At 44.7% G+C, this 51,947-nt stretch overlaps 2 protein-coding genes, 1 long non-coding RNA gene and 3 other non-coding genes across 10 annotated transcripts; all 6 read left to right on the top strand.

Moving 5' to 3' along the window:
• The first annotated feature begins 9,914 nt into the window (after window positions 1–9,914).
• On the top strand, window positions 9,915–12,930 carry LOC117770441. 3 transcript variants are annotated; one of them, XR_004615390.1, is made up of 5 exons: window positions 9,915–10,172; window positions 11,071–11,163; window positions 12,011–12,103; window positions 12,541–12,628; window positions 12,823–12,930. It is a non-coding gene; the product is annotated as an uncharacterized LOC117770441 (long non-coding RNA). The 3 variants fall into 3 exon arrangements; XR_004615391.1 differs by lacking the exon at window positions 9,915–10,172 and adding an exon at window positions 10,730–10,868; XR_004615389.1 differs by lacking the exon at window positions 9,915–10,172 and having other exon boundaries at window positions 10,886–11,163.
• On the top strand, window positions 10,750–10,885 carry LOC117771185. Its single transcript, XR_004615537.1, has one exon. It is a non-coding gene; the product is annotated as a small nucleolar RNA SNORA9 (small nucleolar RNA).
• LOC117771182 lies at window positions 11,478–11,613 on the top strand. Its single transcript, XR_004615535.1, has one exon. It is a non-coding gene; the product is annotated as a small nucleolar RNA SNORA9 (small nucleolar RNA).
• On the top strand, window positions 12,250–12,385 carry LOC117771183. The gene has a single exon (XR_004615536.1). It is a non-coding gene; the product is annotated as a small nucleolar RNA SNORA9 (small nucleolar RNA).
• Window positions 12,931–14,589: 1,659 nt separating the features above from the next.
• On the top strand, window positions 14,590–17,174 carry si:dkey-154b15.1. Of its 3 annotated transcripts, none has more exons than XM_034599904.1 (3): window positions 14,590–14,678; window positions 15,088–15,133; window positions 15,210–17,174. In XM_034599904.1, exon 3 carries the CDS (start codon window positions 15,228–15,230, stop codon window positions 16,455–16,457), a length of 1,230 nt encoding a protein of 409 aa, XP_034455795.1. In that variant the 5' UTR covers window positions 14,590–14,678; window positions 15,088–15,133; window positions 15,210–15,227; the 3' UTR covers window positions 16,458–17,174. The 3 variants fall into 3 exon arrangements, with proteins under 3 accessions (XP_034455795.1, XP_034455794.1, XP_034455793.1); XM_034599902.1 differs by having other exon boundaries at window positions 14,613–14,678; window positions 15,228–17,117; XM_034599903.1 differs by lacking the exon at window positions 15,088–15,133 and having other exon boundaries at window positions 14,611–14,678; window positions 15,228–17,118.
• A 2,109-nt stretch (window positions 17,175–19,283) lies between these two features.
• Window positions 19,284–51,654, top strand: myo1g (myosin IG). The gene is made up of 22 exons (XM_034599900.1): window positions 19,284–19,490; window positions 20,969–21,177; window positions 21,338–21,431; window positions 21,682–21,847; window positions 23,118–23,171; window positions 23,316–23,411; window positions 23,522–23,638; window positions 23,774–23,980; window positions 24,136–24,281; window positions 24,374–24,488; window positions 24,806–24,976; window positions 26,048–26,118; window positions 30,367–30,441; window positions 30,560–30,692; window positions 32,435–32,601; window positions 32,886–33,093; window positions 33,646–33,869; window positions 34,196–34,340; window positions 36,430–36,534; window positions 37,226–37,339; window positions 40,075–40,232; window positions 51,382–51,654. The coding sequence occupies exons 1-22, from the start codon at window positions 19,396–19,398 to the stop codon at window positions 51,542–51,544; spliced, it is 3,033 nt and encodes a 1,010-aa protein (XP_034455791.1). The 5' UTR covers window positions 19,284–19,395; the 3' UTR covers window positions 51,545–51,654.
• Window positions 51,655–51,947: the final 293 nt, after the last annotated feature.

Here is a 51,947-nt window from a genome sequence, read left to right on the forward strand (position 1 = left end):
TCTGTCGTTAGAGAGTTAAACACTTTATATCTGAGGTAGAGGAGTAGATGTCAGCTCTGGGGCGGATCCTCTGCTCCTGCCATCATCTGGCAGCCGGTGCCGGTGGGATTATACATCCTGTGTGTGCGTAATTGGGATTATCTGAGCCTCAGCTCCGTGATTCTGCACAATAATCTGGAGACAAAAACCATCATTCAGGAAAAAAAGAAAGGACGCACACTGAGGATCGTGCACAGAGGGATTTCATAGGCTGCACGCTCACGTAATCTGATTTCATGAGTTAATGGATGAATGGACGGAGGGGGGGGGGGGGGGGGGGGGGGGGGGTGCCAGGGTCAGACAGGAAGAGCAAGCTGGTTTATTCTGTGTGTGTGTGTGTTTAATTACATTACATTTGATTACAGTTCGTCACAGATAGGAAATGGAAAATAGCTTTGACTAGAGATGCATCAAACTGATATTACACAGAAATAAAACTGGTCTTTATTATTTTGAATATTCTCTTCCATTATTATTATATTATTTCAGGCTACTTCACTTGGACAACAAGACTCCAGCTAATTAACGCACCGGTCAACAACGGTCATTGAACCTCTGACCCTAACGAGTCCAGGGGGGTCAAGTTTGGTTCAGATATTCTGTAACGGTGTGTGACAACATAAGGACAGCTCCCTGCTACTGTGTTTTTATTTGCTATAATCAGAAAGATTTCAAGCTCTAATGGCAACTGCTGCAGAAAATCATGATTCACCACAGGGAGACTGATCAAATAAAGGTTGAATGAGAGACTGCATTGAGTTACAGACGACAGGAGAGCTGAGGCTTGTGATGGAAACCGTGTGAGCGCGTTAACTCGTGACGGACAAAGTTTGAGGAAACAAACGTTCTCACACGGAAACATTTGTTGAAGGTCAACGCGTCGAGGATAAAAGAGATGAGCGATACAAGTTAACACTGTGTGGAGCCACCTGACTCTGAAGGTCATCACTCTGGCTGGCACCCGTGTAAAACATTCCCCAGTAGGGATATTCTTCATGGGACCGGACCACCTATCCGCACATTGCGTGAGGATTCCCACTGGGTATCAAACCGTAAACATAAAGCCACGTTTTCCTAAGTCACGTTGCATATTTTGTGCAAGACTTTTCCCGAGGGAAGAGAATCAATCCCAGAGCTGCAGGGCCCCTGTGTTATGTCTGCTGAGTCCCAGAGGCTCGTACCTGCAAGACCTGTGTTGCTATAACAACAGCCATTAGGGACGGGCGGCTTCACAGCTTCTCCTTGAGACAGACTTAAGGCTACCTACGTAATTAACTGAAGAACTCTGTGTTCTGTGTCCCATCTCGTAACATGGATGAGGTGGTCGTCCATCTTTATATACACTCATTTCCCCACATGAATAAATGCTCTTTTCAATCAAGGTCACATCTGAGACTTTTAATTCATACAAGGCTCAATCCTGTTTCAACATCACACAGTTTCTCCTCTCGGCTTTTCTTTCAATTAGCACCAGAGCAATGCATGATGGGACATGTTTGGCTCGGTTGGCGATCGACCACTTCTTCTCGATGCACCACCACCGAGGAGCTTATGTTCTCGTCTGCGTTTGTTTATTGTTTATTTGTTAGTAAGGGACTGATGTTTATGAGAGAGTTCGGATCCAAACAAAAATCTGCTTCTAATGGATTTAAATGTGGTGTCTCAAAGGGTTATAGGCTTTTTTTTTAAGCTATTGTATGGAAAGAAACCACCGTTGTGTATCTGAGAAACTGATGTGGTCGTAGCTATGAGACTTTTCTATGTTCTACTGAGAGTCACTGTAGATTAGTTGTGTTTCAGTTATGGTTCATGGTCCAGTTTGGTCTCACAACACAAGATGCCCACTTGGTGTTTTCCCTCCTCCCTGTATCTCAGCACCTGCGTCTATCAGGCTCACATGAGATAAGACACGTTCCTTGTGTGACAACCATGTTTCAGCCACTGGACCACAGTGAAGGACTCGTGCTTTTCACAGACTTTTTGTGATTTTTGTTTGTCTTTCCAGTTTTATGTCTGTAAACAGCCAAACAAACAAACTGTGCTGAATCTGTCCTGAAATGCTGCCTGTTCGCCAACAACAGCAGGGACACACAAACAAGCTGGGGGGGGGGGGGGAAAGACCCAGACGCACCAAACTTTAAGAGATTACAGCTCTGATTCGTACTGACTGTTCTCAGCAAACCGACACAGTCTGTACTGATGCGGCAGAATTTTAAGCCGATCTCTTCGCGGCACAGAAAAGCTTAATGGAATCGAGATTTCCGGGCCTGTGCGGGTTCCCCTCGGGGGCCAGTGTGTGTTTTAATGTCACTGACGTTTCCCGTAGAGACTTCAAACGTGAGCCGAGCGGTTCCCAGCAGCACCGGGGATGACTTGGAGCTCGCCTCCTGCAGATATGCTTTTTTCCTTGGCTCGGACTCAAGTGTGTCTGGCTAATTATAGCAGCTCGCCGCCCAGAACGGCTTCAGACATCTGGTGTTCGCTGTTCCATTTTTTTGCTCCTCTGTTTCTGACGGACTCCTGCTGAACACAGGTCACTAAGAGACAGCAGCTTGTTTTTGAATCTGTGCTCTCTGCTGTTTTCTGCCCGTAACGCAGCATAAAGTCACACAGCTTACTGTCAATTTACAGTTCAGACACCAAAACGCTCTATTAGACACTTCAGAAAACATTCAGTTCATTTGCAGCTGTTGTTTGTTTGAATGCTTAAAATTACTGTGTGAAAACTGGAGCGCTTGTGTTTTATCATGCTTCAGTTTTGTGAATACAACTGTGTTTGCAGAGAAATCCCCAATTGTACTCAAGGTAATGGGACGTTTTGTTTCGGTCGCCTTTTAAATGCATCACACCCCCTTCACCTGTGGGACTTTGCCCGTCTCCTGATGTGGGGGGAGTTGGTTGGGTGACGACGGCGGATACAGTTGAGCTCGGACTAGCAGAGGATCCTGTGGGATTTGGGCGACAGATAATAGACTTAAAGACAGATCCCTGCTGCCTCGCCCCTCTTTTCTCAATGAGAGCTTTAATCACTGAGCCTGCTGGTGCGGGAACCTGCCGCAGCCTCTCTGAGCCGGACTGTGTGACCGTGGAGCTCACCAATCTGTGGTGGAAAAATCTACAGAGCAGTTTTAAACATTAAATCTACAAAATGGGAGACATGTGATGAACGGCACTGAGCCGCAAGACAAAGCTTTTGATTTATCAGTCGTTCTATGTGCAGACCCTCACCCATTAGTCATGAGCTTTGGGAATAATACCAGAATAAAACTGGAATAATTCAGAGTTGTTATGGTTGAGTTCAGAGGTTCCTTTCCATTGATGCAGCCAGAATATCAGCATCAGCAGGAGGGCGGCCACAAAACGTCAGTTCCCCGCGACAACATGTTACCATGGCGACGAGCTCACCTGGCCGCGTCTCACGCTGCTTTGGGCCTTTGCCAACACGTCGAGAATAACCTGCGCCTCATCTGACAGGTTAATGGGATTGAGTCAGGTTGAAAAACAGAGGATTGATGGTGAGTTCAACAGTCAGAGGCCTTGTTTGGTTTTTACAGGACGACTGAAGTGACTCAATAATACGTAACTTAACAGGCTGCAGGGAAGGAAGTGGTAAAACTAAATCCCTTCCTGATAAAATGTGGTTATGTACCTTACACTTTTTCCACGTATGAAACTAGCCACGACAACAGACTCCATATCCCACTGATGTTTGTTAGATTGTTCATTTTAAAGTTTGGTTTTGATTCGTTATTCGATGCTGTAAAAAATTAGGTGAAACGCCATGATTGGCAGCCGAGACTGTCTCACGATTGGTCGAGCTCGTGAACTGCATGGTCCATTTTTATTCACAGTCTACGTGCACAACCAGTGGAACCAGTGGATCCAGTGGCAGCCACCAGCAACGCGAACAGTAACTTCAGCAGCTCACTTACAGTAAGAACAGGACTCACAGTGTTCCGGTAATCAGGACATTTTTCTGTGAGTGAGGGAAATGTTAAGTAAGATAATCTGATAAAGTCATTGATGCATTCAGACTTGTGGAGCACTTTCCAGAGTTGCCCCCCGTCCCTCCGTCTGTCCCTACAACATGTGTTAAAGGATTAAATCTATCAGAGGAAAGAAATGTCCCCGCGAGCCCCTGATAATGGATTTTTCCGGGGGGGAGCCCCTGTGTAGAAAACTGCTCCTGCGTGGGCACCATTAAACCGTGGCTAACGCGACTCCCGGCAGGAGACGCAGCGACAGGGAGGGTTCGGCTTGAACGACTCCCACAGGTAGGAAACAGACGACCAATTATGAGCTGCGACAGGCGGATCAGCATGTTCCGATCTGGGCCTCCTCCCTCGAACCTGGCCTGCTGTCAAGCTGCTTGAGCTCAGCCCCCCGCCTCTGTCTGCCTCCTCACATCTACTTCACAATTACAGCCTGTCTGATGGCGTCCTAATCACTGCAGCAGTCAGATCAGGCTTCAGATCCGCTCCCGTGTTTCTCAACAGTATTCGCCGACGACGGGCACTTGAGCAAAATGGGACTAAAAATAAAAAAAGAGGAATGTTCGAAGGTGTAAACCACATTTAAGTTAAAGGCTTCCTGGAGCACCAGTGGCCTCTCCCTCCCCGCGAGTTAAAACCACCAGACCGGCTGGATTACAAGAGGAGAAGGAAGCAGCCAGTGTGACATAAGAGTACAAACATGATTCTGCAGTCGCTTCTTAAAATCAGTGAGGACAGGAAGCAAAGTGACTCATTGTTCTAACATTTCAATCAGCTCCACACATCATGTTGTCATTTAAAACTCCAGGGTTTCACCATTTGACATGTTTGGGAAATTTGCCCGAGGGGAAACAGCGTGTGAAAATTGGTGCAAATCTGGATCTTGTGAATTTAAATGTGATTTCATAAGGGACCCCCCGGGGCCTGGGCGGAGGTATGAACAAACTGAGACTGTGATCCTTGTATTCATTCGTCTTTCCGCTCCATTAATGAAAACTCTCCCTGGAGGCCGCGCTGCTGTCCCGGCTAAAAGGCGAATAAAGCTTCACGTGGAGTGGATTCATTAAGTGAAGTGAAAAAGCTCTTCTCCAGTTTCTGAGTGTTTTTCCATCGGTCACTTTCACCCCATGTTCCCTGATTGTGACGACAACAACAGCGGAAAAAAACAAAACGTGATGACCTCCATTGTGGCTCATTGTAAATACTTGATGTGTGTCCCTGTCATTGTGATTGTCTGGATTTCACAGGGAAACCAGAACAGCAGTAAAACGTGATAACAAAAGTTCAATCACCTCCTTTTTAGAGGAGATCTGTTCACACATTGTGAAATATGTTTGATCGGGTCAGGTGCAGATCATAAAAACACTCTTATCACCCAGTTATTGCTTCATTTTGTCAAACACCTTTTGTACAGAACATGTCCCTGCGTCGCGAGCACAGGAACAAAGCATTTTTGATCTGCTTGTACTGTAAACACGCGTGAGTAACTACTCTTCCCAGCACTGTAGGTTGTGAAATCCCATCACAGCGTGCAGAGGCCAGCGTCCTGCTGAGTAATGCTGCACAAGGTCTTACTTGCAGGACACGTTACTCTGAGATAAGGGCACTTAAGCTCCCTGACTCCAACTAAACGGACACCGGCTGCGTGGCATTCAGTCGTGTTGTAGGTTTACCAGAGCAAACGGGCTGATATGATGCTGGGAGGTGAGCTTGATGGAGAGTATGTGCCGGAGCCATGGAGCTGGGACACCGTGTCATGTGATAAGGCTATTAGACATGGATCTGGTGTCCTTAAATAACCGGGATTTAAGCCTGAAATGGTGCCGTTGAGAGAAAAAGAGATGGAAAGAGCTGGTTGGCTGGAGGGACCGGGGCATGGATGTGGTGTATGGGGGGTGGGGGGTGTTTGGGGGCACACGGGAGGACGAGGAGGGGCAGGAGAGCAAAAACAGCTGAGATGCTGAGTCAGAGTTCGGAAGGGAACATCCAGCTTCGAGTCCTCGGCGTTAAGAGGCTGACTCAGTCTGCAGAGCGCTGGGAAAATCATGTCCTGGACAACTTCTTAGTGGGTGATCCATCTCCTGAATTACAACCTCACACGTAAATGAACTGGTATGCACTTTGTCCCCATGTCCAGGTTTTCCAAGAGACCGGAACACGACTTTCTGTACCATTGCTGGATAGGGACCTTTTTTTGATTGAATTTAAGGGGATTGTTGAGCCAACTCTGGGACGTTCTGTTGGTCATTTGAGGTTAATGTTCTGCAAAGTAGTTTGACTTTTAACTCACACAAGCAAATGTTCCTTATTTTACATTTTAGTGGCTCACCCAAAGTTTTCTAATGTACGACGGAGTATTATGAAGACAAATGATACCAAGATTTCAAGAATAATGTTGAATTAACTTGAATTAAGTCGTAATTTAATGAGAAAAACATCAAAATGTTGTTAAAGTTGTTTGTTAAGAAAATACAAAACCCCTTTGACTATCATGCAGAACTAACGATAACCTCACAGTCGACCACTACCAAACATTTCTTCCTCCACAAAGAACTTTATTCTCATATATTTATGACTTTTTTCTTCTAATATTATGACTTTATTCTCATGATATTACGATTTTATGACTTTATTCTCAAAATCTGAGAAAAAGTGGCTCCAACCCTAAAGACATCTTGACTTGGGTTTTAATTTTCCCCCACTTAAAGCTGCATTAACAGATTCTCTGGCCACTTGGGGGCAGCACAACAAGCTACACACTCAACATTGATACATCATCATCTAAGCTGTGAGACTTTGGGATTTGACTGAATCTCTTGAACGTTAACAATAAGTGACGATCAAGCTGCAACAGATACAAGACGAGGCCCTGATTCCATCACGGCTCCACTCCGCCTCCCTGTCGAGCACGAGGAGTGAAGAATTTCATGTCATTTTGGCAAACAGGCATCAGGTGAAAAGGATTATGTGCTCATTAACCCCGAAGCCCTGAGTCCAGCCTCAAACCGCAGCCTTCACAAAGCCCCTCAGGTCACTGCGTGGGGTCGTGAGAGCGGCTGGGAGATGCTGAACCAGCTGGAGCCTGAGCTGCACCTCAGTGTCTCACCCACTGATGCTGCATCCAAACCAAACTGTGGGCTCCGTCACTCCAACTCAAACAGGGGGGGGGGGGGGCCGGCCACTTAAGATTAAACTCAGACGAAGACAGAGCTCGCATATCGATTAAAACCCAAACAAATACATGTCTCGGGGCAGTTTCACACCCACCTTGTTTGGTCCAGATCTCAGATCATGGTCCAGACTAACGGACCAAAGTTTAGTCGGACACATGGGGGTCTTGGTTGGTTCGGACCGTTTTTTGGGGATAGTTCAGACTTATGGACCAACTGAAGCAAGTTGAGAAAACAGATCTGAGATAATCAGAAATAGTTAAAAGTAAAATCTGCAGATGTGACCTCAGGGTCAGGATTTAAAGACTCTAATGATTTATTGGTCATGAATGTTTATTGTCTGAGCTCGACGACAAGGTGGCATCTCCTCACAGCTCAGAGCCGGTGGTCAGCTGACAGCCGGAGGCAGCACATGCACACAAAGGCATTATTCACATGCCGGCTCTGCATGTGAATAATGCCACTTACATAACTGACACTTTAGTCTGTAGTTTTACAGAAACAAACCCTCTGCATGTATGTGGTGCTGCAGGATTTACATAGAGCGTCTTTTCTCTTATCCGGCCAATCCTCTGGAGTTAGATTCAGTTTGAGTTACAGTCATTCAGCTTGAATAGGATTCAAAATGTCTTTAATTGACTGTTAATGATTTACATTAAACTGTATGAGAATGTATATAAACATAGGAAGGAAATACATGTGGTGGAGAGCTGCAACAATAAGATAGCAAACATCTCATTTAAATGTTCTTAGATGCTAAACTGTGTTGCATAGTCAGGACTTTAGAAACACCCCTACCCCTGCAACCTGGTGGAAGGATGCATTATGGGTCAGGAAAGAACCCATTTAGTTTTGGCTTGGATCTGGATCATTGTTTCTTGCGAGAAAAGGCATTTATTAAACATTTGACTGATTCCTCAGGCCTTCATCTCGGTTTCTAAAAAACACAAAACAAATCCTCCCCCCCCATAAACATAAAGGCTTTGACCCTCGGTGACGCTTCATCTTTGTGGTATTGCAGAGTCATTTCCAATATGAATGTAAAAGTCGATTTTGTGATCGTGGTCACTGAGCTATTTTAAGATCTCTGACCAGAGGCTGAAATGTGATTATCTGATTGTTCAAGCCTGGTAAATCATTTCAAGCTTTGCCAGATATGAGCTGTTCTGCCTGTGATTGGTATTGAAGTAGGATTATTAAATTATGCTCCATTGATATGGTATTTTGTTCGGTTAAGACTTTGATAATCAAGTTTTTCTTATATTTATATATTCAACAGAGCAGTGACGCTGACGTCCTCCTCTGGGCTCTTGATTTTACACAACTTCCTGTAAGACTCTGTTTTCATACAGAAAACAGAGGAGGAGCAACAACAGCTCATGTTTTTGTCCAAACACAGATTTTCATCTGGATGCCGAACGGTGTCAGCCGGGCGAGAGGTCAGCGTCACTTCAGGGAAACAAAGCTGAACAGTACTGGTGTATGGTTGGTATTGTTGTACGGGGATTCAGTCTGAGTCACCGACCACGAGCGTCCTCCTCGTGGACGCTCCAGAGCTGCCCACGCCCACGAGCAACGGCTGTCCACTGGGTTATGAAAGCCGTCCTACATAAAACATCTTCTGTGGCGGTGGCTACAAAGCAGTTTTCAAACTATGCATTGTTTTTTTTCTTTTATTCAAAAATGCTTTATTAGGCTTCCATTCAGAAAAAAATACATTTGCTTCATAAAACCTGTCACAAAATGTTTGAAAAATGCAGTGACTTCTCCCAACAAAATAATAAATAATCACTTTACTTAATATTAAGCTGCAATTAGGAGAAATAAAGTAGTTTTTCAGTGTTCTGAGTTTAAGTACTTGATATTGTGTGTCACGCTAAAGGTGAAGATGTATTTGTACTATGTAAGTAGTAAAATACATTATAACTCTTCATAAACGGTGCCTGCAAAGAAACCAACATATTATCTTTGGCATTTTCTTAATTTTATAATTGAATGTATTAGTGTTTATACCCTTTGTCTCCCAGTATTTTGCCCTTTCTCTATTAAAACCTAATTCTTTGTTCTCTTGTAAAGAAAGTTGTAGTTTCTGTAATGGACAGTGTTGTAACGGCTGATTGTTTGTCACTGTATCAGTTTTAAACCATTTTATTACCATCATTTATTTTCATGCCTCTTGTCTGTTCATTTATAAAAAAGGACTTCAAACCAAAACATCTCATTTCCAACAGAAGACACAAAATCCAGGTCAAGCGTCTGGCAGCCATTGTTGATTCGTTACTGCCCCCTGCTGGACACCTTGTGTCCCTGCAGTACCAGAGGCTGCAGCTTCAGGACCACATTCCTCAGGCCCATGTTTAATAAAGATGTTTTGGTTTGTGTGATGGAAATTAAATATGGTCTTTGTGCCGATGATGGAAACGGTTCAATACACATGAACAATTTCTACCTCACAAAACCAAAAGCAGTAAAAACTATTCATGTGTATAAAAATGTGTCATGTTTAAAGGTAAATTCTCTTATTTATTTATTTATTCAAAGTGAAGGACAAAAAATAACATTTACCATAAAGGCTATCATTGACTCACACTAGGTGGCAGTGTCGCTAAAACCACAGGGTCCTAAAAACTGCAGCTTCCGGTATTGCAGACGTATGTGGTTAACTACGTCACATCCGGGCCGGTGCTCCACTTTCCCCGGGAGCAGCTGAACGTTGAGGTTCGTCTCGTGAATCTTCTTCCATCTAACTTTAGTTTAAAGCAGATAAAGTTTCTGATTCTCTTAAATGTTGCAGGAGGAAAGTGTTTTATCGTGATGGAGGATTTTTGTTGCGTGAAAGTGTTTTTTAAATGTTTTAGAGTTGAAACGTGGCCTCGGTGTCAAACATGGTGGATTTGTTTCTAACTGTTTATTTCTCTTGTTTGTTGTTTTTACAGACTGAAGACGATGAATCTGTTTTAATGATGGAAAGGTGAGACTGAGTTTACCTCCTTATTTCTCATGTTACTGTAATAAGCAGAAATAAATACATGGAGGAGCAATAATCTCCTAAAGTTTAAAATAATCTGTCTGTTAACTCGGATTAAATCAAAGTCCAGGTTATATCTTAGACTTTTATCTGAGTTTCAAGATCCACAACTTTCCACCTTAGAGGTAAAGGGTTATAAACTTTACACATCCTGGTGTACGGTGGCCTAGAGAGCTCAACACGTGCAAGTTAGGAAAACAACTCCCATCAATTTGATCCTCATCAATTCTGATAAGTTGCTTATGCATTGTGTAAACATAGTGATGAGGTATAAATCACAATTCAACTCAATCTGATTTATAAAATTATTTGTTTGTCATGTTCTGCTCCTAAAGAACTTTTTACAATATAAGTATGTACATTGTAAACAAAATATATTCTGTGTAGTGACTGATGTGTACATTTTTAGTTTGGGAGTTTTGTCCATATTGTTCTGCCCTAATCAGAGGATTTCTCTGTAGTTTATTGATTGGTCACTTCCTGCAGGTTTTTGTGTAGTTCAGTAGTTTTGTGTTAAACTGTGCAGACCTTTTCCAGCGAGACCCAGCCTGCAGTGGCTCTGTTCTTTCCTATTGTGTCTGCTAGAGAGACATGAGGCCGTTTGAGGCCCTGCTGTGTTTCTTCATGGCAGGGTTATAGGTAAACCTCAGACACACTGTCCACTCTGTCAAATAATTAATCTTGGGAGGATTCTAAAATCTAGTCTCTATAAACAGATTCTGTTTGTGAGGAGACCTTCAGCTTGTTTTATAAACTTCCTGAATGGTACATATAACAAACTGAGACTTTTTAATTTAACTAGAATTTCTGGACTAAACAAAGTAAAATGTTGTTTTGACAGAAGTGCAGAGATGAAGCCAGGCCGTGTTCTACCCAGAGCTCCTGACTGACGTCTGGTCCTCATGTCGGAGTTTGACTAAACTGAAAAATCCAGGTTTGTGTTTTTCTAAAGACAGAATTTTATGAAAATAATTGTCGGTTTGTGCGTAATTTGTATTATTCGTAATTATCCTATTTTTACTTTGCCATGACCCTCCCTCAATACAACATTTGAAAATGCCAAGTATTGGAAATGGGTTAAACGGCTTTAACAGTAAAGGAACTACTTTCTGTCAACTACCGCCATAATATACACATTTAACAGCTGAGAGCAGTTCTGAAATTGTACACATGAACAGATCTACAATCAACAATCTCAGGGTTTTTGCTGCTCATCTCTCCACGTGTTGAAGTAAACCAGTAGCTCCTGTGCAGACCTTTTCCAGCGAGACCCAGCCTGCAGTGGCTCTGTTCTTTCCTATTGTGTCTGCTAGAGAGACTTGAGGCCGTTTGAGGCCCTGCTGTGTTTCTTCACGGCAGGGTTATAGGTAAACCTCAGACACACTGTCCACTCTGTCAAATTAGTTATTACGACTCAAATGATGAGTCTGCTTAGTGTTTCATTGAAAACATCATCAAACTGTAAAAGGTTCACTGTGCCATGAAAGGATTTTTGCTAAAACAAGTTTAAAAATGTATAGAAGAAGCTTTTGATATTGATTTGCATTTCAATCTGTTTATAAATGAATAAGTATCTTGTGCTTTCTTTTAAGAAAGTTGCACAAATGATAATTAATCTGGGAGGATTCTAAAATCTAATCTCTATAAACGGATTCTGTTTGTGAACAAACCTTCAGCTTGTGTGATAAACTACCTGAAGGGCACATAGTACAAACTGTGACTTTTTAGTTTAACTACATAAGAATGTCTGGACTAAACAAAGTAAACTGTTGTTTTAACAGAACTGCAGAGATGAAACCAGGCCGTGTTCTACCCAGAGTTCCTGACTGACGTCTGGTCCTCATGTCGGAGTTTGACTGAACTGAAAAATCCAGGTTTGTGTTTTGTGAAAATGACGATGATGAGTAGCAGTGAAAAGTATCAGAAATGGGATAAACACAGATCTACAATCTCATAGTCTCATAGTCTCAGGTTTTTAGCTGCTCATCTCTCCACGTGTTGAAGTAAACCAGTAGCTCCTGTGCAGACCTTTTCCAGCGAGACCCAGCCTGCAGTGGCTCTGTTCTTTCCTATTGTGTCTGCTAGAGAGACATGAGGCCGTTTGAGGCCCTGCTGTGTTTCTTCACGGCAGGGTTATAGGTAAACCTCAGACACACTGTCCACTCTGTACTGTGGAAAGTATCCGTATCGTCCCACTTCTCTGCGACTTCATTACAACAAACTGCTTCAGTCAGAAACGTTCCTCCACTTACATCCTGAACTTGTAAAGCAGGCTGTGAGATGTAAATATTTCTTTCTCTTGTTCCCTCAGGTTTTCAGGACCTTCTGGATTCTCTACAGAAGATGTTTGACTCAGTGTCGTCGGTGCTGTCTGGACTCTGAGGTGCAGGAAACACAAGGTCAGTCCTGAGTGAAACATTGTTAGTGAGTTTCAGTTGAAGATCTGATGTAACAAAAGTCAAACAGAAATATTGTTGTCAGTCTCTTCAGCAGAGTTTAATATGTGACCACTGTTTTAGATTTAAGAGCTAAAACTATTTTATGAGCAAAGATTATAAATAACTGACCTTTTTCTGTTCTATTTTCTACAGAGGAAGTGAAACACAGAAGTATCCAGAGCTGCGGCTGGTCATCCTGTGGACCTCTCTCTTTAAGACACATTTACATGATGTCACATGAAGAACTACTGTGGAACAAAGAGAAAGAGAAATGTTACGATCACTGAATTAAAATCTGTGCAGGATTTATTTTACCTTATTTGAAATGATCCAAGTGTCCAGTGAATATACAGATAAATAAAAACAAGGTTTACCAACTGTTGCCTTTTGTCGCTCGAGCGTTTATTTTTTGTTTTGCTGAAAGAATTTGTGAAACTCTGCTGAAATAAAATATCTGAACTCATTTGCTGCAGTATCTTGTTTTTTTAAATCAAAGCAATAGTTTATGGCGATAGAACAACTTTCATATTAGGTTATCAGGATTTCTTGGTCGTAGACGACATGTACACTTTCCACAAAGCTTGTAGTGGATGTTAGTTGTCGATGTGCATTAATTTTAAAGTTAACAATCCTTATAAGTGTTGTGAAGTCATCCTGTAGATTTACTGTCATCGTCCTGCTTCCACTGAGCTTCAGTTGGATAATCTCCACCCTGACGTTGTCCTGTGAGAAACTATGATACACGTGGGAATCCAGTTTCCTACTGTGAGGATTTCATGTTGAAATGTTGAACCCCTCTGTGCCGCACATATCTCTGCACATTCTTCTCTCAGACATTTATTTTCAAATAGTCTGATAATGGTCAAGATCCATGTGGGGGCGCTGTTGTACCACATGTACAAAGGCCAGGTATGAACTCCACTGTCAGTCTAGTTTTTTATTAAATATTGAAGGGGTTTCCACTGACATTATTTTATTTTAATTATTCGAACATTTCCTGACTATTCTTTTGCATTTTATCTCACTTCGTGTTATTTTATTGTGGATTGCGTAGTGAGCATGAAGCGGATGTGACGTTGTTACCATGTTACTTTCACTTTGATCAACCCTGCGGAGAGACACTGTCCTGAAGTGAACAAGTGAACACGTGAAGAAGTGAGTGACACGTTCATTGTGTAGTTCCAGTGTGTGTTTGTCACGTTTGTGAACCGTGTGTTCGTCTGATCGTTAAAAACAAACAACGTGTTAAATCTCAAACTGACTCGTTGCTGCTTTTAGAAAGTTGTTGTCATGGAAACTAGTCGCTTTTTGGCTGCTCCCGCTTTTTTAATATCGATTAAGTTGATTTGTGTGATTCATGGAGATCCGATGATTTTTTTTTTTTTCGTAGGGGGGGGGGTATCTATATATATGGCGCATTTCCGGTCAGCCCGCGAACCTGCTACCTTGTAATCCGTTCAGTGTGTAGGGGTTTGGCGGGAAATGATGATGGTCTTCACAAGTGACCTACGCAAGCGTATAGCCCTCCCCCCCCCATCTCTCTCTCTCTCTCTCTCTCTCTGTCTGTCGTTCGCTTGTGTGTGTCCGTCTGTTTAGACACAACCGACACGTGTAAGTACAGCAGGAATATCCAAAGTATGGGATGCATATATGTTCATTTATATCATATAAAATATATTATTTATATATCGTTTACAATCGATTTTTCGGTGTGTTTTCTGGCCGATACAATAGAACAGACATTATTCGCCCACTCGTTCCTGACAGAAACCCACATAGTGAACTACTCCCCAACACTCTTATTCTGAAAAAAACAACAACCATAGTTTACTCCTTAACATCTCTTATTGATGGTATATTCCGCCTTTTGTTTCCCGAGAGCCACGATTTTCACAAAGCGTCACTTTCGCTTTCTGTTTGCAGCCTGGAAAGTCCACACGTCTCATGCACAAGGTGAAGAAGAGGAGAAGGTGATGAAGGTGATGTTCTCCTGTCTTCGTCTTTGAGGAGGGTGAGTCACAGAGCACAGCATCCACATCATCAGACATGACAGGAGGAAGACGTGGGGAAATGTTGCCGTTGTTTAATAACTTCTATGTTTATTTCTGTGAAGTTTCAAGCTGCAAACTAAAGCAACGTCTCGTTTAAAGTGTGTTAACCTTAAAGTGAGGGATCTTTTATCGCCCCCTGAAATGCAACAACATTAATACGACTGTTTGGCACTCAGACATGAAGATGGTAAATACTGTTGATAGTTGAAGCAATCCCATTGGATGGATAGATAGATGGATAGAATTTGAGAGAAAGGAGATAGATGGATAGATCCTCTCGTTGTACAAAAACGAAACCTGAACATCTCAAATCCAGTCGCCACCATGATGCGTTTTTTGATGTTTGATGAATCATGACTCTTTCCACAGTTGAAAGAAAAACCGAAACATTAAAGTGAAAGCAGATTTTCCTGAGGTAATCAAACAAATCCGACTCATTCATCATCATCGACCTCATCAGATTGATTATTCACTTATACACGTTCTTTCAGTGTCCCTTCTCTTCTCAGATGGATTTCCCTGTGGAGGCGACGGTGCATCTGGATGGTTTCCGAGATGACACAAAGGTGCGAGAGCTCCTCCGCTCACATGACTTTGAGGTGAAATATCTGCACAGAGACCTGGTTCGTGTCAAGGGTTCGTTTTTGAAGCTCAAAGCTGTGAAGGCCCTTTTGGAGCAACTCCTTAACCGACAAGACCAGACTGAGGCAACCCCGCGCTCGTCCTCGCCCTTCTCTTCTGGAGCCATTTCCAGATACAACACCGACATCCGCCCAAATTCGGGTGGCGACAGAGGCAGGTCAGGATCCAGTGACGGGCCACTGCACCCTCACCCGTCCTCACCCCACACCTCTGCACCCAGGGTGTCAAACACGTCCCGCACTCATCAGATCTCTTCAGAGCACAGAGCTGCTGTCTCTACAGGAGCGCGGCAGTGTGAGGCGTTCAGGCCCAGAAGTGAGGTATTCGTCGTGGACGCAGATGTGTTCATGTACGCAGAGCAGCTCAAGAAAAAAGACTTTAATATGATCCTGGAGAATCACAACGTTAAAATGAAGGTGGACCAAGTTTCTCATAGCGTCGAGGTCACTTTACTGGGGAAGGGTGCAGGGATGGCCGCCAGTAAACTGCAGAGCCTCTTGAATGATCTCAGCAAATCACTACGCACGCAGGAAGTTCTTCTGAGGGACATGGATCAGGACGGCAAGGCTTTTTTGGAAAGGATTCGCCGAAACAAGAACGTTAAAGATTCCGTGCTCGTGTGTGAGATGAACGACAGACTCCACCTCATCGGGTCGTCTGCCAACAGCTACCAGGTGAAGCAGAAGCTGTTGGGGAGGTCGGCGGAGCAGTCGGGACGAGCAGGGAGGACGTTGGACAGAAACCCCGGGAGGAGGAGCAGCTCCCTGCCGCCAATCAACAGACAAGGCACAGATATAGGAGATAGTGGCGCCATGGCTTATTCTTCTCCTGCTGGGGCTGCAGGTTACTCCCCCTCAAATTACCAGGACGATAAACAGGAAGGGGCCCAACCCGAGTGGGAGGCGGGAGCTCGTCCTGGTCCGAGCGGAGCTTCAAGGAGACGAAGCTCCTCCGCGTCGCGGGTAAAAGGACGAGAGGAAAAACCTCCTGACTTCGCTCGAGAGACGAATAACAGAGGCAAACCTCCCGGCATCAAGCCGCCACTCGTCAATACAATAGATATGAATCGAACGCTCAAACATATGAGGAAGAAATGAGGAATCTGATGTTCGGAAAGTTAATAAACATATTTCCCAAAATGTCCCAGAGTTAAATGCACATCAGTGGATTTCACTAAATGTTTTTGATAAGAATCTTACTTTTTTTTATTTAACTATTTAGACCAAAATGCACTTAACTCACACAACATTCCTGACTGTTCTGCATTACACACTTTACCTACACTGATCAGAATGGGTTGGACTGAAATGTCAATATATTAGTAGTAAGTGTGGTTTAAAGCTCTTATTGTACCTGTGGATATACACAGCACATCAATACACAGTATCTTCATTGGCTGGAATTCAAACCAGCCATGTTAACACATCAGTTCTCTTTTAAATAAAAGCAACATTTTAATCTGTGAGTCAGACTGAAGTAGTGAACTTAGTGCAGAGCAATTTTCAGATTTTAACTTTAACTCCACTGATGTCAAAGTTGTCATTATACTATGACAGTAGAGTTTTAAATCAGTGCACTATGTTACATTTTTATTAGCTATAGTTCATTTTACTGCTCCTGACACGTCTCTTTCTCTTGTATTTGTCGACACTGCAGGTGATTTATTCTGAATGAATTCACGAGCTGAGTGGATGAAATGTAAATGATGTAAACAGACGAGTCAATACGGCCGCTAATTACACAAATGACCACTGAAGCATCATGACGCGTCTTTGACTGTTAATTAAATGTGATAATAAAAAAACGAATGGCTCTTTAATCTCCATGTCTTTGCTCTTGGCCATAATTACATTGTGCATCTAGGGCTATTGTCAGAGTGGGCGGCTGCTAAAGGAAAAAAACGTGTGATGTTTTATTACTGTTTCGTGTTATTCACGATGTCCCACATTTACAAGACGAACGATGCAATAAGTGTTGCCTTTATCTAAATGTCGTGCAAAGTAGTACAGTGAGTTCTTGAATCAGCCTTTGACCTGACATCTAACTGCCGAACCTTTGATACAGTACGATTCAGTTTGTTGTAAGATTCCGTGTTTCATCCTGTTTGAGGCATAATTCAAGAGGTTAAGCTGAAAACTGTCAGTGTTTTATAATCTCCTGCCATGTGGCCCCCTAAAAGCTTCAAGCATCTGCCCCTGAATTGTCTCTGCACGGCCCTGAACCGGATTACGAGCATGATACATCACCTTTCAATGTTGTTACTGTAACGCCTGAGTCCAACGTCTAGATGGAGACAGTTACACAACAACAACACTTCTTACGCAGTAAATAACTTCAGATATAGAGATCAGGCTGTCAGGTTTACCGTTTTTCTGAAAAATACGTGTTTCAGTTTGATGGTGAAATTCCCTTTACTCATAATATCCCAATCGTTTCTTGAATGAGTTGCAGACTCCAGTTATGACTCAGGTTTTTTCGTCTTTAGTAGACGTAACTAAAACACAAATCAACATGAGGAGAAACACGTGTTTACAGCTGTGGTTTCCCCTTTTGGTGTTTTCTTGTTTTTGTTGCCAGGTTATTTCAAAACTTGACATGAAAGTCAAATGGGCAGAAGGAAGGCGATTTACAAGAAGCTGAAAGAGGGGAAGCGTGAGGATAAAGGTCCATTTAACTGCTCTAGTTTAAAAGTTCCGTTCAACCAAATAAAAATAAACAACTTATACCATAAACAACTTTAAAACCTGACTAGAAATCGTAGTTAAAGTATCTCAGTGTTTAAATACCAGTGGATTCCTCGAGTTCTGCTCAGCTGCCAGTTCGTTTTAGCCTTTTTCTTCAATTTTGCCAGTTCAGAGTTGAGCTGCAAAATTCATTCTAGATAAATACAATTTAGAATTTGTCTTCAAGCTTCATTTACCAACTTCCCCAGATCTATCGTTCTATCCATCTAGCTTTCTCTCTCTCTCTCTCTCTCTCTTTCTTTATCTCTCTATCTTCCTATCTCTATCCATCTGTCGAGCTCTATCGCTCTATCTATTGCTCAATGGCTCTATTGCTCCATCGGTCTGTCGCTCTATCGCTATATCACTATCATTCTGTTGGTCTATCTGATCTACTGTGTCTGTCACTGTGTTGCTCTGTCGCTTCATCTGTCTATCGCATTATCATTCAACTATCACTCTATTGCTCTATCTATCACGCTATCATTCTATCGCTCTATCCTATCTATCTGTCACTTTGATTCGCTCTATCCGTCTATCGCTCTATTCCATTTTTAGTCAACTATCTCTCTATCTGTCCATCCATCCATATTTTATTCCAAATCAAATTGAATTGATTTGCAAACCACAGAAAAATGTTGTGTTGGATGTGAATCTGGAACATGATCTGAAAAGTTCTTGTAAAAGTTCAAACCTCAGGGGTAAAGGTCAAAGGTCTCTACCTCAGTATTCCTGTGGACTCACACACACACACACACACACACACACACACACACACACACACAGTTTCATCACTGCTGAGCATTTTCTTTTTTGGCTCCAGCCTCCGATGGCTGGGAACCTCTGGTTTCGAGAGGAAACCCTGTGGGACGCGTCGCACTGCCAGCGCCGAGTCTAGAGAGGAAATGCCACGATCCTTCCCAGGAGATAAAGGCCTCGCATATCCAAGGTTCACTGCTGTTGCCTGGCAGCGCATGTCAACATGGGGGAAGCAGAGATGCACGAGCCGAGAGAGTCGGTCTCTGCTCGGTTTTGTGGCAGGAAGAGGATGCAGAAGTGATGTGTGCGTTCAAAGATAGCCTCCTGCTTTTTATATGAGTGGCAGGATGACGTGCTGTAGCATGTCGACCACAGCTCTGTGTGACTTGACTAAGCCCAGCCTGAAATCCACGCCCACAGCACACAGACACACGCATATTACCCCAGAAGTCAACCATACTTCTGTTTCTTCCTCATTCAGCTGCTTTCTGTTCCTCTGCGCCTCGTCCGTCTTTTATTTATTCGTGTGTGTTTGGCCGGTTCCAGAAGAGGCATGGCGGAGCTGGAGGGTCTGGAGTTTGGGAAGTCGGACTTCGTGCTCCTGGATGAGGTGACGATGGAGCAGTTTCTGGAGAATCTGAAGCTGAGGTAAGGCCTGAGAGGAGGAGGAGGAGGAGCAGGAGGAGAAGCAGCCGGGTGGAAGCAGCCGGGTGGAAGCAGCCGGGTGTCAGAGATGTCAGAGTTTCACACTTCATGAAAACCTGAAGGGAAACTTTGTATTTCCTCAGGTTTTTTGTTAATTTGGCTGCAAAAGAGCTGCGATTGAAGTGAATAATATCACATCTGTGTCTGATACTCTTAAATAACTTTTCTATGAACCCTTACATCATCTTTTCGAGCCATGTGACTTTGGACCTGCTCTGCTAAAACCGGTCAAAGTTGATACGTTTTGTGTCCAGACAGTTTAAACCAGTCTCACTTCCTCGGTGTGTTTCACGGAGCCGGCCTCGTGTCCTCAGTTCACACTGTGTGAAAAATCACCTCAGCTGACGTGTGCAGAGGACGGCCCCCGAATTAACATCTGTCACATCTGTCAAGGAGGTTCAAGGAGGTTATGTTTTCACCCATGTCTGTTGGTTGGTTAGTTTGTTTGTAAGGAATATTACACTGCATAGATTTCCATGAAACCTGATGTAAGGACTCAGTATGTGTCAAGAACCCTTTAAAGTTTGCTGCAAATAACATACATAACCACATATTTTTGTATTTTGGGGAATTTCTTAACAAATATTATAAATATCTTTATGCAAAGAATCAGGAATGTGTCGAGAGCCCTTCTAGATCACATGTGTTACTCTGGCTTCGCCTCCATTGGTTGGTGCTTAATGTTTGTGTCTCACAGCTTGATCGCCCAATTTGATTTAGTGCTACTATATTCAGGTTTGTTCGGTTGTTTAGCAGGAAGGAGACTGGGGTCACTTCTCTATTTTCCTTTTCTCACACCACCCCCAACTCGAACTCGGAGAAAACCTCAAAATCCTTGTGTGAGATCAGTGTTTCTGCTTAAACCATCTGAAGAAGCTTTAACCATCTTTTCAGTGACTCAGATGTCGCCATGAAAACGATTGCTTCAGGACTCCAATAACAACGGGATTATCTGGGATACTGAGGTCCGCAAATTCTACACACAAAACTCCCAAACAAAAATATAAAGGGTGCATATCTCGGCCAGTGGCTGCTCACGTTGACCCGACTGCTCTCATTGCCACCACGCTGTAACCCTAGCGTTTTATTTAGCAGCTCAATTAACCCCAGTGACACGACATTTTTACTCCTCCCAGCTCGACGAAAAACCTCACAGGAGGTTACACAAACCAGCGACGCCCCTTTGAACCACAAGTTTCATTTCCTGCCTTCACACTTGTGTCACTTCCTGTCAGCTACACATGAGATAGGTGCATGATCTTTCATGGAACGTTTATCTTGAGGGTGGTTTCATGGGAAAAGTGCTCTTCTGAATAAATGAAACACCTTTTTATACCATATATACAGTAAATGAAGGGAAATTATCTATATCCTTACTCACCATGTACGTGTAATTTGGAATCCCTCGTCTGTGTGCGTAGGTTTGAGAAGGGACGCATCTACACCTACATCGGAGAAGTGGTGGTCTCTGTCAACCCTTACCAACAAATGGACATTTATGGCAAAGAAACCATCGACGCGTACCGAGGCCGGGAGCTGTATGAAAACCCTCCTCACCTGTACGCCGTGTCTGATGCCGCCTACAAGGCCATGAAGAGGAGGGCCAAAGATACCTGCATCGTCATATCAGGTCACAACACATTCTCACTTCCCTTCTCAGTGGAATTCATTCGAATTACAAGCAAAACCAGCTCGATACACGGAAATAAAGAAAACAACTCAACTCAAAAATCTTGAGACATTGAAATGCAGCTGTAAGAGTCTAGTGTGTCGTGTGTTTTGTTCTTCAGGTGAAAGCGGTGCAGGTAAAACAGAAGCCAGTAAATACATCATGCAGTACATAGCCGCCATCACAAACCCAAGCCAGAGGGCGGAGGTGGAGAGGTGAGAGCTGCTGTGATCTGAAGGTCGAGCGGTTCATGAGAAACGTGACCTTATATACGATTTATTAGAAAATGTAAACGTGGCTCCAGATGGGATTTACTCTCGAGTCCAACACAAATAAGTAACTGGATCATAAGAATTGGATGTCGTCATGAATCATTCTCACTTTCCTCTTCTCCTCTGACGCTGTTTTCACCTCCCTCTCTGCTGTTTCTCACATGTTTCCATCAATGGCCACGTGATGCATCAGCGTGAAGAATGTGCTGCTCAAGTCCAACTGCGTGCTGGAGGCCTTCGGGAACGCCAAGACGAATCGCAACGACAACTCCAGCCGCTTCGGCAAGTACATGGACATCAACTTCAACTTCAACGGCGATCCCACCGGAGGAAACATCAACAACTACCTGCTGGAGAAGGTGAGGGGGGATGATGGAGGGGGCAGCCTCTGCAGACTGGAGACCTTCACGGCTCCAACAGACACCGAAGCAAAAAGAGAAACACGTGCACGTACACGAGCCCACCTCCACAGAAAAGTTCAGCTCATTTAGTTTTTAAATTATATCTTTGAATGTTTCACGAGGTGATGACAAAGAGGTGCGAGGGAACATCCATGAATAGACGTGTCTGTGAAGTCGGTGCAGCGGGGCGGCGGCGGCGGCGGCGGCGTGTTAATGAATGGCTCACCTGGGGGCACTTGATGCTGCTGTATCTATTCTCTCTGCTGAGGAGCCGTCTGGCACTCGCAGCCCGTGTGAAGGATGGAGCCATGATTCATTCTCACAGGGCAGAAATAACCGCACTGTTTCTGAGCTGTGTCGTTCTCTGGAAATAGGTTTTTGTTTAAGTGTTTGTCTTGAAGGGAGAAATCGACTGAAACCATGTAAAAGCAGCTGGTGATGATTCTGTAGGTCGGTTGGTGGATTGTTCCTATTTCTGCAGAAAAACAGCTATTTATATTTATTTATTTTTACAATTCAGAAGTTTCTATGGGTGGCACAAGTTGCATTTTGAGTTTAGCGTTGCTTTCACTTTTTATTTAAAACTTGCTTTAGTGTTCTGAAACTCGGAGCAGGACGCTGTATATCCGTTTTTATCTAGTAACTCAAAAACACCTGGATGGATTTTCACCACACTTGATGAGAAAATTACTTGAGAGTGTATCACCACATGATTAACTTCTGGAGTTCATAGGTCAAAGGTCAATAATAAAAACACATACAAATATGCTCAGCAAATTGACTAAATGAATCCCCCATCATACGACGTCATACATTTATTTAGTTACTTCTGTATCCTATAGGATTATAGGCACGAGTTGAATTTTATATAGATTGAGAAATAAGTTATGATCATGTCGTAGGAATGGTGTCAATCATATATATTATAAGTTATATCATAATAAAAGTTAGTGTTTGCCTGATTGGTTTTTTTTAAAGCACATGTTGGTTATGCATCGCACCTCAGATGCTTCTTCATCTCACCACTGACCTCGCACAACTCTGATTTTCTCCTGTGAGCGACGTGAGTCAATCGAACTCTCACTCTTTAAGGATTCTTGGAAACTGTTGGTAGAAAAGCTACAACACCACTGAACTCTGGTCTTCATCTGATTCTCTAAACCGTGTGACCTCAGTGTCGGAGGATGGATGTTTGATTTACCGCCTTAACCTGTTTTTCCTGTTAAAGTCCAGGGTGGTGCAGCAGCAGGAGGGGGAGAGGAACTTCCACTCGTTTTACCAGGTAGAGTCTGATCATACGTTTTCATTTCTTTGTCCAAACAAAACCACCTTTGTATGAAATGCCGTTGATTACCTGTCCAGTGAATCAGACACAAGGACAGAACCACACTGGTCCCTCACTGGTTGATCTGTTGTGATTGTGTAGTTACTACGTGGAGGCTCAGATGAAATGCTGGAGTCCTTGCACCTGCAGAAGGATCCTGGTGTTTACACCTACACCAAAGCGGGCGTTGCAACAGCTGTGAGTGTGATATGATTTCCCCATCCACATTTTTAGGAAGATAATAATGACCCTGAGGTCACATTCTTTACTCGTCAATGGACAAAACCTTTTCTTCCATCTTTCTTCAGACGTCCAACAGCGATCGGACGAGCCACAAAGCGGTGCTGAGCGCACTGGAAGTGATCGGCTTCGCCACAGAGGAGATTTCCTCCGTTTATCAAATCCTTGCCTCCATCCTCCTGCTGGTAAGCTGCAGCTCGAAGCGTTAAACATGGGACATTTCAACGCTTCTTTAATAGGATTAAGATGATATACTACATATTTTAGATTTTGCATCGTTGCTGAGAATCAAGGGAGTCATGCGATCGTGTTTCTTTCAGGGGGATGTTCTGTTTGAGAGTGACGGGGAGAGCGTTCAGATCCTGGGGATGGAAACCGTGCACCACATCTCCGAGCTGACGGCCACAGACCCAGACAGCGTCAGTAAGACCCTGCTGTATCGCACCGTGGCCACCGGGGGCGGAGAGGTCATCGAGAAGGGCCACACGGAGCAGCAGGCCTGTTTTGGACGGGACGCTTTTGCCAAGGTGCTGATTCCTCCCTCTGCCGACTAATCAGGATGAGACTCATGGTTAAACAGATGAATTGTTTTATTTAATTGTTTTACAGCTTCCCAGGACATTATTCAAACTTGTCTCCAGCTCTGACGAACCCACTCTCTCTCCTCTCTCTCCTCCTGCAGGCTCTCTACGAAAGACTCTTCGGCTGGATTGTCAGCCGCATCAACAGTGTCATTGAAGTGAAAGACTACGACCCAGTGCTTCATGGGAAAAACACCGTCATCGGGGTGCTGGACATCTACGGCTTTGAGATCTTCGAGAACAACAGGTCGTTGCCGTGTGTCTTTGTGAAATGTTCTGTGTTCCTTCATTCAAACAGACAGAAGTTTAGAAGACGTCTGCTTCTCTGTTGTCGTCCAGCTTTGAACAGTTCTGCATCAACTACTGCAACGAGAAGCTGCAGCAGCTCTTCATCGAGCTGATCCTCCGACAGGAACAAGGAGAATATCAGAGAGAGGGCATCACCTGGCAACATGTGAGAGAGATGCACAGGAACAGTAACACACTTTTTTCAAGAGGTCCACAGGTTTTACACAAACAGTACAAAGACATTTTCAGATCAACGCAGTCATTCTGTCTTTTCCATTGATGTTAAGTGGGATTGCAGGTTGTCATTAAACACACAGAGAGCTTAAGGCACTGCATATGAAGAAAACACATGCAAATAGAAACAACACGTGTAAATTAAGAAAACACCTGCATACACACACCAGAAACACACACTAAAACACAAACTCGCACACAGGAACACGACAAACCGTTCGATTCCTCACGTTGCTGCTGTTCACACAGATCGACTACTTCAACAACCAGATCATCGTTGATCTCGTGGAGCAGCCGCACAAAGGCATCATCTCCATCCTGGATGAAGCCTGCCTCACCGTGGGTAACGTCACTGACAAAGTCTGCCTGGACAGCATGGACACCAAGCTGTCCCAGCACCCCCACTACACGTCCCGCAAGGTGAGAACGGACCGCCAGCGTCATCGCTCCGTCACTTGTGTTTTATTCACACTGATATTCACACTTCGGTCACTTTATTAACAGTCATTATTTGCAGCAGCTGTTCGGGTTCGAGCTGAAACTTTCAAACAAAGAAACTTTAAAGTTTAAAAAAGGATCTCATCTCTGTGACAGGACTTAGTAGGAAGTGGGGATTGGTTGTTGACACATCGTCCTCGGACTTACAGTAACTGTGAAGAAATCTTATTTTCAGCCGAAACTAATTGACTGATTGGATCTGTTTATACATAAGAAACCTCTCGGTGGATCGTAAACACATTAACACAAAACCAGAGAAGTTGGCGACTCGGTCGACTGTGGAAAGTTAAAGTTGGATGAGCTGACACAGATTCAGACGTATCAAAATGAACCCATCTGCTGGGAATGAGAGATGGTTTTCACTAAAGATATAAATACACAAGGTTTTAATGACGTGACTTGTGATTTTTTATATTCGGCTTAACCACTAGAAATACAGGAAATGGTGTAATTTCTTAAAATAAAATTCAATGCCTTATGTTATATACATAGAGACAAGTAGAATACTGACATATAGACAATTAGTAACATTACAGAATAATAAAATAAAACAAACAGTAAATAGAGTAAAATGTTGGGTTTTAAAACAAATGAGTGTATGTATTAAAATACACATAGTCTCATTGTACATGATAATATTGCACTTTGCTGCCTTTTTACTGGATTAGTGTGCAGATGTTAAATAATACAATACAAAATTAATACATATTTGTTGCTTATCTCCTTAAATTGTGTGTTTTGGTTTGATAGAAAGAAAAAAAACACTTTTTACAGAACTTCTCTGACTCAGGTGCAGTTTTGTGTAACAGTCAGTAGAGGACAGAGTTTCTCTAATGTTTTGTGTCCAGAGATGCTTTTCAAACTAAAGAGGCTCCAAACCTCAGCCTCCCTCCTCTTATAGTTTATCTTTCTTTTGTTATCGACATTTAATGAGAAATAAGTTTATTATTTTACATTAGGCTCTTATTCACTGTGTCTTCTCCCCGTTTCCAGCTCAGCCCCACTGATAAGACCATGGATTTCCAGAAACACTTCCGCATTCGCCACTACGCCGGAGACGTCACGTGAGTCGACTGCACACGAACACCCTCCGCTGCCTCTCTTCTCTCGAGCTTCACGCCCGTGTGCGTCTGAAAGAGTTTAAGCCTCGTAATCCTATTAAAGGGGCAAAATGTAGGTGTTTTACTTGAAATCATTCATAAATTAGGATTATCAAGAGAATGTGAGGAAATAAGGGTTTTCACATTAGGTCCAAGAGGTTTGTTGTGCTGCAGGGATCTGTACTGATATTTATTAAGTTAAGTTAAATCAAGCTCAGCTGTCGATGGGGCTACTCCCTCCTTCTCTCCTTCACGCTCCTCGACCTCCTGTGGCTCGTCCTCTGCTCCTGCGACGATACAACATCTTCCCTGTCTCTTTAACTGGCTGTGAAATCACCATCGTCGTCAGTCTAACAATAACAAGGGAATACGATCCACCAGTTAAGGCACCGTGAGCCTGCATGGAAAACCTTATTCCCCAGTGGCTGCAGGTTTGGCAGGTGAACGACTGCCCATGTGCTGAGGTCCACATTTATTCCAGATGAGACATTAGCTCGATGTGAGGCTGAGATATAAAACCTTGTTGTGATTGGCACCCGACCTTTGGGAGGTCAGCTAATGTCATTGGTGTATTGAAGCGGTCCAGTCGTCCAGAGGCAAAGATTTTCTGTCTGGAAAATGTCATAAATGTGCATATTAACAAATCATCTTAAATTTCCGGGACATATTCTGGTTAGTATTGATCACAATAATGTGTATTTTATGAGGAGCGCATCTCTAACAATAAATTTGTGGCTGTGTTTATCTCACATCTGAAAATATATCCCCAGAATCCAACATTGAATATATTATATATGTAAAAGTTCTGTATTTTGTATTACATGTAGAAAGTCCTTGCCCACGTAGGTGAAGTCCACTCTCTAACCTGCACATCCGCACATAGAGACAAAGCCATGTACGGCACACGTGTCATTGTGGGTGGGGGGGTGGGGGCAGAGACAGGAAACAAACTGGTTTCACAGTAGTTGCCCGTGGAGACATAATATTTCACAGCATCAGTGTCACAGAGGCTCAACACGCAGCACACTGCAGCTTTGACACGTCACTTTATGACTCATGCTCTGTTCTCCTTTTCTCCTCCGTTTGACGGCTGCTGACACCGCGACTCCTTCGGTTGCTGTGTCTTTTCAAAAGATGAAATAAATGTCAACTCATAAAGATTTTTCCCCAGCATGGAATTAATTTATTTTTGTCAGAAATCCTGTAAAAGAACCAGGTAGAAGTTCAAATGAATCATATATTTGTCTTTTCAAAAATAGCAGGGACATTTGTTTTTTTGTCACTTAAAATAGAGGATAAAACCCTTTAGCTTTACTTGACAGTTTAAGTTATTCTGAATACTGTGATACTGTATTTATAAATATTATTTTCGTATTTGTTTGTGTTGAATTTCCACAGTAGAAGCAGACAGGGAAGCTACTGGACCAGATTCAAACACAAGATGTTCTGAGCCACTTTACAGGATGAATTTTATTATGATCACATGTGAAACTATAAAAACAGATGCAGTATTTTCATATCTTTTATTCTCTTCTGAATATGTTTTGTTGGTGATAGTGGTTGCTTGGTTTATGATCTTCTTCTTCATCACTGCTCCTCTTCACTGATGTGTTCACTGGGTTAAAAAGCGGCAGCGGCCAGATGAGGCCTCCGTGGCTTCGGTTTCAGAAGATCCCCACCGCTCACGTGTACTGCCCTCGATCAGGAGACGGGAAGGACATTCATATGTCAAGGGATCGCGGGAGGAGGAGGAGGAGGAGGAGGAGGAGGAGAAGAAGTAGGATGGAGGGATGAAGAGGGGAGGGGAGGGAGTCAGCTGATGAGACAGTTTTGGCTCTGGGATGTAGCAGCAGCAGTAATCAAGAAGAAGCGGAGGAGGGTTTACTGACGTTCTTTCACTCAGTGAAATCCAGGCTAACACGATGTCAAACACTGAGCAATTCCATCCAACTTAGAAGCTCCAGCTACTACACTGGGTTTTTGATCTTTAATGTGCATTGGCAGCATTTAGACCCTTAACTCATAAGTTAAAGTACAATTACCCCCCGTCATAAAATACTCTATTACAAGTAAAAGTCTTTCACTGAAAAGTTTTTTCTTAAATCGTCCCTATCACCTGAATCTGCAGCTTCCTGCCTCAGCTTTAAAGTGACTTTTATCTCATTGTTCTGTGTTCTGAGCTGAAACTTTACTGCTTTGCTTCCCTCTCTGGTGACGTCCTCTCAAACCCCAGCGTCCCCTGCCTGCTCAGCACCAAACCGAAGACAGACTATAGCTGGTGAACACAGCGAACATTTAGCAGCGAGAGAGAGAGTCCCATATTTCCCTCTGGGGTTAGAGACAATAGACGACAGCTCCCCTAAAAGTGAAGCCAAATCAGCTTGATCGCCCCCTGGTGTCTGGCTGCAGTGGAGTTCATAAAACATGCCTCAGCAAATGGGACAGGAGCCAAACAAGAAGTCTTCATCACACTCAGGCCTAGGTTTGGTTTTGATTAGTTATTTGATGCTATAAAAACAAGCTGAAACTTCGTGATTAGATGAGCATGTGTACCTCGATGATATGTCAACATTGGGTCCACAACTTGTTTACGCTGCCCCCAAGTGGACAAATAAATATCAGATATTGCAGGTTCAAGGATGTTTTTATTCCTGTTTTTGTGCTTTTAAAATGCACTTACTTTTATTTGACTCCTGCCAGCATTAGCATGACGGTGGTAATGACAGATGTTCGCCCCTTGTCACCGTTCGTCCCCGTCACCCGGCTTCAGCTCGTCTCGGGGCCACGTCGATGTCCCTTCAGCTGAGCTGTCACCCCTCGTATATTGCTTCCTGCTGGCACTGGCCCCCCCATCATCCCCTGTCCCATCCCATCCCATCCCAGAGTCTATGGCTAAATATACCCTCGCCACCCGCTGCCCTCCTCCCCCTCCTCTCACCAAACCACCGCCACGATCACAAGCTTTGACCTACTTCGCCTCCTCCTCCTCTTTTTTCCTTCCTCCTCCTGTTTCTTCTGTTTCTCCTCCTCCTTTTCTGCGACTCTCACCTGACTCTCTTTGCTGCCCACATTTTAAATTCCCTGCAGCGTTCAAGCCTGCACATGCAGCACTTTGAGCAGCCGTAAGATGCATCATCTTCCCTTAATGCACAACTTCGTATCGCAAGAAATGTCAGGTTGGTGTCGCCCGGCTCCCGGAGCATGTGTGCTCCCGGAGCATGTGTGCTCCCGGAGCATGTGTGCTCCCTTCAGCCCAGAACAACGCAGCTCTCTCCTCCCACCAACCTTGACCTTCACATAAATATACCTCCCTCTAAATCATCCTCCCATCTCTGGAGAGCTTCTGCCTTTATCTCTGCATGTCCTGTCCTGTATGTCCTGTTCCATCCACTGTCCTGTCCTTGTAAACCAGTGGTGTGGCTTGTTATTGTGTGTTCTGATTGCTCCCTCTCATCCTTTCACACTCCGTCTCCCCTCGGCAAGCTTCCTAGAAGCTGGTCAGGTGGTTTCGCCGCTCGTGAGGCAGGGGGGGGACACATCTGTCACAGCCAGCTCTGCGTCTTTGCCTCCAGATGTGACAGACGAGGACACAGCCGCACACGACATGTGACATGTTTGTGTGTGTTCACTAGAAAGGTGGAAGGGGAGGTGTGTGAGAGTGGGAGCTGCTGCACTGATGGGAAGTGAAAAAAAGGTTTTGAAACTGAGCATTTTCACGTTGTATTGTATTGTTGCTCCAGTGAAACGCTGCTCATGTCTGCACAGTTTCTGCGTTCTATAAAAAGGATGCAGCTTTTATCTCTATAATTGAATTGTGAATGGGAGAAAAAGAGGCAGAGGTTTATCTGACTTCTGTAACGGTGCCTCACAGTTGTGCCCGTGACCTCCCACTGATGCCAACTGGGCAGTTTGAAAACAGACAGATTAGTTTGTGGACAGTTTTCTGTTTTGTTTTGTTTAACCAGTGGGGGGGGGGGGGGGGTTTCGACCATGTCCCTAATTTGTAAATTGTCTAAGTGGCCTGACTGTTGTTCTAATCCTCCGGCCTGAGGACTATGAATCACTGGGAGCAGAGAGCGGAGCCTGTTAGCGGGTAATGATGGTGACGCTCGCTGTTTAAATCGTGTTACTTTCTGTCGCAGCATCCTGACGCCTACACTTTACTCGAAGGGGCTTCTTCTGATCCACTTTTGTCCACTTCCTCTGTTGCAGATATTCCGTCGAGGGCTTTTTGGACAAAAACAAGGACCTGCTCTTCCAAGACTTCAAGCGCCTCATGTACAACAGGTGCCAGATACAGACTCCGCCTCATGATGTTCTAGACTGGGTTCAGTAACTGGGTTAAGTGTAAATAAGAGTTTCTTCTGACTAACCCAGTTAATGTCGTCCTCTCTCCATCTCAAAGTGCCAACCCAGTCCTGAAGGAGATGTGGCCAGATGGTCAGCTGGGCATCACCGAGGTCACCAAGCGACCTCTGACCGCCGCCACCCTCTTCAAGAACTCCATTGTGGCCTTAGTGGATAAACTGGCCTGTAAGGTCAGTGGCTCCGGCTCACGATTTACGTCCCAGAGGGGAAAGCGGCACATTTTTAGATCAGCTAATTGTGACAATAAGAAGTAAAACCATGTCATGTTGTTGGTAAAGCTGTGAAGTTGAGAGCGATGTGTGAGAGAGAAGGATTTCATTTTGTGCCTAAAATAATGAATACATTGATATACTCCACTCTTCATTTAGATAAACAACGCGATGTGTTCTGTGTCCATTTTAAATCTCCTTCTCGCTCTTATAACTTAAATAATATTTTCCTAAGGACTTTATGGTCTCAATCTTTAGTTTCAAGTCTTCTTCAACATAGCATGGTGTTCATTTTGTAAATTATGATCCCAGTAAGAGTCAAATGGACCGTAAAGCACAGTCTGCTCCTCCAGATCGGCTACTTCTAGTTTCAAAAAGCCCAAATGCCACGTGGACAAAATGCCAAACTGGAGGCCTCGGAACGGCAGCTCACAAACCAATGGGTGACGTGTCAAAATCCCTCGACTCTTAATCTTTAGCCAATAGTTTGGCGTCAGTAGATCTTTCCTTCTGTTTACTCATACGTGTGATCATCAGGACGATGCTCTGCACCAGCAGACGCTCCTCTGGTCCCTGTGAAGCTCGTATATGAGTCACATTCTGAGGCTGCCAGTGCATCTGTGCCGTGTTTCTTTTGGGAGGACGGTTTGTTGTCATGCATCACAAGCTACGGGGCGAGAGGAAGCGTGCAGCTGTCCAGCAGGAGCATGAATACAGAGCAATGTGCTCTTGCTTGTCCTCATCCTGTCTGAGTGTGTGTGGAGTTCGGAGGGTGGTGAGGAGGAGGAGGAGGTGCTGCTCACCTCTCCTGGCCTCGTCTCGCTGACTGGAGTCTGACATTTCCTGCTGTTATTTTGGGATGGCCTGCTGCTGGGCTGTTGTTGCGTCCTGTCTCGGTGTGACTGAGGTAAAAATGAAAGAAAACTGCTCTGGCAAAGATCACGTTGAAAGAGCGGATGACTTCCTCTTCTGCCTGTTCACCTGTGCCCGGTCTGCTCACCTCATTTCCTCCCAACCCTCATTAACCGCCTCGCTTCTCACATCTCTGCCGAACATGCATCATTGATATGATGGATGACACCGTCGTCTCGATGTTCTCACTTTGTTCCGCTTTGTTCCTCTTTCATGGACAGAAAGCAAACGACAGTGAAAACACAACAGTCTCTGTTCTTTGATAGGATGTCGTGTCCCTCTGAGATCCCAGACACGTTTTTTACTGTTCTCCAAGTTTTAACCTGAAGTTCAATGTGCTGTTAGTAAGTGGACATGTTCTGAGGCTCAGCTGCTCACTGGGGTGTCTGCGGAAAAACCACATTAAGGTCACTGAACTCAGTTTGTGGCTCAGTGACAGTTTACAGGCTGAGTTTGTTTACTTCCACAGCGACGGACACATGAGCAAATAAAAGACTGATGCAAGTTTGCATTTATGATAAAATTTACAGTATTAATAACAATAATGATACGAACAACAACAATAATAATAATGATACATTTTCAGCACTTTTCAAAATGTAATTAAAGTGCTTTTCATGGTTAAAAGAGGATTAAAAAAAGATAACGGAATAAAATGATTCATTAATAAAACTAAATTTAAATACAGCATTAAAACAACAACAATACAATAATAAAACCGACAAAGGTAATAGAACTACTGATCTGTGTTACAGTCCTTTAGGCCAACAACCCTCTGCTCTGTCTTCCAGGAGCCGTACTATGTGCGCTGCGTGAAGCCCAACGAGATGAAGTCGCCGGTGTTGTTCGACGCCGCTCGCTGCCAGCACCAGGTGGCGTACCTCGGCCTGCTGGAGAACGTGATGGTGCGCAGGGCGGGCTTCGCCCACAGGCAGCCCTACGATCGCTTCCTGCAGCGGTAAGAGAGCGTAGTGAAAAGTCCGGTTGAAGGTTGAATTGTTAAGTTTGACTGTGAAGAAAAATGGTGCACATTCTCGTTTGTGTTTAAACCAATAATGGACAAACATCTTTGAGAAACATTTGTTTAACGTGTACCTTCACTTTTTAGTTTGGTCCATGTCCCCTCTGCTAACATGGAGGAGGCAGGGGTTTATGACCCTGTCTGCCACCAGGGGGCGATCAAGATGTTTCGGCTTCACTCTGTTGCGATAACAACACCTGATGTCTCTCTGTCTCCTGCAGCTATAAAATGACGTGCGAGTACACCTGGCCGAACCACCTGATGGCGTCCGACCGACACGCGGTGGAGGCCATCGTCAACCACTACGGTTTCCAGGACGACGTGGCGTACGGCCACACCAAGCTGTTTGTCCGGACGCCGCGCTCTCTCTTCACCCTGGAGCAGGAGAGAGCGGCAGTCATCCCCATCCTGGTGCTCTTCCTGCAGAAGGTACGACTGCAGTGCTGCGTGTAATTGCCGAGATTAAACGATCCTCTCTTCGCTATTCACCCCTCAACGGGATTTTAAATCCTCCACGGATGTTTTGGAATCCGTGCTTGTATTTTAATGAGGATGTATTGATCTGACACAGAGACCTGATGTAATGCAGCAGGCAGCTCAAGTCGTCCACAGTTAATCACCCACAACATTATCTCCTCCGGTGTCAAACGGTGGATTCTGGGTTTCAAAGAGGAGCCTTCACTTTGCCTCAGCCTCGAGAATATGTGGCTCCTGGTTAACTTGGACTGGGATTCATCTGCCTGCATGAATCCCAATTTCCTGTAACAATAATTGGGAGGATTAATGAGATCCAGAGTACAGTTACATTAAAGTCAATTACTCGGCTCGCACTGTGAAATATCCTTCTCTTCTCGCTGACCTACTTCGATGGCTGTGCAGAGTCTGGGTCTCTAACTGGAGCACGAGTTTTTGTCTTCAGCTCAGCAGGACTCCAAGAAAAACATCTCCCTTCTCTCTCCCCTGTTTTTCTCACGCCGGCAGGTTTGGCGAGGGGCGTTGGCTCGTATGCGGTGCCAGCGGATGAGGGCCATCTACACCATCATGGGCTGCTATAAGCGCTACAAGGTCAAGGCTCACTTCTGGGAGGTGGTGCGGAGGTTCGCTAATGTGCGAACTATGGCCGACTATGGGAAGAGCGTGGAGTGGCCGACCCCGCCCGCATCTCTGTCCCAGTTTCATAACAACACAGTCCTGCTGCATCGCAGGTAAATGTTCTTGTATCTTTATTCCAACAATGTTCAATTCAAATCATATAAATCAAAATGATATGAGAGAGGCCTCAATATTTGAATGCGACATACAACAAGAAAAAACTTTTCAAACCTCTTTTTCAGCAGAATTTGTTGTGCGAGTGTGTTGTTGTTGTTGTTGTTGTTGTTGTTGTTGTGTGACTCGTGAAAATGTTTTGGCGCTGCAGATAAAATCTATTTGTATCCTCACACACGTTAACCTGGAGCTGCTCCTCCTGCTGCTCTGCAGCTTTGATGTTTGATTTCACCCACACGGCTTTGTTCTCCCCCCGTGTTGTCAGGTGGTGGGCGCGGCAGATCGTGAAGAACATCCCGCCGTCTGACACGCTGGAGGTCCGGGCCAAGGTGGCGGCGCTGACGGCTCTGAGCGGAGAGAGGAAACACTGGGGACTCAGCCGAGCCTGGGAGAGGGACTACCTGGCTAATGTGAGAGTCACAACACACACACACACACACACACACACACACACACACACACACACACACACACACACACACACACACACACACACACACACACACACACACACACACACACACACAATTAAACAAGAAGCGTGGTACTGCTGAGTTCTTTTCATGTTACACCACACATCATGTGTACTCGTGATATTAACTTTAGATTACTAGTTTCTACTGTATTTATTAATAATAGTCCTATGATGATGATTATTTTCTCAAGGAGACATTTGATGAAAATTAACTTTATGTATTTCAATTACATATCAAATTTCCATGTAACATTTTTACATAAATTCAATGTAAAGGCGTTTCTATCATGTTGAGTTAGTGCAAATAAATCAAATAACTTGAGAATGATTTGATCAAATAATGTTAAAGAGACAGGAGCTGAAACCAAGTGTTAAAAAAAGAGTATTTTTAAACTTAATAATGAGGTAAAGCTAATTCTTTTCCAGGCTTTAATTTCTTATTGTTTTGAGACATTTATTTTGCTGCTACTTTAAAAACAGGTCAAATCTTCTTAACGATAAAAAAAACGTTAACCTTTTTTCAAAATCAATAGATGTGTGTTTTGTCTTCTTCGTTTTATTGCGTTTTCTTTGCCCTCCCGACCACAAGAGGACCTCATTGACTGTAACCTGGTCAGTGTGACTCTTTCTTTTTATAAAAACAACTGTGACAATCCATCGGACTCACTTCTCACTCGACTCTATCACAGTGAACACAACTGGAAGGGGCAGCGTATGGAAACTGTGTGTTGTTGTGATGTATATAAGTGCATGTGACGAGCCTCGGGGTAAACAGCATGACCGAAGCAGGAGGATGGTGCTCGTGAACACAGACGTTTTTAATGAAGCCCACACTGGGCTCATTTACCAGATAATCTGAGGTTATTTGGTGGCCGCCGGCTTGAAAGGCTCCTTCAGGGAGCGTGACCCCCGACAGAGAGCCCTGAGTCACTCCCCTCGTTAGTGGGTCAGGCGGCCGGTGACACGCTGGCCTCCTTCAGGGCCGCTTCACGTGATTGTGGTTAATTCCATAAAGACCTATAGATAAGTGCATGTAATGCGGCTCGTGGCTGGCCCGAGTCGTGTGGAGGTGGCCGACGCTGTTACAGATCGAGGAGAATAAGTGGAAATGGGACAGTTCCACCATTTAGTGGGTCAGGTCTTTCTCAGAAACGTCAACAAGTCGATACCTTGGATTTGAGCTGATCTTACATATAAAAAATAAAGGACAGTTTTCACATCTAACTTCATTCATCAAAACATCTGTGCCCCTGACATCACATCAGAGCCCGACTGGTTTATCTGCTGGCCAATAAACAGCGTCCGATAAGAAACCTTTCACAGATACTGTATATGGTGCGGTTTATAAGTATTTATCTATCTATTCCATAAGATGTTGTTATCAAACCATTGTCATAAGGGTTTAATAACAACATCTAAGGGAATCATTGCCAGTGATGTCAGTATCTGCATCAACCCCCAGAACCCATATCGGTTGGGCTCCACATTAGAAAAAATCTAAATCCACTGGTGTCCTGAAGTCGCTGTAGGAAGCAACATGAGGTTTCCGCTGTGAGATGTGTGATGGGCCCAGCACAGGACTGTCGTCACACCACAGTCCTACAGTGGGAAAACATTAATGCACAACGGCTCTGAGGAGAAACAGTCACATACGATTGAAGACTTTATTATAATGGCTCCTTTCTATAGCAGGGACACTATGACACGGTTTTAAATTTCCTACTCAGCTGCCCATGACTGTATTTCTCATCAGGCCGTTTAGCTCCAGTATCAGCTGCCCTGCCCCCCCCCACCCTCTAACGGCATGTCAAACACCGTGTCTGGTAACCGCAGCCCGAGGCCCCCGAGCTTTCATCTTCCACTCATGGAATTAAAGCCATAAAAAAAAAGCTAGAAAAAGAGGCTGAGCGAGGTCACACAGAGTTTTTACGACGAGATACGTTCCCAAAACCATCTGAGCTGTGGCCCCGGTGACATCATCCAGGGCCCCTCGCAAATAATGTGGGCCTTTCAATTTCCCGCAGGTACGAGACTGCCCCCAGACCAGCTCCGGCTTCGTCCGCGCTTCCAAGGAGCTGAGGAACAAAAACGAGTTCAGCTGGATCCTCTTCTCCGGCTTCTGCAGGAAGGTACAGTACGAGGGAGACGGACACCGTGAAATGAAAAATCTGTGTTGTAGCCACGAGGAGTTTCTGTCTTTTTTTGTTGCTTCCTCTTTCGCTGTGGGATGTTTTTCTCACTTGCTTTCCCCCCCCCCCCTCCGTTCCACCCCCTCACACTCTTCCTCCTTTGTATGAGCTCGTCTTTCAATATTTCATGTTCCAATACAACCCTCTCTCCGACAGGAGGAAAGAAGTATAATCAAAGGATTAATCATGAAAGGGACTGAATTCATTCATAGACTTTTCTGAACCTCGAAGATTCTTCAGTTCTTATGACTTCACCTCATGATGAACTTGAACTTATCATCTCCCTCTGGATAATAATGACCATATTTTTCGTAGTCAGGGATTGTAAAGGGAGGATTTTTACTAAATCCTGGGGAAAGCTTTAGATTTTGTGTTTCTGAAGAAATCTGGGCTTAAACAAAGTGAATAAAACAACCCATGAAACTGACAGAAGCATCAGAGCCTTTGATTTGTCTTTGTTGTTTACGCGTGTTGCAGCTCCTCGAGGAAACCTGATCTGGAATTGAACATAGCGATGATAACCCAGAGGTTTCCACAAGTGGCAAACAAAGATCTTAACAGAAAAACAGAAAAGGAACAAATTCTTCATCTTATCTTTCTTTTTCTTTGTTTCCCTCCTCCGCTCTCTCAGGTGAATAGATTCAACAGAAGCACAGACCGCGGCCTCCTCGTCACAGACAAGTACCTCTACAAATTAGAGCCGAAGAAACAGTACAAGGTTTTGAAGAGGCTTCCTTTGGAGGCGGTGAGAACGCACACACGCACACTCTTTCATCCACAGAGAAACACGACACACAAACTCATTTGCAATCCTCGCAGGGACCGTCGTATACCTGCTTGTTCTTTTCATCATTATGAACATTGCCTCATTAAAGGTTCAGTGTGTAGAATGCAGTGACATCTAGTGGTGAAGTGTCATGTTGCAGCTGAATACCCCTCACCTCCCCCGCCCCCTTCCCAACACTGTAGAGAACCTGTGGAAACCTTCAGTTGTCATAGAAACTCAAAAGGTGTTTAGTTTGTCCCGTCGGGCTGCTGCAGCGGCCCTGACCCAAATGAACAGAGTGGTAGGGACCAGTATGGACCAGTATGGACCAGTAAGGTTTGTGTCCCCACGTGATGAACAGCACAGCTCCACTTCCCAACAGCTGCTGCTTCACCGCCATTGTTTCACTCCACACACACACATCCTCCATCACGTTTGACCTGTGTCGCTGCCGTCCATCGATAAGTGAGGAAGGTACCAGGACGCGCAGCGAGAGAGCCATGTGACCCAAGGGGCTTCTGACCTGGTTTCTCAGAGTCCAGAGTCAACATGTGGGTGTTTATGGGCACGTTGGAGTGTGTGAGGCGGCGTTCGTGCTACAGCGGCGGCGGCGTCCTGGCTTATCTCAAGGTTTTTCTGCCGTCGGGGGCGAACCTGGCTCATTTCCTGGCCTGATGTGAGAAACTGGATCAGGGGAAGTCACCGGGGACGTGAGGCTGGAAGTGAAGAAGAGTGAGACAGGAGATGACAGCTTTATTTGACCGGATCCTTTAAGGTCCCGTCAAATAGCTTTTTTCATCAGGATTTTTTTGACCGAACAGGATGTTGGGGAGGACTTGATGTCAGAAGTTTAGGAAAAGAAATACTGAGGGGGCGTTTGGAAATGAGTTGTTACACATGTGAAGCTTTCCAGTAGATTACAATGATCTCCACTAGACGTTTGCAATCATTTTTCAAACCTGTGTCTATACTCAACTTTTTAATATTTTGAGCTGACTCGATATTAAAGAACTCTATGGACTTTTTAACTTTGCAGAACTTCTACATTCACAAACAACCTCTAACACACCAGAGGAAAGGAAAACTGAAAAAAGCGCAAAGTCTCCTTTCAATATACAAAATATGAACAGATCTAATAATGCACGAGGAAAATTTAGAGTCTATTTCATGGGGTTTCACTCATATTCAAATATCTATATCATGACATTTCTCATTTCTTATAATTTTTTGTTTTATTTCTGTTTCTGTGACATGAAGTTTGTTGAAGTCTGGAAGAAGAAACTCTGAGACTGAGAAGTTTGATTCGCACTTTCAACAGTAATCAGTAAATTCCAGTAATAACGAGTCGGCACAGCTGGACGTCCAGCGGTCGGTTTTAAAGAGCGCGGGGGAGAAATAGCTCAACACACGCCAGAGGGTTGAAAAGCATCATTATGCGGCAGCGGAGCTCCTGAAGATAACCGATGTTATTAAGCTCTGCTGCTCAGACTGAAGGATGCGAGTCGTAACCAGGTCACAAACAGAGAACGGAGCGTTTGAAGACGCCGAGCAGCTTCGTGTGTGATTGTGACGCTTCAGTCGAGTGTTGTAACTGAAACTCACGTTTGACGAGGAAAGCCCTGAAAAGCAAATCTACTAAAGGACTCGACAACATCATAGTCTTAATTTGTTTGGTAGGAAAAGTCCCACTCCTGCTTTTATAGACTAGAATTCTGTTAATTCAATAAATAAATTCCACATTTCAACATGAAGTAATTGTGCCTCCTGTGCTGGACAATGGCGGGACGTCCTGCTCACGGTCGTCCCTGCTGGATTAACCTGTGTGCCGGGGGGGGGGTTATAAGAGGCTTAGTCCACTCTGACTCTCCCTTTCTAAAACCTCTGATGCACCTCTCTCTCTCTCTCTCTCTCTCTCTCTCTGTTTATCTTTCACACACACTGTAACTCTCCCTCTCTCTTTGTCCTTCTCTCTCACTTTCACTCCGTCCTCTCTCTCTCTCTCTCTCTCTCTCTCTCTCTCTCTCTCTCTCTCTCTCTCTCTCTCCCTCTCCCTCTCTCTCTCTCTCTCTCTCTCTCTCTCTCTCTCTCTCTCTCTCGCCCACGCTTCTCCAGCCGCAGTAAATCGGAACACGATTCCATCTGGGTCGCACCTCCTGACTTTCCCGTCGCTGCACCTCACGTGCACCGCGGGCACAGTTTCTCTCGCCCTTCATACCGGGAGCAGAAATAATCCGCCCCCGACTTCATTCAGGCATGATTTTGTTGATCCAGGATCTACTGTACTGGCTGAATTAAATTCACAAAGTATTATACGTTGACGTGTTAATCCCCTGACGTTTTTATACAAATTAATTTCCGGTGCCCTTGTATGTGCCGCTCTCGCTCTACAGTCGGGTCCTGTGCATTATGTTGTGTAGTATACAGCATCTGGAAAAGTTACAGAACATCTGGATGGTTAGCACGAGCGGACGAAGACAGAAAATCTGTAACTAGTGTTAAAAGTGTAAATGTGTGATCTACTGTCTGGTTCATACACTGTAAAGATGGACGACATGACAGCCGCCTAAAAGTGAAGACAGTGTTTTGGTCGCCCCCTGGTGGCGGGCTGCAACAAAAAGATGGTTTCTGTCATTTCAGGCATTTCTTATCACTGTTCATGTTTCTGATAAGTTTTCGTGACTTCATTATTTGTGTCCGTGTGTGTCTCTCTACAGTTTACGGGACTGAGCGTGACCAGCGGGGCCGACCAGATGGTGGCGCTGCACACGGCCTCTCAGGACGACGTCCTGCTGTGTCTGCAGCGAGGGGAGCTGTGCCCCAACCAGGACCGAGTGGGCGAGCTGGTGGGAGCGCTGGTCGACCACTTCACACGGTCAGTTCCTCGACAACACGCTGACTCTTCATCCTGTGGCCTCTGTTTGCACTGATGTGTTTGAAATGGTCGGCGCTCGGTTGTTTCAGGGACCAAGGTTAAATAAATGTTACTGCAAAATATAAACACTAAAATCTAAAGTTTGATCCGAACCAGGCGATGAAGAATTCTTCTTTTTGACGTCAAAGCATCCAGAGCATTTTTATCTCCTGCAGCACTGGTGTTAAACTTATTTAACCCTGTAAAAAAGTGTTTTATTTTAATTATAGAGCCATTTTACATTAACACCTGTAGATTGAAGTCATGTGGTGTTTGTGTTTTTATTAGACACCGTCTGAGAAGGTGTTGATGCTGTTTTTTGAGCATTAACAAACTTGATACTGAGTCATATGTGTTGTGATTTAAGGGTGTTTCTAAATTAAACCCTTTATTTCCACTGGTAAAACTGCTCCGTGCTCTTCCTCTGCAGCTGAAGCTCTTACCTTTCAAAGTGGATCAGCGTTAGGACTGTCATGAAATTGCTTGAAGAACCTTAACCTTTTTATTTCAGGTGATATTATGGGTTTTTATTACTGGGGTGTCTGGTTACAGGTGAACCAGTCGTCTCCCAACCGGAGAGTCAGGGGATGTCTTTTTTAAAAAGCCTAGAATTCGCAGTAAAGGGAGTGAAGGGGAATCACCAAGTATTTTGTTAATCAAGGAATAATTTCAGTCATTCCTTTAACAAGAAATTTGGAAAAAATCAACAAAAATAAGATTCATGAAAATAATTATTAGTTGCTGCTCTAAATATCTTTGCTGGTTGAACTGGTCACAACTGGTTGACATATAGAACCAGTAATTAGGGGTCTCATGCCTAAAAGTAATGAGAATAATAAGCAAGTTACATTAGACGGAGAAACTATTAACTAAAGTGGCAGTAAGTAGAAATGATAAAGGAGCAAGTTCTTGTACAGATTCGTGAGGATTCTTCTGTTTGCTCCATCTGTTTCTGGGCTGCTGTGTTACTTCATCACTTAATTAGTGTCATTCAGTCGTCCGGCTCAAACACACAAAGATATTACAAATGTTTCCATCGGAACAAAACTCTCCAGCAGCTGATTCCGGCCTTTAGACGCCGCTGAGGAGAGACGAGACGTTAATGAGTGAAGTGATTGTTTGCAGAGAAAACATTCAGCCTTTTGTGTCACATGAATAAACACCACCGCCTCATTGTCCGTGGTCGGAGACCTCGGAGAAAAACCAGGTCTGTTAACGCAGCATAACAATTACACAAATCATATTCTTGGCATTTATCACTGTCGTAGTTGTCGGTGCTCTGAATAAAACGCCGTGAAATGAATCAGTCACGCTGACATTTATCACATCCATCACCCCCCCAACCTGTTTATAAATCTGATTCACTTCCACCCACATTCATCTCTGCCAGACTGGATTTGAATGGGACGAACCCGCAGGTTTTCACACCGAGCAGACTGTTTTGGTTGTGGCGACTCAGCGAGCGTGGGCGTGTTGTCGTTGGTGTCGTCCCCGCTGAGGCAGCGCCGGAGTCCGTGGTCTGATTTTGGGCTCCAGGAGAATTAATCCTCCAAATCCTGACGGGGCCACACTCAGTGACGAAGGGGAAAGACAAACAAATATACAAAGTCCCTGCAGATTTTCCTGTTTTGGATTTTACAGTGAAGATTGTGGCTTTTTTTTTATTGAAGGTGATAAATATTATGTGTTTCAGGCAAAGTGAAGTCCATTATAATTTAAAATATACATATTTAGGTCATGTGATTAGAGGAGTTGGTTTTCTGTTGATGTAACTTAAATTCAAAGTGAAACAAAATCTATTTGGAAAAGTCCTCAACAGTTTTGGTTTCTGTGTGATTTCTGGTGTCGTGTAGAGATGAAACGTGCACTGAGGCGTCTTCTCGCTCATATCGATGTCGTGTTTCTTCTGAGGTTCAGTCGTTTATTTTGTTTTTGAGGCCGGGGGGGGGGGTGCAGCACAGAGACCAGGCAGACGGCAGCCCCACCAGGGTGTGTGTTCCCGCTTTAATGATTCCTCCTCCTGTGTTCAGTGAGCTGATCCCAGATCCCCGGTGAGGCTTTTGTGGGTTTTACGAGTCTTAGACTTTTGGTCTGGGTTTGGTCTGTCTTTTGGTGAGGGGGGGGGGTTGGCAGGGGTCTCTGCTTCGCCGTGGACCCTCCAGCAGCTGCGTGGCTCCGGCGGCGAGCGTCACGGCCGAGAGTCGACCATCAGGAGCAGGTTTCCGCTCTCCGCCTGTCTTTGTGCCGCCATCTGCAGTGAATGGAGGGGGGTCGTGACCTCTACCATGCTACCCATGAAAAGCAGCCTCACGACACAAAGTCAGGGGCGAGCTGTGTAAGTGTGTGAGCATGAACCGGGGGGGGGGGGGGGGGGGGGTGACACAAACACACTCCTCTTGTGCTTCCTTCTGTCAGGAAGTGGGATCCCAGACGATGAGAGTCACGCGCTCGTCATTTCAGTTTGTGAGGTTGGGAGAATGTTAATGTCAATGGAGCGATTGTGACTCCAGCTGTTTGTTTTTTTTTACTTTATCGCTCTAATTCAAACATGAGAGACGAGACCTTCGGAGGCCGCTGGTGTTTGGAAAGTGTCCGGTTGCACGGTGAGCCGCACCAAAGTGGGTCGGTGAAGGCAGCACAGGCAGCGCCGGGGTGAAACGTGACATGAAAGACGCTGCGTGTCGCCGGCGACGACAGGAGTGTGTGGTGTGCCGTCACCATGTCACATCCGTCTCTCGTCCCCGAGTTCCTCCTCTCTCTCTCTCTCTCTCTCTCTCTCTCTCTCTCTCTCTCTCTCTCTCTCTCTCTCTCTCCTTTATCTGTCGCTCTTTCCTGCTCAACCCGACATCTCCTGCTTTCACTTCCTGTCACCTGGGTCTGAGCTGTCAGTGTGTGTGTGTGTGTGTGTGTGTGTGTTGGTATGTCTGTGTGTGTTTATTGGCATGTGGATGTGTCTCTTTACTGTGAGAGAATGTGTGTGTGTGTGTGTGTGTGTGTGTGTGTGTGTGTGTGTGTGTGTGTGTGTGTGTGTGTGTGTGTGTGTGTGTGTTTGGGGGGGGTGGACTCCTGGACCATCTGCTGGGACAGCTGGGGGGGGAGTTCAGGCAGGATTTAGGGAATGATCTGCTTCCGCCTTAAAAGATTGAGGAGGACTCTTTACTTAAAGAGGTAATTTGGGGAAGTTATTGTTCTATTTATCTTTGTCTGGGGAATAAAAGTTTCTAAACAAGCTGTTTGTGGAACATATTAAAAAATATATATATATCCTTCCTGTATTTTACTGCTATTTCTTCAAATATACATTCGTAAAATACCAGTTTTTATTTGTTTGACTATCCTCTGATGGCTCGTCCTATGAAAAGTAACAGCTCTTGGCTTTAATGGGAGCGTGGACTGTTTATAAAGATGGACGACACGACAGCTCCTCCTAAAAGTGAAGCCAAAATCATCTCAGTTATATCAGTAAAGGACATAAACCCGTCTCCTCCATGTTAGTGTGATATGAAAATAAGTCACATCACGGAGGCTGGAGATCGGGCGAACTGACGAAGTGCAAAACATTTCTCTATGTGATGATGATGATGATGATGATGATGATGATGATGATGAGAATTTGCAGCTTTTCGTCCTCTTGTATCAAAATCATAACAAAATGACTGCCTTTGAGGCTCAGACACTAATGCAGGAACATTCAATAAACCAAACAATTAATCACTTAAACATAAAATTTGTTTTATATATGAATCAATCATGAAAAATAAGTATTTGTATAAAACCTAATGGGGTCTTTCCTGACCCCCACCGCTCCCCTCCACTAAGAAACAAACAAAACGACTTGCTGAGGGGTAATTATTTAAAACCTATTCTAATGAAATCTCTTCCCCCCGGAGACTCTTGGTCATATTCTAATATCGTCTTTTATTGTAAAATGTCTTGTTTGTTTCCAGTCGCCCCCCCCCGCCCCCGCCTTGTATTTGTTCTCGTCTGCTCCATCTCTCCCTCTCAGCCTCTCTCCTCCTCCTGCATCAACAACAAACTTCTGGGTCACACTCTTCTTTTTTTATTTCCCCGAGTGAGGCAAGAAAACGAAGAAGAAAAAAACCCCAACATGATTTCATTAACCTCAAAGCATATGCGAGTGTGGTCTTGTGATGTGGCTTTAATGAGCGCACACACACACACACAGACACACACACAGACACACACACACAGACACAGACACACACACAGCCACAGACAGACACACACAGACACAGCCCCGGTGTCAAATAGGAACTTGTTGACTTTTTTCTTTGACCTTGTTGGCCGTCAACAGTTTGTCTGTTGTCGTCGTCCTGGGTGAAATCGGCCGTCTCTGTTCTAAATTCGCTTTTTAGGTCGTAATAGGCGTCATCCCATAAGCCTGAAATAGCCTCCCCCCGTTTCCCTGCCTCCCCTCTTTCCTCTCTCTCTCAGTGGCTGTCCTCAATGTGTCCGTCTCTGTCCGTCCTGACAGAGACGGGTCACCTCAGACTCCCTGTCTCTCTTACTTGTGTTATTTTTCAGCGAGGACCAGAGCAGTTCAGATCCCTTGTTACTACGGCAACAGCGTTTAACCTGCGGTGGACGTACACAGTGCAAAGATACACTGACCTATTTCTGTTTTCTCCCACAGAGCCGCTCAGGTCATGTGGTTCACTGAGTTTCCCCCATTTGAACCTCAGAGTCCGGCCTGAATCTGTGTAGATTACAGCTGCTCTCTATCAAACAGACGTGTGAACAATTCAACCTCAAAATATCATTCGACCGCAGACACGTGAAAGTTCAGCGTCTACAACACTGGCAGTAATTCAGTATCAGTGTTTCTCTGTCTCCTTCTTTCATGTTAGGACCATTGATTTTTATTAAAATACACTTTTCCAGCCCGAGTGAATAATATCAGTTCTGTCTCATCTGACTTATTTATGAACCAGATATCCAAATAAACATTTTTTTTAAACAAAACATCATTTAACGCAATGAAATAATTGCATACTTGAGGCAACTTTCAACAATATTAGGGAATAATGCACAGTTATTGATTTAAAAAAGGGTTAGGGTCATAATTAGTGGGCTGATATTTGAATATTTTCCAGGGGGGGAAAACTGTGATGAACAATTAATTATCTTTTGGGGTTGGAAACTTTTTCCCCATGAATGCAGTGACTCTTTCAGACCAGATCTTTTCGGGTCGGTCACGACAGAATCAATTCCTGTTTCCTCCTGCGCCACATTAACCAGTAATTAAAGTGTAAAAGGTCCCTGATTTCTTGGCAGCTGGATTCAAACACTTTGCAGAAGTTCAGCGAGGACACGCGCACACATTTAAGGTTCTAACCACATATTGAAACACAATACACGTCACGAACAAATCTACTTACTCAAAACTGCATGAAAATCACAAATACACAACGTAGAAAGCGCATAAATCTGAAAACTGATACTGAAGGAGAACTCTGGTGAGGAGGAGGAAACTTTACTGTGTCCGTCTAGAGAGAGTTTATAATGTTTATAGGGAACATGTGACTATAAAATGACTTTTGTCTCAGTTTGAACCACCGAGATTCTTCATTTGTGCATTTTACAAAAGCCCCATTCAGACGGGATTAATGTTACAAGAGGATGTGGGCAATAAAATGCTGTGTCTCTCCAGATGGTATTTTAGCCACTGGCAAATTACATGAGCTGTTTCTGTAGCAGTCACTGATACACTGCAGGGGAAACCATGTGACCTCCATTACCAGTGGGCTGAGCATTGTATCTGATACCAGAGTCATCTGCTGGTAATTAATTTGCACCGCTGACTTCAGACCAGGTTTTTTGGGTTTGTTCAAATCCAAAATAGCTTTTTTTGCGGCAACGATGCAGCTGATCCCTCCTTGATTTAGACCAACTCGCCCGTGGGAGCTCAGAGGAGAAGTGCATTTTCTATAAAGAAACGTTTCTTACACCCTCGTTAGAAACTAGAATAGAGTGTTTCATACAATATGCACAAAACAACACGCAACAGGATCCTCGAACAGATTGATCAGGAGAAGCCGCTGCAACCGAGTGTGGCGCCATCTCCTCAAATGAATGTGTGGTCTTCATAGAGTCCGAATGAGTCGGTCTGGTCTCCAGAGGTTTTGATTGATTTGAAGCCTGATACTTGCATTTCAAAATTTACTCTTCGGACGTTTTCGGACTCGTCGTTTGCCGCCGTTGTGATTTGGAAAAACTGTTCTGTCCCCAGCGTGATTCCCGGGATAGTTTGGATCCACCTGTTGGCTTCTTCGTTACCCAGGGAAAAGAAGGACGCGCTCAAATTAACCTTTGAAATGGGAAAACTTCGTCATGCAGCTGTGACTCAATTGGTCTTTAAATGTAACTTCCGATACAGGATTAAAATCAGTCACCAGGTTATACTGAAATCATCCCACCTCTACTGGAGGAGTAAATGCTTCCAGAAAGGGCTTAATAATTACCAAAGTAATGTAAAATTCCTACGGTGGATAAACTAAATCCTAAAAAAGGAAAAGTAAAGTGTGTTTATAAATTTGAGACGTGTGTGTACATGTCTGCAATTAACATGAGCCAAATTATTCAGAGCTGGAAGTGGAAGAAACTTTCCTGTGAAGTCCAATTCACCTGCCTGCATCCTGCCGAGGAAACAATGCAGAGCTTCACAATGCTCATTGCTGAGGAAGAGGAGTAACAGTTTGTGTGTAAATAATTGAAGTGTGTTAGTATGAAGGAGCAGCTGTGGATGGTGCCGCAGGTGAAAGGGCGGCAGGTTTCCCTCTGAAGGATTTAACAGTAGGATGTGATGGGAGGGAAACATCACGCGCCACATCATATTCTGCCGATGAGCTCATTCCCACACGTTTACATCAAAGAGCTCGCCTGCGGCCGAGCAGGTTTTCATAAAGACGTCCTGACTGCGCCTCGCGCTCGCCTGTTAAATCTCGGGGACTTTCTGTTCGAGCCTCGCAGCCTCCTGGGCGCGCTGGCAGAGTCGGCCGCTGACCTCGAAACGGCGTCGAGGCATGAAAAGGCCTCTTTGTGGATCGGAGCGTTGCACATGTGCTGCCTCTAAATCGACCTCATCGTGCAACCAATGGATTCCTCAACACTTTTATTCACAACAGTCGCTCAGTTGTGTCGCTGGCTACACAGCAACGCAACAGTTTTTATCTCCGTCGGGCGCGTGTTCGGATGTTTTCTGGTGTTGTCGCAGAACATAAATTTCCTGCTGCATTAAAAAGCCCTGATTGCGACCGGTCGTCTTGTTGATGACCGATGTGATGGGCGGCTCGCTCCCTCACTCGCTCACTGTTAAACTGATTTGCTCTAATCTCAGAAATGTGTCATGGGTCTTGAGAATTAATCAGTGAAAATAATTGAAGCCGGTGATGTTAACTACATCACAGCTGATGATGCAGGTTTATGATTCGAGCCTCTTTCCATCCAGTGTTGGCTTCGCATCTGAAACGCTGTTTCCACCGGTTATAGAAATCACTCTACAGGTGCTGGTTCTGCTGTCCTTACAGTGTGACTCATTTCTTCCCAGAATGCCCCCTGAGGAGTTTCTGATGATGGTGATGTTAAAAATAATGGATGTGATTGGTGACCGGCACTATGACGTGAAAGCGAACCCTGGGGGGGGGTGGTCTGTGTTCCATCCAGCCACCTCACTCCCCAGTTTGCCTCAGCCCACCTTTCCCCTGGTGGTATGGATGACGCTGTTGCCCCAGCGACGGTTGCCAGGCAGCCGGGGCAGCTCCAATTAAGAGTGCAAGGGCAAATTGCAGAGTTGCATTGACGAGAGGCTGCCAAGTTGGGTGGGGGGTGGGGGGTGGGGGGGGTGGGGGGGGGGGGTGAGAGGAGGGACTGTAGGAAAGCTACAGGTGAGGATGTGATGGCTTCCTCTTGTAATCGTGTTTTTAAAAGAGTTTGACAATTTTAGAAAATACAGCCTCATATTGAAAGTATCAGAGTTGTGTCAGTCTGATAATCTGACTCTGCAGCAGAAGGCAAATCAGCACATTTCAAACTATTTCTTAAAAATAGAATCACATGTATCATTGAATCCAGACAACAACCGGCAAACTTTAGAACAACACAGCAGGAGATCGTTGAGTCAGACACGTTCACAACAACAGGAACAATCAGACAGTCAGAGCGGGGGTGCCTGGGTAGAGCAGCAGGAGAACCCAATGATCCCGAGTTCATATCGGAACACGGCTTGTGTACTCTGGTCACCTGACCCACCTCTCATCAATGTCAGCTGGGATGGGCTTCATCACCCCCCCCATGACCCTTGACGTTGACCCTAGAAGGACAAGTGGTAGATGAATGGACAGATGAACGTTTTGTCAATGTTGAGAGGAAGCAGTTTAAAAGAGGAGACATCTTTTATCTGAGATGTCACATTGTTCCCTGGGAGCGACTGGTGTTGATCTGATTTTTCCCACAATGCTACAAACATCCAGATCACTGGCTTCACGCCTCGCCACACACCAAAATGGCCCCTAATTCTCCGTAATGGAGACACCAGAGGCACGTTTTCACATCGGATTAGCAGCATCCTGAATCATAGCCGGGATGACAGGGAGGAAAGATGGAGGAGGAGGAGGAGGAGGCAGAAAAGGGAAGATGAAGAGGGGAGCAGTGGAAGGTGGGCGGGTGGGCTGCGGGTGGGGAGGTCCTCCAGGAGCTGCGGCTGCTGCTTCGTCCCAGTTCTGTCTGCAGCTTAGCCTCCGCAGCGATGAATTATTTGACTGCAGCATGAGGACGGGCTGGCAGGCGGTAGACCGGGGGCCATGTTTACACACTGACTCCCGCTGTGCCGCGAGGCCGCAAACACCTTCTAAACAGAAACCAAAAGAGAAACAGAGGCCATCCTGAAACTACACTTCACCTCAGGAGAGATGTTCAAGTGTCTGTCTGTTGAACTCACATCTCATTCATGCTTGTCGTGTGTGTTGTTAAGGGCCCAAGGAAGTGCACGGTCCAATTAGGTCAATTAAGACTCGTGATACGCCCAATATGAATAAACCTTAAATTCACGGGCAACCGGCGCTCTGTAGCAGGGGCGGCAGGGATATCAGGGTTCTGCAGCTGGTCTTCACCTGCAAAACAGCAACCAGCGTCACCACAGACACAAACAAACAGCCCAGTCCAATCAGGCGGGTTTAAACTGGTGATGTTCCTCATATACTGACTCGGGACAAAGGCTACAAACAGAGGACGTCTTAGGTTTTACTGCACAACAACAACAGACTGAGAACATAACAAATACACGCTCACATGAGGAGTGACATCCATATTTAGACTGTTTTTTAATCAGTGATTAACCGCGCTCCTCGGTTTTCCGCTCGCCGCAGCCTTCAGACCTTCACCGCCGCCCAACGTCAGCCAGAGGCTTCTCTCAACGTGCTCCAGCAGGGTCGGGTTTCACTTGTGATCGCCCGCGCGATGAGATCAGTGTCTCACACAAATAAAAAAAAACCCCGTGGAGGTCAGTGGGTTTCGGTGTCGGGGGGCAGGACAGCTGGTTTAACGGGGTTCAGCGAGGAGCCAAATGGTTCAGTGGAAAAACAACACAGGGAGCAAGGCCGCACCTGTTGTGGTGACCTGCTGTTTTTAATGAACAGCTTTGGAGACGTGCGGCGGCCGAGCTCAACTTCTTTGAGGGCTAGAAAAGAAAAAGGAGAAACTGCAAAGTGTTGTTTTGATTTTTAAGGCTCCATCTTCTTTTTCACACTGGTGTTCTGCAAAAATAAAAACATTATTTACTCCCAGTAACAGGCAGATGAGACTTGACGTTCTGGGTTTTGGGCTGGCCTTCGTATTTTCAAATTTGTTATAGTTTGCAAGCAAGAACTCAGACATGTGTCCGTTTTTTGCAGTAGCTTTGGATGCTAGTCGTCTTTTGGTTCTCGGTGTCAGGCATGTGCAGAGTAACGGTCACACTTATGTTAGTCTGGTACGCTCACCTGGTGTCTACAGTATAAACCAGTTCACTGTTGCATAACAAGTCAAATTATGTAATCTGCATCAATTAAGTTCATCTTTCCAAAACAGACCAAACTTGCTCTGCCGTGTTTTTGAAGAGGAGCGCTCAGTTTGCAGATAACAGGACTCCAACAGTTTGAAACCTCTCATTGGATCGTTCCTGCCAAAGCAGGCGGGCAGGTGCCAAACTGGCCTGTGAGCCGGAGCCAGTTCTGCCTATCGACATTCAAAGGCGTCCACAAATAGCTGTTTGGCAAATACTGTTCTGCATCTGCTTTTTAATGCCCTGAGTTCGATTTCAAACAAAGTGCGTCGACGGGTAGAAAAACAACAATCCAATCTGGATGCATTCATTAGAGAAATATCCTCACAAGCAGGAATATCAGCCGTGCTCGGAGTCCCCCGGGCCCCCGACCGTGACGTAGGTGGAGGCGGTTTAAGGCTCTCTGTATGCACGCTGTAGAGACCGAGCCATGTGCCGGGCCAGCGGAGCACCGGGGTCGTTGCGGCCAGGCTGAGGCTGCAGGATCCCAGAGGGCCGGGGGAAGCAGCAGCTTCACAGGGGATCGTCTTCAGCTGACGGTGCAGCGACAGGACAGCAGGAACATGCTCTGTCTGCAGGGACACTGGGTGTAGGACGCTGCACCAGCAGGATCAGATGGGTGAAGTGATCGATAACAAACCCGCTGGTTCTAGCTCCTGCACTGTGGAACAAACTTTTTATATTGTTCTTTTATTGTTTTAATGTTATTTCATCTTTTTCCTTTAAAGATCAGATATTAAAGATCAGAGTGGACTGTAGACGGGTGCATGTGTTGTTCTTTTGTCTTTAAAGCATCGATATAAAACTGCATGTTTACATTTGCATTGGAGTGTAAACCAGTCTTGTTTTGCCAATATTAAAAAAGAAGAAACACATTTCATTTGTCCTAAAATTAGAGAAAAGTACTTAAATATTTAGAAAGTTTCTAGTCCATTTGTATTGTGTTGGTCTCGATGTTATTCTCATGTTAGTTTACGGGAACATGATGAGGATAAAGACTTTGAGGAGTAAACACAAATACCGTAACACAGAAATGTCCGTTTTGTCTTCCAGTGTCAGAAACGTCCAGTTTCCTGTCAAAGTTTGTCGCTCGGCCGTGGAGCTTCACATGCGGGGAAAACCCAAGAGCGTCACCGTGGAGACGAAACCTGGCCAGGCGATCGCGGATTTCAAGAAGAGTCGAGACGGTTTCATCCTGCTGGTCCCCGTCAACTAGAGCGAGACCACGCAACCAAACCTCCAACGGGCCGACCTCATAGACCCGGACCCTGGAGACCACTGGACCCTGGAGACCAGTGGAGCTCTGTATCCACATCGTCATGCCAATGATAAAAAGGGGGATGTAAATCTGCATCTTCAGGCAGTTAAACGTTTTAAATTGGACTTTCACAGCAGTTTTACAGTGTTGATGGCAGAATCTGCTTTCTAACTCATTTATTTGTGAAATAGAGAAGTTTATGTTGGCGTAGAGACTCAGGACGCAGCTGCAATACACACGCGTGAAAACTGTATTTTTTTAATGTAATTTGAAGTTATTTCATGAAGACAACAATGAACAAAAACAGAAAGAAAAGCACTTTTTTAAAGACAAATTGTACATTTTGCAATGCATAAAAACA

Source organism: Hippoglossus hippoglossus, chromosome 11, assembly GCF_009819705.1.
Source record: "Hippoglossus hippoglossus isolate fHipHip1 chromosome 11, fHipHip1.pri, whole genome shotgun sequence".
NCBI classification, from domain to species: domain Eukaryota; kingdom Metazoa; phylum Chordata; class Actinopteri; order Pleuronectiformes; family Pleuronectidae; genus Hippoglossus; species Hippoglossus hippoglossus.

Coding starts and splice junctions, on each gene's coding strand:
- si:dkey-154b15.1 (XM_034599904.1), top strand. CDS start 15,228: ATGGATTTCCCTGTGGAGGCGACGGTGCATCTGGATGGTTTCCGAGAT.
- myo1g (XM_034599900.1), top strand. CDS start 19,396: ATGGCGGAGCTGGAGGGTCTGGAGTTTGGGAAGTCGGACTTCGTGCTC. Junction 23,172..23,315: donor ACTTCCACTCGTTTTACCAG/GTAGAGTCTGAT, acceptor GTGATTGTGTAG/TTACTACGTGGAGGCTCAGA. Junction 26,119..30,366: donor CACTACGCCGGAGACGTCAC/GTGAGTCGACTG, acceptor CCTCTGTTGCAG/ATATTCCGTCGAGGGCTTTT.